Source organism: Carcharhinus amblyrhynchos, chromosome 9 (genome assembly GCF_965287045.1).
Source record: "Carcharhinus amblyrhynchos chromosome 9, sCarAmb.v2.hapA, whole genome shotgun sequence".
NCBI lineage: Eukaryota > Metazoa > Chordata > Chondrichthyes > Carcharhiniformes > Carcharhinidae > Carcharhinus > Carcharhinus amblyrhynchos.
Genome location: NC_137332.1, coordinates 58,439,928 through 58,508,538, shown reverse-complemented (window position 1 = coordinate 58,508,538; position 68,611 = coordinate 58,439,928). Strand labels below are relative to the sequence as shown.

Genomic DNA, 68,611 nt, shown 5'->3' with positions numbered 1-68,611 from the left:
CGCATTAGTAGCATCCCACAATTTGATAATGAAACATCAAACACCTTCTACCACCATTTGTAAAGGTTTGTTTCTCCATCTGCCATCCGCCTATTCCATTCGGTGTGAGCATGATCCTTAAATGGCTTGTTGAGGCACATATCCTAAGGTTCAACTATGGATGTTGACTTTAACAACACATGTTAAAGTCCAACAGGTTGATTTGGTAGCTTTCAGAGCACTGCTCCTTCAGCAGATGAGTGGAGGATTTGTTTCGACCCCTTGTATATCTGCAATGTGGCACTTCATCATCACGTAGATTATATGGGATCTCAATATATCTCACATTAATAAGCTGCCTTCTTTACATCGGCCATCGGGATGCTTTTGCCACACAAGCTATTGATCCAAAATGTCACTTTATCCTCATCTATTCAGTCATTTTCATGGATAAAAAGTCCTGCAGATAACTTAATGTGCAGCTTGGTTTTCCCTTTGAAAATTAACAAATTTAATTTTGTTTCAAGTGCCACTAAAAATCTTAGCTTATCACATCCTGTTGTTTTCACTGGAGCAGTTTTTGAACTTTTCCACTCCACAGTTCTGTTGTTAGGCACATCAAACTTCATGGGCACTTCATCTATGCCATTGGTGTGACTTGTGGGCACTCATCCTTTTGCTGCTGTCTGATGTAAGGGTCAGAGGTTTTGAGGTACAAGACCTTTTAATTAAAATCTCTTAAGTTGCAAGTTGAGGGGGTGAGGGTGGGAGGGGGGGTGAGGGGGGTGGGGTGGGAGGGGGGGTGAGGGTGGGAGGGGGGGTGAGGGTGGGAGGGGGGGTGAGGGGGGGGTGAGGGTGGGAGGGGGGGTGAGGGGGGGGTGAGGGTGGGAGGGGGGGTGAGGGGGGGGTGAGGGTGGGAGGGGGGGTGAGGGGGGGGTGAGGGTGGGGGGGGGTGAGGGTGGGAGGGGGGGTGAGGGGGTGGTGGGGTGGGAGGGGGGGTGAGGGGGGGTGGGGTGGGAGGGGGGTGAGGGTGGGAGGGGGGTGAGGGGTGGGAGGGGGGGTGAGGGGGGGTGGGGTGGGAGGGGGGTGAGGGTGGGAGGGGGGGTGAGGGGGGGTGGGGTGGGAGGGGGGTGAGGGTGGGAGGGGGGGTGAGGGGGGGGTGGGGTGGGAGGGGGGGTGGGGGGGGTGGGTGAGGGAGGGGGGGTGGGGGGGGTGGGGGGGTGGGGTGGGGGGGGGTGAGGGGGGTGGGGTGAGGGGGGGGTGGGGTGGGAGGGGGGGTGGGGTGGGAGGGGGGGGTGGGGTGGGAGGGGGGGTGGGGGGGGTGGGGTGGGGGGGGTGAGGGGGGGGTGGGGTGGGAGGGGGGGTGGGGTGGGAGGGGGGGGTGGGGTGGGAGGGGGGGTGGGGGGGGTGGGTGAGGGGGGGGTGGGAGGGGGGGTGGGGTGGGGGGGGTGGGGTGGGGGGGGGTGAGGGGGGGGTGGGGTGAGGGGGGGGGTGGGGTGGGGGGGGTGGGGTGGGGGGGGGTGAGGGGGGGGTGGGGGGGGTGGGGTGGGAGGGGGGGTGAGGGTGGGGTGGGAGGGGGGGGGTGAGGGGGGGGTGAGCGGGGGGGTGGGGGGGGTGGGGTGGGAGGGGGGGTGAGGGGGGGTGGGGGGGGTGGTGGGGTGGGAGGGGGGGTGAGGGGGGGGTGAGGGGGGGGTGGGGTGGGAGGGGGGGTGAGGGGGAGGGGGGGTGAGGGGGGGGTGGGGTGGGAGGGGGGGGTGGGGTGGGAGGGGGGTGAGGGGGGGGTGGGGTGGGGAGGGGGGGGAGGGGGGAGGGGGGTGAGGGGGGGGTGGGGTGGGAGGGGGGGTGGGGGGGTGGGGTGGGAGGGGTGGGAGGGGGGGGTGGTGGGGTGGGAGGGGGGGTGGGGGGGTGGGGTGGGAGGGGTGGGAGGGGGGGTGTGGTGGGGTGGGAGGGGGGGTGGTGGGGTGGGAGGGGGGGGTGGGGTGGGGTGGGAGGGGGGGTGGGGGGGTGGGGTGGGAGGGGGGGTGGGGGGGTGGGGTGGGAGGGGGGTGGGGGGGGTGGGGTGGGAGGGGGGGGTGGGTGGGAGGGGGGGTGAGGGGAGGGGGGTGGGAGGGGGAGGGAGGGGGGGGTGGGGGGGAGGGAGGGGGGTGGAAGGGGAGGTGAGGGGGGTGGGAGGGGAGGTGAGGGGGGTGGGAGGGGGGGGAGGGGGGAGGGGGGGTGGGGGGGTGGGAGGGGAGGTGAGGGGGGTGGGGGGTGGGGTGGGAGGGGGGGAGGGGGGAGGGGGGTGGGGGGGTGGGAGGGGAGGTGAGGGGGGTGGGGGGTGGGGGGGGAGGGGGGAGGGGGGTGGGGGGGGAGGTGAGGGGGGTGGGGGGGTGGGAGGGGAGGTGAGGGGGGTGGGGGGTGGGAGGGGAGGTGAGGGGGGTGGGGGGGGGAGGGGGGTGGGGGGGGAGGGGGGGAGGGGGGTGGGGGGGGGAGGTGAGGGGGGTGGGGGGGTGGGAGGGGAGGTGAGGGGGAGGTGAGGGGGAGGGGAGGGGGGAAGGGGGAGTGTGGGAGGGAGAGGGAGTGGGGGAGGGAGGGGGAGAGAGGGGGAGTGTGGGAGGGGGAGGGAGGAGGAGTGAGGGAGGGGGGGAGGGGAGGGAGGGAGGGGGTGGGGGAGGAAGGGGTTGGGGGAGGAAGGGGTTGGGGGAGGAGAGGGGGAGGGAGGGGAGGAGGAGGGTGGGGGATGTGCAGGCTGGGGGGGGGTGGGCAGCACCGTGCAGGAACATGCACAAAGACATGAAAATCCCTATCTTGCAGCATTTTGAATTCACGGGTTTATGTTTGATATTCGATGTCACCTTGCTGGGTTGCACCACGAAAGAATCCTTCAATCCTTCAGTCCTTCAGATGACTGATTGCCACAGAGACTGTGATGGGAAAGGTCACAGCAGATTAAGTTAATGCATGTCCAATGTGTCACTTTCTGTGATGACACATCCAGTGGTTGACTTTCCACTGGGATTTCACCTTGTTAGAGCTGACCGGTCTTTGAAGTTTCATTGTTCCCATGTGCCTCTCGGAAATGGGAAAAATCCCTGATATGAATCACCGTTAATTGTCTGTTTAACAGATTTAATTCCCTACCCATGTTGCTCCAGTGCCCTCTCCTCCTGCCTGGCTGGGTGCCTTTGGTCGTATCCATTCACCAGGTAAGCACATCTTTCCCAAAGCCTTTCACCATTTTACTAGACCTCACACCGACCAGCCTGGTTGATATTTTTACTGTCCTCTGAGCTGATAATAAGGGCATAAATTTAAAGTCACCAAGCGGGGGAGAGGAGAATGATACTGATTTATACAGAGGGTTGCTAGATGGTATGCCCCATCAGTGGCAGAAGCAAAATCCATGAAAGTTTTTGAAAAGAAAGTGAATGAATATTTGGAAAAAGAAAAGAGTTGTAAATACTGGGTAGTATTTAATGGAGGCGATGGGTATCTCATTCACTGGCTAGAACTGGACAAAGAACCATGTTTCTGGAAGGATCTGTTGAATTAAGTGCCATCCAGGCAGTTAAGTGGACAGTTGATGTTCCCAGGATTAAGGACCCTGACGGTGTGAGTCACACCTGCCAAGAACTGCCGGCCAATCAGGGGTCTTTCTCAAAGCCAGGTCCCTTGACCTGGCATCACATGTCTCCAAATGAGGGAAACCATAAAGTGAGGGGGATCTTTTGCTTTGGTTTAAAAAAACTCAAACTGAATGGCAGAAAGAGCTTCAGTTAGGAATATACAAAATACAAACTTGTAAAAGATTCATCACTGACTTGATTTTTTGTGGTAAAAAGTCTGACAACACCAGGTTTTAGTCCAACCTATTTATTTGATAATATACTCACAAGCTTTCAGGGTTAGCCCCTTTGTCAGGTGAATGGAGAGAACTCTCCATTCACCTGACGAAGGGGCTAACCCCGAAAGCTTGTGAGTATATTATCAAATAAATAGGTTGGACTAAAACCTGGTGTTGTCAGACTTTTTACTGTGTTTCCGCCAGTCCAACGCTGGCATACCCACAACTTGATTTTTTGTGGGCAGTTAATTGAGTTACATTTAGTCTCATGAAGTAGACAATTTATATCCCATTGAGCCTCATGCTGTATTATATTTGTTTGAGCCTTAGGTTATCCAACATACCACTCACAGGATGCAATCCGGCCCGCCATTGCTCTCTATCTGACTTGTGGAGCGAGTATTCAAAATGCAAGTGAAAGATTCTGCAAGGAGCTGTTCCTCCAGTCACAGGCTCTTTCTCTCCTGCAGTTGCTGCTAATAATCCCCTCAGCGGTCACTGGCTGGTGAACAAACCTCACTCCACTGCTGCTCAGCTTATGAAGTCAATGCTGGCAGTAGGGTCATGTGCTATGGGAGCCGGTGAAATATTCCATTCCACAAAACCCATCCAGCCTGAAATAATAATAACTTTTATTGATATTGGTTCTTTAACATAATAAAAATCATTAAAAAGGTGCTTCCAAGCAATGTTAAAAATCAAAAACTGACACTAAGCCACATGAGGTATTAGATGTTACAATGCATCTTAAAAAGAAAGAGAAATAGAGAGGGGAAAAGGTTAAGGAGAGATTCCCAGAATTCCAGGTCTTGGCAACAAAAGGCACAACTTGCGATGGCAGGGTGATTAGTGGTTAGCACAGTGGTTAGCACTGCTGTCAAACAGCGCCAGGGACCTGGAGTCAATTTCTGGCTTGGGTCACTGCCTGTGCAGAGGCTGCATGTTTTTTGTGTGGGTTTCCCTGGTTTCCTTCCACAGTCAGAAAGACGTGCTAGTTAGGTGCATTGGCCATGCTAAATTCTCCCTCAGTGTACCTGAACAGGCACCGGAGTGTGATGACTAGGGGATTTTTGCAGTAACTTCATTGCAGTGTCAATGTAAGCCTACTTGTGACACTAATAAATAAAATTTAAACTTAAACTTGATAAAAAGGAGGAATGCTCAAGAATCAGAATTGCAGGTACACAGGTACCTTGTAGGGATATGGGGTAGGAGAAAGTTACAAAGATTGGGAATGGCAAGTCCATGAAAGAATTTGAAAAGAAGGATGATAATATTAAAGTTGAGGCATTGCATAATTGGGACCTAATGCATATCAACAAATACCTGGTAATTGGTGGATGGGGCTTGGGTGCAAGTTTGGACATGGAAAGCAGAGTTTTTGATGGATTGTATTAGATATAGTCAATCCCAGAGGCAACAAAGGCATGGTGGGGGTTTAAGCAGATAAGCTGAGACGGGGCAATGTTGGAAGTCTCAGTGATGGCACGGATACATGGTCAGCAGTTCCCCACAGGGTGAAGTAATATTAACGCAGTAAACAATGTGGTTTAGTTCACTCAGTTGCCAAGAAGAGAGACAATTGAGTCAGTGCCAAGGAAACAGAATTTGTGGCAGGCACCAAAGATTATGGCTTCCCTCTTCTCAATATTCAGCTGGAGGAAATTTCTGCTCATTAGTACCAGATATTGAACAAGCAGTCTGACAGTTCAGTGGCAGTGCAGGAGTTGAGAGGAATAAGGGCGAGATAGAGCTGAGTTTCAGCAGCATACATGCTGAAACTATACTTTCTGAAGGCGATATGTAGATGAGAAATAGGCAGAGGCAAACCTCAAATCATTTCAGAAAAATTATTATTAAACAAAATTTTGACATCAAGCCGTAAAAGGAAATATTAGGGCAATAGCTTGACCAAAGAGCTTGATTTTAAGCAGGAAAGTAAAGCTTAAAGTCAGAGAGAGGTTAAGAGAGGAAATTCCAAAGTTCAGAATTTGTAACAGCTGAAGGCACAGCTGTTAATAGAGGTGCCAAGAAAGGGGATGCACATGAAGACAGAATTGTAGGAGTTGCACAGAGATCTTGCCAGGTTGAAAGCCTGGCAGACGTAACAAAGACAGGGAGAGGCAAGGCCATGGGTAGAATTGAAAATACTGAGAATTTTAAAATCAAGGTTTATTTAAAGGCATCGCAGGTCGGCGAACGTAGAGATGATGGATGAATTAGACTTCGTATGAGTTAGGATACAGGAAACTAAGTTTTGTATGAGCTCAAATTATTGGAGGGTGCAAAGGTGTGAGGCAATGGAAATGGTTGAATCTGAAGTTAACAGAAATCTGGATGAGACGTTCCAGTGAGAACCACTGAGATAGGAAAAGGGGAGAAAGTCGACCGAAAATAGGATTGGTGAATGAATAGACTCCTGGTGAGAATTCCCCTGTAGAATAGTTGCAGAATACCCTGTAAAGGAGCTGGAGCAAAAACATTATGGGCATAACTCCATAGTGACCTTAAAAGATGAGGGATCTGCTTATAAAAGATCTATCTGAAAAAAATGAGAATGAATGCTATGATGGAAGGTGTAAAATCTGCACACTGGAGTATGGATATTTTACGTGTGTATGTGTATGTGTGTAAATGATTTAATTAAGCTGGAGAAAGGTTAATAGCGAAAGTTTGGTTGGGAGAGTTGAGAGATAAAATGCAAACAGCACAAAATACATGTATTCATAATAAGAGGCCATGGTGAATGGGATTTATAAGTAAATAGATTGATTTACAAATTTGCATTGGGACATGGCTTTTTAACGATTAAATTTCAAAGGTGAGTAAGAGACATTTCCAAGTTTCAGAAGTAAGCAAGGGGAAACTATTAAATTTTATTTGATCTGATAGGGAAGGCAATAGGAAAACATGAAACATTTTTATAGTTTGGAAAAGTTCAAAGAATTGCTGAGGAGAATACAATTGAACATAAGAACATAAGAAATAGGAGCAGGAGTAGGCCATCTAGCCCTTTGAGCCTGCCCCGCCATTCAATAAGATCATGGCTGAACTGAACTGGATCAGTTCCACTTTCCCGCTTTCTCCCCATAACCCTTAATTCCCTTGTCTGTCAAAAACCTATCTACCCGTGACTTAAATATATTTAGCGAGGTAGCCTCCACCACTTCAACAAGCAGAGAATTCCAGAGATTCACCACCCTTTGAGTGAAGAAGTTCCTCCTCAACTCCAATCTAAACTGCACCCCCCTTATCTTGAGGCTGTGCCCTCTAGTCCTGCTGTCCTTTCTAAGCGGGAAGAATCTCTCTACCTCTACCCTATCCATCCCTTTCATTATCTTATACGTCTCTATAAGATCCCCTCTCATCCTTCTAAACTCCAACGAGTACAGACCCAGTCTATTTAGTCTCTCTTCATAGTCTAACCCCCTCATCTCCGGTATCAGCCTAGTGAACCTCCTCTGCACTCCCTCCAAGGCCAAAATATCCTTGCGCAAGTGCAAATTGGAGTTGGAATTGGAATTGAATCATTAGCGACAGACAGCATGGTTTTGTGTGAGGGAAGTGATGTCTCATTAGTTAGATTGTTTTTTGAGGAGGTGATAAAATGATATTATATTGCTTGAGCCCCAGATAGTGATGAAGACATAAATAGGCTGGAAGATTGGTTGGCAAAATGGCAGATGGAATTAAATCTGGACAAATGCAAGGTGACGCATTTTGGTAGATCCAATTCAGGTGGGAGCTATAAAACAAATGGCAAAGCCATCATAGACATGCAGAGAGATCTGTGAGTACAAGTCTACAGATCCTTAACAGTGGCAGCACAGGTGGAAAAGGTGGTGAAGAAAGAATGTTTATCTTCTTCAGCCAGGGCATCTGGTATAAAAGTTGACAAATTATGTTAGTTATATATGATGCTGGTTAGGCCATTTGGAATACTGTGTCCAATTCTAATTGCCACACTACCAGAAGGATGCAGAGGCTTTGGAGGGAGTACAGAAAAGGTTTACCAGGATGTTGCTTGGTATGGAGGGTATTAGCTACGAGAGGTTGAGTAAACTGGGCGACCTGATGGAAGTTTATAAAATTATGAGGGGCATTAATAGGGTGAACAGGTGGAAGCTTTTTCCCAGGTCAGAAATGACAATCACAAGGGGCACAAGTTCACTGTAAGGGGGGGGGAAAGGTTCAGTAGCGATGTGGGGAGGGGGGAAGTTTTTTTAGACGGAGGGTGGTGGGGGCCTGGAATGCACTGCTAAGTGAGTTAGTTGAGGCAGACACATTAGCAACATTTAAGACTTATCTGGATAGGCACATGAACAGGTAGAGTATAAAGGGATATAAACAGTTGGTCTAGCTAGATCAACATGATTGCAGCAGGCTTGGTGGGCTGAAGGACCTGTTCCTGTGCTGTATTGTTCTTTGGAGATGAAAGGGAAAGTGAATATTTAAGGAAAGATGATGAGTTGAGTTGTAATGGCTGTGTGGGAGAGATATTCTAGGACCAACTTTGTGCTGAGGGGGACAAACATCCAGAAACCAGAAAGGTCCTTGGCCGGAATTCTCTGGTCATTCACACCCTGCTGCCGCTGCCAGCGAGAACAGAGAAATTTGTTCTCAGCCAAATCTCCGTTCACTACAACGGGGTCAGAGAATCTGAGCAGCAAGTGAGGTAGGAGAATTCAGCCCTTTGTTTCAGAAAGCAGTATTTTTTCTGAATTTTCTTGGGGTTTCCACAACAGAGTAAGAAGTTGTGTGATACACCTTTAACAAATTGGCAGTAGGTTTGCCTAGATAACTGGTTAAAAACTTATAAGGGAGCACTGCTAAGAAGGTGTTTACTTCTGTCTAAGTGGGTTCTTTTGGGAGGTTTTGTATGATTGTTTTAACTCGGTAACTATAATCTTGTGTGCTAAGTTTTATTTTCTTCATGTTAACAAATCTTTTTTGAAATCACACAGATGTTACAAGAATTCCATGCTTCTGGGATCAGTAGGCTTTTCCTCATTTTCAGACTGCAAAAAATGGTTATGATCAGTAAGACAAGCTTCCCTCTGGGATTTGGCTTGATCAGCACTTAATATCTGCTATGTAATTCCAGAACATAAGAACATAAGAACATAAGAAATAGGAGCAGGAGTAGGCCATCTAGCCCTTCGAGCCTGCCCCGCCATTCAATAAGATCATGGCTGATCTGTCTTGGCTCAGTTCCACTTTCCCGCCCTCCCCCCATAACCCTTAATCCCCTCTCCTATCAAGAACCCATCAACCCGCTTCTTAAAAATATTTAGCGAGGCAGCCTCCACCACTTCAACGGGCAGAGAATTCCAGAGATTCACCACCCTTTGAGTGAAGAAGTTCCTCCTCAACTCCGTTCTAAACCGCCTCCCCTTTATCTTGAGGCTGTGCCCCCTAGTCCTACTGTCTTTTTTGAGCGGGAAGAGTCTCTCCACCTCTATCCTATCCATCCCATTCATCATCTTATACGTCTCAATGAGATCTCCCCTCATTCTTCTAAACTCTAACGAGTACAAAAGTATTATTTTAACTTAAATTCTAATCATGTTCATTTGAGACTTTAATCATTTAGTTAACAGGAAACAATTTGGTGAAGTAACTCAGGAAACCTTTTAATTGTTGATCTATACCTATTAAATACAGGGCTGGGCTTGACTAACATACTACAACTCTATAGCTTTCTGGTTCAGCCTTGGGTATAGGTTGATACTTGACCTCTGTTCTCTCACAGTAACCTCTGCTTCCCTCTGGACAGCAGACACTTGCTGTGCAATTTGCTCAGTGAAAGCTTCTGCTTATTAATTCATTCCAAGCCATAACCCACAGTGTGTTCTTGCATTCTAATTGGCTTAAATGAGGTGAGGCTAATTCTTAATTAGCTTAAGGGGTGCATGATTAATCTGTCATTGGCCTCGGTTGGCACATTCACTTTCTAATTGGTTTCTTAAGGGTGATGGTCATCTGTTGATATCTTTTCTCATTATCTCTTGACTGGCCCTCTAAAGTGTCAATTACTTGTGGGACCACGCCTCTTATAAAAGTTTGTTTCTGCTACTTCTGGGTAAGGTAAAAGAATGTTTTGATATATTCTTTACATGTTTATTTAGGATGGGTGATATATGCTGTCATACTCCTTTGATTGATATCTTGACCTCATCTCCAAACCTCACTTAATTGGTATTAAATCAATCCCCTATCAGTGACCTTAAGTTCTGGACACATTATATGAAGGTTGCTCTTAGTTCTCTCTGATTACTTGGAATGAATTATTTTACTTTTAAAACAAAGGACCGAGTCGTAAAGTTGTTCATAACTTTAAAACTTTAAAGAAGTTTACAAAATATTAATATCAAACATTATACATAGGAGAATAATTTCATGTCTGCCTTTACTTAAGACAGCACATGATGGCTAGGAATATGGATTCATTGGATGTCTAATTAATCTATGGGACTCCATTAAAGCAGGCACATATCAATGTGTTTTTAATGAGACAACTGCTTTGCTATAGTATGTTTTTATTCTATTTGTCAGTGCTTGGTAAAAGTCAATTAAATTTACAGATTAGGTTTGTAACCAAAAGAGAAAATACTGAAAGATCTCAGCAGGTCTGGCAGCATCTAAGGAGAGAAAAGAGCTGATGTTTTCAGTCCAGACGAACCTTTGTCAATAGTTTTGTAAGTTTACAAAGTTACAGAAATTACACAGAGTCTGTACAAAATAAATAACAATGCTAAATATAAGACAATACATTCAACAAAAGTTAACTCCAGAACTTAATTTACAAAATCAAAGATGATTTCACAGTGTGAAATAAGTGATTTATTTTAAACATCACAAGTTAAACTGCACTAATTTAGTGCATGAGGCTGAATGTTTTAACATTTGTTTTTCTTTGCACGATAGGACTTTGAATTTAAAGAACGGAGCTGATAATTTTAATTGTGAGGAAGATGGATGGTTCAACCTTGACATCTTACATCATTGATTCAAGGGCCGTATGTTTTTTCTACCTCATCAGCTGTTGAGTGTGATGCTAAGACTAAGTCATGTGATAAGGTAAGCCAAAGAATCCTATAGTGCAGAAGGAGATCATTCGGCCCATCGAGTCTGCACCGAGCACAGTCCCACCCAGGCCCTATCCCTGTAACCCCATGCATACCTTAGCTAGTCCCCCTGACACTAAGGGGCAATTTAGCATAGCCAATCCACCTAACCTGCATATTGTTGGACTGGGAATTCTGGGACTTTCCCAGAATTCAGCATAAACGCATATTGGGTTGACAATATGTATTGCTTGTGTGTAAACTAAACTGAAACTAATCATTAACCATTAACTTGCCTATATCTGTGGTTGTAATAATGCTGAGCCTGAAGATCTGCAAACCATGTGCTACATATACAGGTACAGGACAAGTAGGGGGACGCATGTGGTATTTATTTCTGTTTCTTCACTGCTGCTGGATCAAAATCCTGTAATTCCCTTCTGAAAAGCATTGTGGGTGTACCCACAACATATGGATGGCATTGGTTCATAAAGGCTGATCATCACGTCTTCTCAAAGGCAATAAATGCTGGCCTAACCATTGACGCCCACATCCCATGAACAAATAAATTTTTAAAAAATTATGGAACACATTCCCAAACCGCACATCAATTGTTGTCTGATTAAGCCTGTGTTTGTAAGTTATTATTGTTATTGAACACCACTTCTCGTTATTAGAGCTTTTGGACTATTTTAAGTCATTAATTCACAATTTAGAAAAAAATCTACTTCCAGTAATTCAAAGCTAGTAACAAATTGCTTCCTGTTTTCTCAGCCTTGATATCAGTGGCAGCAGTCACAGTGGGATCACTGGATCTAGAATTACTGCCACTATGTCGCCTAGATGAACCAACTGGGCAACTGGGTTCTGAGAACAGGAATTTCCACTCCCATTCCAAGAGGCACCGGTGCATTTTGGAACTCTGTTTATTAATGCTGGAAGAAGTTTCTTTCCATGAGACAATTCCCAAGATCAAGATTTTAAAAAGACTACAGGACTTGTTTGTATACAAGAGTTAGGAAAAAAAATTGCAGTAATTAAATCAATCTGACTTTCAAGACCCTAAGAAATACCACTCTAATCAGACACTACTCCACAAAAAGATGGAACTGGTGTTTTTTGGGAAGTAACTTTACCTCTAGTTTTAAGTAGCATCTAAACATTAACATTAAATAACTTCAGTGTGCCAATACTAAACCACTTGCTTCTCTCCATGTCAGACCGAAGTCACTTCAATCACCAGCTAATCCACCAAATATTGAGTAAATCTAAATCAACACCCTGGGCATGAAATTCAATCCCCCTAACTTTGAGTGCAGAGCCTGCAGTTTGTCTACTCACAGGAGGCACATTGCACACTGGTTAGCACTGCTGCCTCATAGTGTCAGGGACCTGGGTTCAATTCCAGTCTTGGGTCACTGTCTGTTGGAGTTTGCCCATTCTCCATGTGTCTGCGTAGGTTTCCTCCCACAATCTAAAGATGTGTGGGCTATGTTGATTGGCTGTGCTAAATTGACCCGAATGTCAGGGGTATTAGCAGGGTAAATATTGGGGTTACGGGGATAGGACCTGGGTGGGATTGTGGTTGGTGGAGATTCAATGGGCCAAGTGGCCTCCTTTTACATCATAGGAATTCTATAATTCTTTCCCTGTTAGTGACATGGTCACAAGTGGCTCACAGTCAGCCCCAGACTCCATTTCAGTGCAGGTGACTTTTGCATACTCCAGAGGGGCTGAGTAGAATTGGGAAGCAATCACATACTCCAGACAGCCTCACCCTTTTAAACAGTGAGCTTTCAAGGGAGTGGGAGCAATGCACTGAAGGCAGGTGGACAATCATTGTCCTTTAATGACAAGATATGTTGACCGAATCTGTGATAACCCCCACGACTTGCATGGGAATTACTGATTTTCCGGTTGAACTCATAGAATACGAGCTCCCTGGAGACTGGCAATTAACCAACCAGGTGGAGCTTGTATACTGAGTCCTGTGTAAAGCAGGCCCCTGAGTGGGTCCATTATCCTTTTTGTCCAGATTGGGACCAGTTGTGTTCACTATAAGCTTGTGGTTTTGCTTTACTTTATTTTGTACAGTAACAACACTGTCCCTTTTCTCCTGGAGTTATTATAGAATCTTTGCTTCATTAACACTACCCTGGTAACACTGTGTAGAGAGGTTGGGAGACATGAGATGGCCATGATTCTGCTGGGGTAAATAAAAGCTGTCAAGAATGAGCCTATGAAGGGAAATGGAGCAGATGCCAGGGGGATTAAAGTCCAAAACATTGGCTCCCAGAACATGGCAGTAGAACTGGAAAAAGTTGAATAGCCTCACTCTAACTAGGTACTCAGGACTCATGACTAACATTCTAACACTACACTTCACCCACACACGTTCCAACAGGAAATGCTGAAAAGCTTTCCTGAAGGATTACATGGACTGGAAGCATTAACTCTGTTTCTCTCCCCAGAGGTGCTACCACGCTTGCTGAGTCATTTCAGTATTTTCTCGTTATTTCAGATTACCAGCATCTGGAATGATTTGCTGTCATTCACATCTAATAGCATCTGGGAGAGGGGAGTGCGAGGGGGCCAGGGATGATGAAGGTGTGGGTTTAAATCCTCCTTTCCTATTTAAGTTGATGCTGAATTTCATCATTTTGAAGTGAACTCTTATTTCCTTCCACCTCCTGCTTATTTCTTCCATCACTGATAGGTGAGTGTGAGGAGCAGAGTACTGCAGAGAGGGTGGGGACCTGTGCTTGATTAATGTGGTGTTTTGGCTTTCCATTGGTATTGTCCATTTAAACTGAATTGATTGGTTGGATACAGACATGCCTGCAATGGGCAGAGGCAGAGACAGAGTGCTGGGTACACATTACGAGGCACATGTATGGATTTACAAGTCCATAAATCTGGTTACCTCCTTTGTGTGTGCTATGAATTCAAGTGTGCAGAACCTGGAAGTTAAAAAGGGATCATATTCGATTCACTACTTTTCCCTCTCAAATTCACAGATTTGTAGATCTATAGATGTTTATAGCACAGGAGGCCATTGATCCCAACGTGTCCATGCTGGTTAACAAAGATCTGACTATACTGTAACTTTTAGTTTGATGGCGGCATCCAGTCAATATTAATCATGTTGCTAATGCATATTACCAGCATGTAACAGCTTACTTCATCTATTGCTCAAATGTTTTGAGATACCTTGGCCTTCCACTGTAACCTGAAGAAGACTGGACACTTTACAGGGCCAAAAGCGACAGCAATGCACAGCAGGCAATAATCTGATCAGGGTAGCCATTAACCCACAGGATCTTTTCCAAGCACCTTATTTCAATATCAAACTTGCATTTGTGAGCAAATGGTTCAAGCTTTATGTACAAGATTGCCAATAACATCAAACTTATAACACATAGAAGTGTAAGAATCTCATTGCATGTATTAACCAGTGACGGTAAGCTTGTAGTAGGGAACACTCAGCACCCCCCTGGCTGATTTATCAATTAATACATCAAGACAAGGGGAGTTAATTTGATTGCTCCATTTCAACGGTGAATTTGAGCACAGATGGAGCCCATTAAGACATATAAGGAAATGATTACATGCAGCTGCAGATTTAATCTAGCAAATGTATCCACATATCAGAAATATGCCAGGGTAGAAAGTTCAGTGTCATTCTATCAAACACATTTCTCATGGAACTCAATGAAGATGTTTGTGAGAGCTAGGCACAGAGTGGATTCCATGGCAACACCATCTATTTAAGTATATATGGTGTTATTAAAACTGAATTTAACTGCGCAAGTGCCAAGTTCATAAGTTCAGTGAGTAACTGATTCAGGCACTGGTGGTGAGTCTAGATCACCATGATATAGTGCTGTAGCATAATTATGGGATTTCCTTAAGTGAAACATTGACTAGGCTAACAATGTCAAATGAGCACACAACACAGCATTGTCATTGATATGCAAGTCCTGTATGGTCTTCGCAATAGTGAAGGAGTCGTGTATTGTGTAGCTGGAAAAGTTACTCAAAACCGATTGTAACAATTCATTCAACAATTCGGCCCTTCCAAATAAATGATGAATACTAAAATTTATTTAGATGTAAATCTATTGAAATTGTATGAGAACCCCTATTAATCTCTCCTGGAAGATGAGTGGCTAGCCTGCGACGTACAAGAGTTAGTCATTAGTACATTACTGACAACGCTGGTGACTATGAAGTTATCACTAATAAAGCACTGACTATCTTACTTGAACAACATTTACAACCATCCTTCTTCAGGATTCTTGACCGGATATCTTGGTCATTTCATGATCCCTCTCTTATCTGTGCTCTATGCTTTAATTTTAGTAACTATAAAACTTTAAAGGCTCTCAAAAAGCAAATACATTTGTTAAAACTGATTTGAGCAAAAAGGATATTTCCAAAAGCAGCATTACACATTAAATATCACTGATCTCTTTCATTAGGTTAAGAGAAGCTCACCATGAACAATAAATCTGTAGGAAATCCATTTTCAGAATAAATAAGACACAACTTTCATAGCATCTTGAACAAAGTCCCGTTTCCTTGATGTCTTGAAAAGCAGACCTCTGGGGCCAAAGAACCACCAAAATAATTCAAAGTATACAATCAACTGATTGCTGATAAAGGGAAATTGAAGTTGATATGAGCAGACTTGGACATAAATATGTCCACTTATCAGAAAATCAATAACCCAAATCTGAAATGTTTGAAAACTTTAAGAATCAACCTTGTCAAAAACCCATATCCAAGGCTGGTTTGTCATTTTAAAAACTCTTGTCTCAGTGGGGTGCTCACATCAGCTCCCAACACTTTCTTAAGAAGAGCTACACGGGCTACAACCGACCCAGTTTTGAACCAAATAGTTGACGTAAAAATGTGAGTATCAGAAGTTTTTTTCAAGTATTAAACTTTTCAAGTATTATCCTTTTCAAGTATTAAACTATATATTTCCTTTGCCAGTTTTCCAGGCAATACAGATCAATAGTCTTTTTCAATCAGCTAAAGATCAACTAAACCAGTGCTTGTTGACCAATCAAGAACACATCAGAAGCCACCTAAGGAGACAAGTGTGGGAATTGAGGTGAGTCAGCTGTTAATGCAGAGTGCATTCAATGGGACAACCTACATCTTCCACGGTGCGTTTACGTGTAGTGTTCACATTACTCAGGCATGTCCCTGGGACAAATTTACTCAGAAAAACAATCGTGAAACTGTTAATTCAAACCACTCTTTACCCAATCTATTTATATCTCTACTCATGAGGTTCTGTTATACTTTGAACAGACTAATAACTGGATTCTTTTTCAGATGATTGAGTGTTGGCTGGCCTTCATTACCTCCAAAATGCTTGTAAACTTTATTTCAAAAGATGGAATTTGAGTTTGTCTCGTCTCTGGTCTCCAGTTATATTCTTAGCCTGGGATTTCCCGAAACTTTGCGGGCAGGAAGGGAAAATTTGGACAGGCAGCCAAAAGACAGGACCAGAACTCTGTGGCCCTTCATGCCCTGCCACCACATTCCTCAACATCCCCCTCACTGCCAGGCTGTATGAGGCAGCAGAGGTGGTCCCTTGACCTCCCCCTCACTGCGAGGCTGCATTAGGCACCAGAGGTGGTCCCTCAACCTCCCCCTCACTGTTACTGTGTGAGGCAATGGAGTAGTTCCTCAATGTTCCTTATAAACCAGGCTGCACGAGGCATATGTGGTCCCTCAACGTCCCCTCACTGTCGGGCAAAGCGAGGCACTGGAATAAAAATTCCGAGTAGGCTATTCGGCTTCTTGAGCCTCCAACGGCATTGAATAACATCATGGCAGATCTGATTAAGGCCTTAACTTCACTGGAGCATAGTATTGTGGTAAAATGAAGGGAGTTATACACAAGGCACTGTTTTCTTAATCAGCAACTCTGAAATAGAAAACATTGCAAAACAAAAACCCAACTGGTATCCGTTACACAAGTTCTCGTGAACACCTTCTAGTATAAAACACTGTTATTTGAATAATGCTTTCTGCGAAGTTTCTTGACAACAGTATATCTTCCACCACATTTTCAGTATGAGCAGTTCCCTCAGAAACCTCTGGCGAACTATCCTGAGTGATAATGTGAACAACCTATTTCACCCGCTGCAGAATCTGTTGTAAACCACAAAACTCTGGTGGTGAAGTTGAAAACAGATACTGGTTTTTGCTAAAGATATGGTTTAACTGACAAAGCCCTTCTGATATCAATCTTGAAATTTTATTAAAAGAGATGCAAAATAAAGATCATCTTTTCGTGCAGCACTCTGTCCTTTAACCTCATCAAATGTATTTAAGGTGCTGGGTTGCTCATGTAAATTCCATTTCCTTCAGAAACTGCAGCAGAAATGTTTATGATAAGCAGCGTGTACACAGTAGGCTGTTCACTGTCTCTCACCACTTCAACTAGGTCCCACCCTAGGCAATAAGCCTTTTTTTTTGCTCTTTCAAGCCGTTGTCATCATTCGCAGCTTCCTGAGCTGCAAACAAAGTTTAAAATGGATTACAAACACAAAACATTACAGATACTAGAAATCTGAAGTACAAACAAAAAATGTTGGAAATATTCAGCAGGTCTGGGTGCTTCTGGGAAGAGAGAAATAGTTCGCCTTTCAGATCAGTGATCTTTCACCAGCATTGATGAGTATTTCCAGCATTTTCTATTTTTATTCAAAACTATGAATACCATGGTAATACTGTGGTTCTCCAACCAATATCACCCTCGTTTAATAGAGTAAAAATTTAAAGAATAAAACATCCATGGGACACTTTGACCAGTTTTTATCATGTCTGAATTCAGGCATCCTTTAAAAAAAAACACTATTTTGAAAGGATATGTGTAAATGCAGATTCTGTGATCACCAGCACAAAAATGCATGACAACAAATTTTTATAGAAATAAAATCAATTATTTTACAGCCCAGCGCAATGTACTGATAAATTACCACACAACACATTCAGAGCAAACTCATAACATATAGTTTATTGGGTAACATATCTCACAGGTACTGTTTAACACCATAATCTTTAAAGTCCCATGGCACTGCCTTAGCTCAACTGAATGACATAAGTGAACCAGTTTCATCCAATAACACTGGAACCGTTTCAACAAAAGAAAGTGAAAATAGTTTTACAACAATTTTGCTGAAGACGAGTTTCCAGTGACTCGTTTTCACTTGGTGTCATCCGACCAGGTAATTTCATAGTCTTTGTATACAGACTTCAGCTTTTCCACAGAAATGGAGTGATCCGCCTTCCCAAAACCCTGAAGACAAACAGGAAATTATCAATGATATTTACTCTAGCTATGCATTACAGTCTTCGCAGGATACATTAAGCCAGGATTTCTGCCCTTGCAATATCATTAATGTTGATAATGACAGACATTGAGTGAGGACACAGTCTCCTCTGCAGTGGGGAGTCAAAAAGCTGACAAGGGACTACTTTGTGGAACATCTCTGCTCAGTATGCAAACATGAGCCTGACCTTTGAGTTGCTTGCCATTTAATTCACCATCTTACTCCTATGCTCACATTTCTGTCCTCAGTCTGCTATCAAGTTTCAGTGAAACCCAACACAATTTGAGGAACAACACCTCTAGGTCATGAACTCTGATCTCTATTTTGGTTTCTCTTTTATCATTTGCTGGTCTGTATTTTGTTTTCTTGTGTTTGCTTTTAGACAGTGTTGTTCATTATTCTGACATTAATACGTAGACTGATGCTTGTTTCTTTACTACAACCATTACTATTCCCTTTGCCTCTTGTTCCTTGACATTTTTGTTATTTAATCTCTCTTGCCCTCTACCCTATCCTAGAAATTTCCTTTTATTCTTCTACCTCTCTCCTTTCAACAGCATAAATCCCATCACATTTCTACTTCCCTTCAATTCAGATTTCAACTCAAAACTTTTAACTCTTCCTCTTGCTTCTCAGTCTTTTAGCTAAGATCAAGCACGGTCGGATCAAGCCCAAGATGGGGTGCTATGCCTTATCTTGTCAGCTTGGATCTTGTTTGTCTCTCTTATGGGAACCATAAATTGGATTCAATTGGAATTTGAATTTGGTTTTGGAGCAAGCAAGGAATGGGTTTGCCCAGTCCACTCTGAGCATTGGCTTTGCAATATTAAGAATGGAGTAAAAAATTTAAAAATTCTTTCCCTCTCCAGGTACTGCCTGACCTGCTGAGCATTTCCAGTACTTTGTTTTCATTTTGGGTTTCCAGTATCTAAAATATATTGTTTTGGTTAACGTACTCCAGAGTCAGTCTGCTTTCAGTAGAACATGGAGAAAAAATAAAAACGTCAAAACCTTGGAAACTTGATCCCAGCAGTTAATGATGGTGGAAATATACATTTCATTGGCAGATTTAACTTTAAAAATGTTTTGAGTTGCTTCACAGAGGTGTTTTCAATTCCACAGCTCTAAGATGATCGAAGTCGATCATGCAGCCATTTGTAGCCACACGTACAAAGCTAGTCATCACTTCCAACTGACAGAGTTATTATCTACTGCAGCATTCATGCTGCGTAGGAACCAAAAGGCCCATTCATTGCAACAATGAAACCGCCAATGTGCTAAAACCAAGGAGCCAAGTGGAAATGCAAGTTGTAAAATTTGGCAGCCTCAGGCAACTGAAAATTCAATCCCCCCGCCCCCGAGAATCTGACTGTGACAAAGGTGAGACCCACTTTTGGTAACGGTTGACATCTATTTTAAATATAGCCAAATCAATTCTTAGCATTGAATACATAATCTTGGTCATGACTTGGGGAAAGGAAAGTGTCAATGCAACAGCATGCCAATATTTTCATCATACGGAGAATATGTTCAATATCAAGTCAACCAGTGACAGTCTTGCTTGTGACAGACAACTCAAAACCAACACTGGCAGGGGAGTGCAAGGAGTTGGTCTGACTCTCAACTAACAAAAGGATTGGGTGTGGTAGAAGTTTGGTGAAGGAGAATCCCAGCAAGCTGGCAGCTGTTCAAGCACCATTTGTGTAAACTATCCAGCACACACATTCCTAACATAATCATAGAAACCCTACAGTGCAGAAATAGGCCATTTGGTCCATCAAGTCTGCACCGACCACAATCCCACCCAGGCCCTACCCCATATCCACTCACTAATCCCTCTAATCAACACATCTCAGGATACTAAGGGACAATTTTAGCATGGCCAATCAACCTAAGTAGGACATCTTTGGACTGTGGGAGGAAACTGCAGCACCCAGAGGAAATCCACACAGACATGAGGAGAATGTGCAAACTCCACACAGACAATGACCCAAGCCAGGAATCGAACCAGGTTCCTCGAGCTGTGAAGCAGCAGTGCTAACCACTATGCTACCATGCCACGTAAGGCAAAGAGAATCATCTGGGTGCAGTACAAGGTTAAGGGCTACATGTCACAAATGATACAGCATCATAAACAGGGTGCACTGCTCATCAAGCCTAGCATTTATCTGTCATTGGATAAGAACGAGCAGAGCAAAAGATGGGTCCAGATGTAAAGTTTATTTATGAGTCTCAAATAAAGCTTACATTAACACTGCAATGAAGTTACTGTGAAATTCCCTTAGTCGCCACACTTTGTCGCCCGTTCAGGTCAATGCACTAATCAGCACGGCTTTCAGACTGCAGAAACCAGAGCTTCTGGAGGAAACCCACACAGACACGGGGAGAGCGTGCAAACTTCACACAGACAGTGACCCAAGCTGGGAAATGAACTAGGGTCCCTGGCACTGTGAGGCAGCAGTGCTAACCACTGTGCCACCGTGCCATGTGAAGCTTATAAGAAGATCTAGATGGAGTGAGAGACTAGGTGTGTGCCATCTAGTTTCTCATCATTGTCTGTCTCCATGTGAAGACTTTTGGAAGGTGCAATCTAAAAATGCACAGATGGTAATTATTCCCTAAGAACCTGGAGCAGAGCTATATTGTGTGGGACAAAAATAATTACAGCTTGAAGTTCCAAATAGCATGTTTTGAGAAGCATTTCGTTTGTAACAGAGGGCATTGTTGTGCTGCAGCTCTGTTTCTACCTGTGGTCCACACAAAAGGTGTCAAGCTGCTTCTGTGAAAGACAATCCTGGCCTCTGAGCCAGGCCCTCCCTTCAGATAAATGTGACATCGATCATACCTACCAACAAATTCAACTTGGGAATCCTGTGAATGCAGGGATTGACCTGGGCATTATTCTTCATATATCAGCTGCACTGATAGAATATTAACTGTATGGTTCCTATAAGCCTCAGCATTCTTTGAGGGAACCAACAGAAACACGGCTGGGATTAATGATCCTGCTGGGCTCCTGCAAAGCAGTTACTGTATCAAGCTGTCAATCAGTAATGAGAGCAGTGAAACTAGCGGCCCTGTTGAATAATGCATTTGTATCTCACCAGGAATACCTATGATGTGTGACCTTGGAATATGATGCATAGTTCAACTAATCAGCTCGCATATTGCCAATTATTGGCATAGTTATCTCAATACATTTCTCTAACCTGAATACCTACATACTATTTCGGCCAAAGAGTAAATTGGCAATGTGCAAAAAAGCAGGCAGAAACTGTTCACTCTCTTGTTCTTACTTCCCTGTAAATCATTCATACTATATGGATTTTTTGAAATGCAACATTATTTTCAAGGCTTAGGTGATTTTGCATCGTGCTTTAGGTTTGCCATAGGTTACTCACTGTGGAAAGACCGAATACTCGAATTTTTTTCTGCTTGCTGTTATGATCAATCTTTCCACCTCCCAGACACTTGCATTCTAGTTCCAGTTTTTCCATTTCCGGAGACAGCTTTTCAAAGATGTGATCTGCAGCAAGATAAGAGGAAGCTTCATAATCCACCCCAAGGCCATCATTCCATCAAACCTACTTGCTCATTTTATAGATTTAAATTATCTAACCCAAAATATTCCTAAATCTAAGTAATGCAGGAGCGATACCCAAAGCATGCTTCTGTAAAATTGTGAGAGTTTCATAAATACCTTGGGGTGAAAAGGCAATTTCTGCACCAGCACATGCCCAGGAGCACATATGACAGAACAGTGCAATGTCAGCTCACGGCTCTTCAGTTATTATTTAGTTGTGCAATTCACAATATCATTCTGTATGTGTACTGGTAAAATTGAAGTAAAATTATTACTCTTAGTTCTTAAAGCGCAACATCGAGGATTTAATTCACTTGTTTAACTCGTTTTTTCCCTTGTGGTTCACAGAACTCCAACCTCCCTCGCTCTTCTTTCTGCATTCCAATAATTGTGTTTACTCATCAACCCTATTCATTTTCTCCTGATGATTCCCAATTCGTTAACACTCCATCTCATAACACAATGATGATCGCCAAAGCTTGATTTCTTCAATGAGCAGTGAAAGATGCAGTTCCTCCCCTTAACTAAACCAATAAACACATCTAATGTTGAACAAGTAACTAAAGATACTGTTTGTACGAAGTATGCAAAATAATTTCCAAAAGCTTATTATTCTCATCTAAAAGTCAAACAACAAAGTCACCTTCCATACATTATGCCTCAACATAGTAATCTTGGATTGTAAATAGTAAATTCGCTTCTCAATAGACCAATATCTTCATGCACAGGTTCGAACAAGGCCTCTTCACCGCACAAGATCTTCAACTGATGCTATACACTAGATACATCAATTACATTTTTTTCCTTTGGAGTCATAGTGAACAAACAACTATATGACGACATCAACAAGTTCCATCCCACCATCAGACTCACCATGGACTACTCTCTGGAATCGGCTGCATTCTTGGAAACGCGCATCTCCGTCAAGGATGGTCACCTCAGCACTTCACTGTACCGCAAGCCTATGGATAATTTCACGATGCTCCACTTCTCCAGCTTCCACCCTAAACACGTTAAAGAAGGCATTCCCTACGGACAAGCCCTCTGTATACACAGGATCTGCTCAGATGAGAAGGATCACAACAGACACCTCCAGATGCTGAAAGGTGCCCTCATAAGAACAGAATATGGCGCTCGACGCATTGATTGACAGTTCCGACGCGCCACAGCAAAAATTGCACCAACCTCCTTAGAAGACAAACACAGGACATGACGGATAGAGTACCCTTTGTCATCCAGTATTTCCCTGTAGCGGAAAGCTACGACATCTTCTCCGTAGCCTTCAACATGTCATTGATGAAGCCTTCAAACAACTGCACAACCTCAAACAGACCATCGTCTGCAGCAAACTACCCAGCCTTCAGGAGAACAGTGACTATGACACCACACAACCCTGCCACAGCAACCTCTGCATGGCATGCCAGATCATCGACACAGATGCTATCATGTCATGTGAGAACACCATCCACCAGGTACAGAGTACATACACTTGGAACTCGGCCAATGTTGTCTACCTGATACACTGCAGGAAAGGATGACCCGAGGCATGGTACGTTGGGGAGACCATGCAGGTGCTATGACAACGGATGAATGAACACTGTTCGATAATCACTAGGCAAGAGTGTTCTTTTCCTGTTGGGGAATACTTCAGCAGTCACAGGCATTCAGCCTCTGATCTTTGGGTAAGCATTCTCCAAGGCGGCCTTCACGACACACGACAATGCAAAGTCGCTGAGCAAAAACTGATAGCCAAGTTCCGCACACAAGGATGGCATCAAACGGGATCTTGGGTTCATGTCACACTGTCTGTAACCTCCACGACTTGTCTGGGCTTGCAAAATCTCACTAACTGTCCTGCCTGGAGACAATACACATCTCTTTAACCTGTGCTTAACCCTCTCTCCACTCACATGGTCTGTACCTTTAAGATTTGATTACCTATAAAGAGTCGCATTCCAACCATTATTTTGTAAATTCAGTTTGTGTCTTTATATGCCCTGTTTGTGAACAGAACTCCCATTTACCTCATGAAGAAGCAGTGCTCCAAAAGCTGTGGCTTGTACCACCAAATAAACCTGTTGGACTTTGCTGTGTTTACCACAGTGCAACGCCGGTATCCCCACATCACAGTAAAATACTACCATGGAGTCACTGAGTAAACTCCGTCTCCTACAGACTTCCTGACTACACACCAAGAGCTGAACAACATGTGTTCACTTGTAACCAGGGCCCAACTTTTCCTGGCTCCCAACATATGTAAAATATATTGACCTACACTCTTGCGCCTAATGGGAATCACTCAGCAGTAAACAAGGGAGGATGATACTCAAGGGACAACAAGTTTCTGTGTGAGACTGTGTCCTTCCAGAACCTTAGCACTAATATAAATGTGCTTACAAGGAGAAGTAGGTTGAACATGATATTTAGCAGAGGCACTGAGGAAACAGATTTGATACATGCAATCCAAATGCCAAAAATAGGTTTGAGGTTGATGTCTGACAAGTACAGAATGAGAAAACCCTGACCATACCATTCTGATTAGTAACATCTCCAAACAGTTGCCTGCATTAATGACCAGCATTTAGTATTTACTCCTGACAATTTATTCTTAGTGGGAGAATGCTTAATGGGTGCAAAAGAGGAATTTTGTCTGCTGTTAATCAAACTGGTAAACAGCTCTATTAAAACAGCAGACACAGGAATAGCATTCAAATCCAGCTGCATGTTCATCTGCTAATATCATCAGCAGAACCTTCTAGACTTTTACTTCTACTGATACACCACTTCCTTAATAACTCCACACCATATTCTCTCAGTAATTCAGCATTCACTTTGCCACTTAAAAAATAATTCAGGTAAGAGAAAAAAAAGCATAATTTTAAGGGCCAAAGAAACGGTATTTTGTTTAATAACTTAAATATTTTAAAACTTACAAATAGCTGTTGAGTTATTTATTTGCATGTACATGGATGTATGGAGTTCAATCTTTTTCACTATGGCCTGAACATCAAAACATGGCTTCCCATTTGCACATATAAAAAACATTTATTTTGTTTCCTTCTTCAGAGCTCATCCATTCATGAATCAGTAATTCAATTTGACAGAAAAACTTTGAAACTGGGAAATACCAGAGCAGCAGAAATAGCTTAACTGCTTGAGGGGAATTTTCAATGGCAAACTCAAACAGGTTCTCAAGCAAAGTTAACGTTTAAGGAGGGTCATATGAACTCAAAACGTTAACTGTGTTTCTTGCTCCACAGATGCTGTCAGATCTGCTGAGTCAAACCAGCATTTTCTGTTTTTATTTCAGATTATTTCAGCATCTGCAGTATTATAACTTTTAAGTTCTCAGGCAAGTTCCATAGGTTGAGCATGATGGGTCTATACTCACTGAAGCTTTAAAAAGATAATTTTATTGATACATATAAGATTCTGAGGGGGTTTGTTAGGATATAGATGTTGAGAGAACATTTCCCTTTGTGGGAAAGTCTACAACTTGGGAGCCCAGTGATAAAAATAAGAGGTATCCCATTTAAGATGGAAATTAGAAGGATTTGTTTTTCTCTATAAGGATGTTTGGAATTCTATTCCCCAGTAAGCAATGGAGGCAGGGTCATTGAATATATGTAAGCTGAGTTAGACAGTTTTTTGACAAGGGGTCGAGAGTTATGGGGGCAAGCAGGAAAGTGGAGTTAAGGTCACAGTCAGATCTTTTTGAATGATGAAGCTTGAGGGACCAAATGGCCTACTCCTGCTCCTATTTCTTATACATTGCTTAGATTACAAGAGGGGCAGCAGGTTACCAGGAGCAGGTCTGCCAAAAAAACTACCTTCTTCTTACTGGTGAAAGAACTGCAACATCCTTTACTCACCATCCAACCTTACCTAACTCTCTCATGATTCCCCCTCACAACATTGAGATTGTATTCTCTATGAATTAAACCTTCATTCTTCTTAGTGCAAAGAACCATAATAGGGTATTAAAAATGTTGATGCTTAATTTTTTTCCAAGACAACTCGTCCAAAACTCTTGCAAGGGCTATCAAAAGCTGCCACTTCTTGCCATGATGGCCTCACCCTTAGTTTTTTCATCATCTTATCTTGCAACTGCTCCAATTCCACAGTTGATAATGTTATTTTTTTCTTCATATTCAACATTTCGCTCCCAGCAACAGCTCCCTTTCCTCTATTTCTGTAGACAGCCTTCCTAAAGGGTATTGTTTCAATACCCGGATCGATTCAAATACCTCAGTTATGGTACCAATGTATAATATTGATTGGGCTAAACAACTCTTCCCTCACTAATAGTCAATATCACAAATGAATTCCACCAGGGTATCTCATTTGTTGAGGAGAGGCTGAATAAACTAGGCTTGTACTCGTTAGAGTTTAGAAGAATGAGGGGAGATCTCATTGAGACGTATAAGATGATGAATGGGATGGATAGGATAGAGGTGGAAAGACTCTTCCCGCTCAAAAAAGACAGTAGGACTAGGGGGCACAGCCTCAAGATAAAGGGGGGGCGGTTCAGAACGGAGTTGAGGAGGAACTTCTTCACTCAAAGGGTGGTGAATCTCTGGAATTCTCTGCCCGTTGAAGTGGTGGAGGCTGCCTCGCTAAATATTTTTAAGAAGCGGGTTGATGGGTTTTTGATAAGAGAGGGGATTAAGGGTTATGGGGAGAGGGCGGGAAAGTGGAACTGAGCCACGACAGATCAGCCATGATCTTATTGAATGGCGGGGCAGGCTCGAAGGGCCAGATGGCCTACTCCTGCTCCTATTTCTTATGTTCTTATGTTCTTATATTGAGAAATTACAGGTTTGTTCCCCGTTACTCTTATCAGTGGGAAAAACTGGGGGATTTCCTATTGTGGGCTGTCAGTAGGAAGGATTCCCTGCATAGGTGCGAATAACCACATCAGACCTGTAGCCTCTGTTTTATTGTCTCTTCCCATTCCACTTAAATTTTCTCAACCATAATAATATTCTGTGGAGGAGGGGGAGGGGGTCGGGGTCACTGAGGGGACTTCTTTAAGTCTTGTGAAAACACCTGGGTATATTTATAAATAGGGTATTTAATTTTTGGTTCTGCCTTGTCCTCATCAGCCCTGAACACAGATGGCTTGGGTTTAGCAGCCAGTTTGAAACTCTGGACCCTGGACATGGAAGCTGTGTAATTCTGTATCTGGTGACCAGACACGGTGAGTCCTCCCTCAACAATGTTTAAAACCATTTCACAGCAGAGTGATTTGTGCTGCTGAGTGGTGGGGTGAGGGGAGACACACACAGAGAGAGGGAGAGACCCCCAGGCCCGGCCACTCACTGTGAAACTCGGCCGCCTTGCTGCCCCTCACGATGTCCTTGTGCTCGGAGCCGCCCTTCTTGCTCACCCTCACCAGGATATATTTGAAAACACCGTCCGGGTCGATCTCCACATCGGGCACGGCCGCCAGTCCCGCCATGGCCCTGCGCTGCGCGGCTGCGACTGCCCGGGACAGCGGCCTGGCGGAGAGGCGGAGGAGGGCCAGGGTGGGGGAGGGGGGAGGTCTGAGGGGGGGGGCGGGGCCTGAGGGGGTGGGGGAGGGGCCACTGAGGGGGGAGGGGGCGGGGGGGCGGAGTCACTGGGGGTCTCGGGGGGGGAGGAGCCACGGGGGGCTGGGGGAAGGCAGGGTCGCTGGGGGGGTGGGGTTAGTTTCTGAGGGGAAGGAGCTGGGCACATGGGGCGGGGCTGAGTGTGGGGGAGGGGGTCAGACTCACTGAGAGGGAGGTATGGGAATCAGACAGGGGGTGGGGCAGCGAGGGAGGGGCGCAGGAGAGTGGGGTCTCACTGAGGGAGGGGGTGGGTACAGAGGGGGGGGCACTATGAGTGGGGCGGGCGTGGAGGGAGCAGGGTGGGCACTATGGGGGTGGCACTGAGGGGGCAGAGGGCACTGAGGGAGTGGGAATTGTGAGGAGAGCTCTGAGGGAGCAGAGTGGGCACTATGAGTGAACACTAAGGGGGCCACAGACTGGTGATGAGACGGCAAGGAGTCAGTCTGACAGGGAGGCATGGCAATAAGGGAGGGGAGTCACTCAGAGAGGGAGGGTAGAACTCATCATGAGGGAGAATCCAGGGGTGACACCCAGTTGAGGAACAGCACTCAGTCAAGTTGGGTGGGGCAGAGGGTACACACACACACACAATCAAAGGACAGCAGCACCCAGACTGGAAAAGTGGTGGGGAGTGGGAGATGGGATATAACCTAAACAGCCAGAGGCAGCATCACCTACACCACAAGTCCGTATGCCAAGCAGCAATAAAGAAAACCCTGGAGCGAGAATAGAGCCGACGTTTCGAGTCACGGTAACCCTTTGTCACTCTGCTGAAGGGTCGTCCAGACTTGCAATATTGGCTCTATTCTCCCTTCACAGATGCTGTCAGACCTGTTGAGATTTTCCAGCATTTTCTGTTTTTGTTTCAGATTCCAGCGTCTGTAATATTTCATTCTTATAAAGAAAACCTTGTTGGAGAGACCTACCCTACTTAGGGGTAACTAGACAGGGCCAACTTGTTTCGTATTGCCTTAGGGTGGGGGCTGAGAGGGATTGCAGCAATATTTTGAACTTCTCTAAAAATGTACCAGAAACAGCAGTAGTTTCAATCCACCTATTATTTGTCTGAATCAGTTTAGGTGTTTTTACTGTAGGAACTCTATAAAACAACTTTACAGCATGATTTTTTTATCTTCTGTGGCTGCTTTCCTCTGTCCGTAAGATTATGTGTAGTTCTTCCATGAACCTTATTGTGAACAGTTTCCTCTCAGGCCACTGCTATTTCTATATTTGAATGAATGCCCTTGTGCCTGCTTCCTTCCGTCCTCCAACTCTTTACTTGCAATTGTTTGAAGATGTTCCAAATTTGTGATTGCATAAGTCAACAGTCAGAATATGGAGGAAGATGCACCTATCCCTTGCAGAATTAGAACATGTGTTCAAAGTAAATAGTATTGCCCACCTCTTGGCATGTCATCCTCCAATTTATTCACTCCTAATTTGGCTATATAGTTTAACAGATTGGAAATTGATTCATACAAACAATGACATCTACAAGAAAGGTTCTATACAACTAATTGTATTTTTCTGATTAACAGGTAGATCTTGCCAATTAAAAAAATTGAAAATGATCAATTAAGCACAGGTTGATTTCATTAAACTTGCACCTATTTTATCAAAGCTTATATGTGTGCACATTGATTTCAGTACAGCATTAAGATATCTTTAAACAAATATTTTCTTTGTCTTTACGAGGACGTTCATTTCTTCAAATAATTTTAATGCCCCTTGTGAGAATTGCAAAACCGTGTTAAACTTGGTTGCTGCAATCTGAAAGTAACATTTCATAGGATCCCTACTGTGCAGAAGGAGGACATTTAGTCCATCGAGTCTACAGCAACAACAATCCCACCCAGGCCCTATCCCATTAACCCTATGTATTTATCTTACTAGTTCCCTGAGACTATGCAATTTAGCATAGTCAATCAACCTAACCCGCACATCTTTGGACTGGGAAGAAACCAGAGCACCCAGAGGAAACCCATGCAGACATGGGGAGAACATGCAAACTCCACACAGACAGTCACCCAAGGCTGCAATCGAACCTATGCCCCTGGCACTGTGAGGCAGCAGTGCTAGCCATTGTGCCACCACGCCACCTGTTTGTGTTAGTGTTGTGTACAACAATTTGAATCTGACAACCAATAGGATTTGTAACTTAATACTTTTATTGTGTTTAACCCAAGTCTTTGACACACACAATATCTTTAAGCAATGGACACAGAAATAAACAATTTTTTTTTTCCCTTTGCAGAAACTTTCAGTGATCTTTTTGATCCTGACTTTACAATTGTAAAGGAAAGTTCAAGAACTTTATAAACTTGTGTTCGTGCACATAGTCCTTGTTAATTTATTATGATGCAATAAGTGTTATTGTAAACAGGGCACCCACCATCCATTTAAATATACATTTACCATTTAAATATGCCACTAATCAACCTAAGCCAATGAACCTATTGACATATTTAACCATAAAGTATCCTGGGATTAACGACTTTAACCACATTAATTCTAGCTACAGTACAAATCCACAAGTCAAAAAATATGGCACAGTACGGTATTGTCTGGTTGGCCATCTTAAGTTGGGCAAAGCAATGCAAAAACAGCTGAAGATATAAAGAACAAAGAGCGAAAAGAATTACAGCACAGGAAAGGACTGTTCAGCCCTCCAAGCCTGTACCGACCATGCTGTCCGACTGAACTAAAACCCCTACCCTTTTGGGGACTATATCCCTCTATTCCCATCCTATTCATGTATTTATCAAGATGCCCCTTAAAAGTCACTACCATATCCGCTTCCACTACCTCCCCCAGCAGTGAGTTTCAGGCACCCACCACCCTCTGTGTAAAAAACTTGCCTCGTACATCTCCTTTAAACCTTGCCCCTCGCACCTTAAACCTATGCCTCCTGGTAATTGACTCTTCCACCCTAGAATAATCAGATATAACTCTGATATTTGTAATGAAAAATTGGGTCTAAAATATTAATTTTCTCTTTCTGAGACTTGCAGAACTTAACACTATTTTCTGTTCTTATCTCATTATTCTAAATCTTAAATTCTAATATTTCACATTTATCTGTGCATATATTCGTAGAACTAAATCTAACTCATCAATGCACAGAATTTCATAGTCCCCAGCAGACATTAACAATCCTGTCAGGGCTCAGCTCAAAGACACTGAACAAGCTTTTAGTTGGTTTTATTCATATAGCATATGTTAAAATAAAGCTGTGCTTTAATCAGATACAAATCCTTGAACCAACAAAATACTGCAATTCAATTCATAAACAGCTTTCAAAAGTATAAAGCAAGTTGTGCATTAGATTCACCAAAAAAAAAGCAAACCTGTTGGTCTGTTCAAGCCAACAGTAACTTGTGTATTTTGGCATTATTTGCTTGGTTACTTATGTTAAAATATGAATGGATTTGAAGAAAATTTAGTGAAGGGATTTTTTTTAGTGTCAGTGACACTAAAAGCTTGTTCCTTTTTGACAAATCAGAAAGGACAGAAGTCGTGCATTTATACAGTGTCTTCCATTATCTCAGGACATCCCAAAGCACTTTGGACCAATGAAATACTAATTCACTAATTTTCTTCAATCCCTTCTCTCTCCAGAAATGTTTTCACCTGCCTTAGGGCATCCAGCTATCTTTTACTTTGAAAAAAAATGCCCTACTTGTGAAAGTTGATAAGCACCTGTTCCACTCTATAGATTTACAAGCAGTCTTTTGGAAATTGAAATTTAACATGTTCAGCATCCAGGCTTCTTCCAGATTGGATTGTGGCTTGCCTTGGGTAAAAAAAAGGCCAGGGAAAAGTCAAATATGAGTTTGATGTGCATTTTTGAAGATCAAAACAACCCAATTCACATCTTGCAAGCCCAAGACAGAAATCTGAGCTTCATTTCTACATATTAACCAACCAAGCAAACTCATTAAACAAGAACATTAATTTAACCAATACTTTACCCATTTTAGTTGTTCTGAAGTCTAGGGCAGCTTGTTGGATCTCCAAAACTGTTCAGTAATGGTTGACAACATGGGGCATAAACATTGGTTTCTCCTTCTAATTACTATCAGAAACCCAAGAATGACAACTTCACTTTTAAATACATTGTGTTACAGGGTGGCATCATTCTATATTTGAAAACACTTTTTAGCGAATCATAGTGACAAAAAGTTTCTGATTTTTTCTGAAGAAAATATATGTCTTCCCAGTGTTGAACATCTTTTTTTGCTGAATCTTGGTGCTGGCCAGTCTTTTTAAGTCCTGTAATTAAAGGAGCAACATAAAGAATCTGTTATCATTATTTGATGACTTTAAATGTGTTCTGATTGACTAAGCATGGTGCACAGTTCCTTCATTAGAGGTAGCCTAACAGGGGTGTCAGCTAATTAGTTGCTTCATTATCAGGTGGGAGACATCAGCAGGGAGCCTTTGGCAGGACTTGCAACAGGCATCCGACTGATCGCGGGTCATCCAGGTCCTTTTTTCTGATGTAATCAGCTTCATGTCAGAAATCAGCATGGGGCTGATTACTACAGGGAAATTCACATTCCCACAGAGGGCCCAGGGCAGTAGTGTCTCTTCCTGTGCTAGGAGAAGTTCCTCTACTAGCGGGGTTTACAACTGCTCCCCACCATTGGGAAACAGGTGTGCTCACCCTGCTAGTAGGGACAGAGGCCATTCAGGCCTGCTGGGATGCCTGGCACTCTGGCAGTGCCTGCTAGACAGAGGCAGTGCCAAGGGGGCACTGGGCAGTGCCAAGGTGATGGTGTCAGGGGCCGGGATCTACTCAGAGCCAATTGGTGTTGGGGATGAGGGACTACTGTGCACTCTGCAATGGGATCAGTGGGGGAGGAAGGGAAGCCGGCGATCGGGGCTTGCCATGGGGGTGGGGGATATTGTGGCTGGCCATGGGGAGGAGGATTGAGGCTGGTCATGGTAGGGGTGGGTAGATCGGGACTGGCCATGAGGGGCTGACGATTGGGACTGGTCCACAGTGGGAGTTTAGGATAACATTGCAAGGCCAGCGATTGGGAGACTGACAATGTGGGTGGGTTGGGGGGGGGGGGGTGGTGGTGGGTGCGCAGTGTGCATGCGCCAATCTCCCCACTGACAGATTGGCGCATGCACAGTTGCCTGCTGAGCACTATACTGCTGGCCTCTCTAAGGGGATGAGGACCCGCCCCTACTTTCCAGCATGAATCCCCTGAAGCACTCTGTGGAGCATAGAGTGTTAGAGATTCATGAAATTAAGTATGCCGAAAAAAACAGGCAGGGATATCTCTCATTTTCCAGCCCGTTGGGCACTTATTTTTTGGGAGAATCCCAGCCAAGGTTTAAATGAGGAGGAAAGAATACAATACATATATGAAAACAATGATTAGGTGATGTAATATAAATGATAGGAGGTAAGGAAGAATGAAGGATGTAAGGAGTTCCACAGTTAACAGGCCTGAGAAGGAATTAGAAAATAGTCAACGATTGGAGGAATAGCTTGGATGAAGAACTGAGCAGTGAAAAAGAGCTGAGGGGAGGCACAATAAGATGAAGTTGAAGGGACTGATTGTAAAATGAAATATTGGAAAGAGAATTAAAAATGAACCCGATGATCAGGTCATTGAAAAACTGTGATTTGGGAACATCATTGAGAGGTGGAGGTGGTTTTACCATCTAGAAATCCAAGCAGATGCATTATCTAATTAACCACATTGTTGTCTAAGGAGCTAAAGTTGGAATCCTATTGGCTACAGTCATCATTGCATTTGCCAACCCGATTGTTCAAACATTAAGATAGCAGTCAAACGGACTGCAATTTATTTTACACGGATAGATACAAAGCATTACCTTATAGATGAAAATCCTTTCTTCGTCACTAGAAAACAAAGAGGTAAATATATCAACTCAATTCAATTCAGTTCAACTTTATTGCCATTATATGCTGCACAAACAATGAAAAATGAGCCTACAGGCTCCCAAGATACAAAGAAAAAAAAGCAAATGCAGTAGTTATTATAAAATCATGTCAATAGAGCAATGTCCATCTCAGTCCAAAGATAATGGAAGTACTTTGTAATAAATTCAGACCAATATGCCTTTCTACCGTAGAATTCATACTGTGCAGAAGGAGGCCAATCAGTCCATCATTTCTGCATCGACTCTCCAACAGAACAACTTACCCAGGTCCCTAAGTCAGGCCCTATCCTGATAATCCTGCGCATTTACCATGGCTGATCTATCTAACTTACCCATCTTTGGACTAGGAGGAAATCGAAGCACCTGGAGGAAAGCCACACAAACACGGGGAGAACGTGCAAACTCAAGCACACACATACAGTCACCCAAGACCGGAATTGAAACTGGGGGTGAACCTCATCAGGTGAACATCCCTGGTGCAGTGAGGCAGCAGTGCTCGACACTTTCAGATGGATCACTGTAATAAATTTAAATCTAATTTCCACAAAGGGGAGCCAACACTATTTCTATTACATTTCTATCTGGGTTTTCTTTTAAAATAGTGGTTTACTAGTCAAATAAATAACAATTAATTTTTATTGAACTTTTGCAATCTGCCATTTTAAATGCCAGACTTTTGCAATAAAAAAACTTACATAAACACTGTCTTTCTGCACATTTTGATAACCCCAATATTCTGCTATCTAACTCAAAGTCATCCAAGAAAGATTAAATCAATTTCTGCTCTTTGTATGACTCTTGTCTTTGTATTCACATGAAATGGCTTTTATTGTACCGTATGTTCAAGACGAAAAAAAAATTACCCACTGATCATTATTACCCATCTGGTGGGATTGCCTTCATTACTCTATTGTGTTACAACATAAAAAAACAGTCAGTGGAAAAATGGCCACTGTGCACAGCGAGTTTAATTCTTACCTAACACTACACAATCCACTCTATTTTGATGTCTACTCCACCTATTTAATCTCCTGAGGAAATGTAATACAAAGATTCATCATTGGCTTCAACAGGGTAAATTCAGATCAAGGAAAATTCCAAAATATTGGAATGAGATTATTCATGCTTGACATGGTACACTCTTGAGAGTGACAGTTATTGAAGTGAGCAACCCCGAATGTGTCATAATGCATTCACTGTCAGATCGTTTCCTCTGCACTTATTTTTATAATCTTTAAACTCCCTCCCAGATTGGATATTCAAACAGTCACTTATTTAATCATAAATCTTGAAGTTGATAGATTCCTGTTTCTGTGACTCAATGCAATGTGGCAGTTTAAATGCTAAAAACTGGGATACCCTATCTAACCTGCACAGGAAGTGGCCACTGATTGTACAGAAATAGCTAATAAACAGCAATAGATGTGAAAATAGAAACTGAGCCACCTGCTGCTACATTGTCTTTAACACATTTTTTTTCTGAATCAGCAGTTTCAGAGCTCAATCTCAGCTTTATGACTTAGAAAAATGAACTTACCTAAATAATCCAAAATAGTAATAAATCAGAGTTGCGTTATCAGAGGTGCTGTTAACTGAGGTCTATCTCTCTCCTCCAGTCAATCTGACTGGAAGAACAAAGAGTTATCCTAGTTAATATGCCAACAGGACCAAAAGCACAGATTGAGCTCTTACTTGCCGTGCTAACAGTTTTCACTGTTATTTATGCATAAATTATACAGCAATGTCCAGAATGTGGGTATATACAGCCATACATGAAAATCTGGAAGTTGCTGTCAGAGAAGCATCATTTCTCCATAAAGAAACAAATTTAGCATCTCGTTTCTAGCTCCCAATCAAATATATTGAAGGACAGGAATAATAAATCAAATCAAATTAAATCAAATATTGAAGGACATGAAATTCCTCTACTGATGTCATGGTACTGAATAAATCCCTCACAGATAGAATGTATCTATTCCTCTCTGGAACTTAAAATTAACTTTTACAAATATAGAATTATGTTATTTCAATTTTTAATTTGTGTTGGAATTTTTTTAAAGTTGTTTTTAAATGTTTGTTTTCCATCTGTCTATTTTTTTCTCTCAATTCAATCTTTCTCTTCCTCTTTTTATTGCATTTTCTGTACCTGATTTGGCATTGAATTGCCTGCTCTACTTCCTTATTTGGTATCTGTGTACTCAGTAATGATTTTTAATCTGATTGGTTAAGGTTGCTGGTCCTCTTCACACAGGCTCCAGATGGCCTGTTTTTACATGTCCCATTCACGATAACTTGCCAAGCAAATCTCATAGCAAGTTCAAGGACAAATGGAAGTCTAACAAACATTAGCTACTTCCAACCTTTACAGCACAAATCTGGCCCAATAACTGTGACGTTCATGATGACTACTATGTTTAAATAGGTAATGACAGTTACAAATTTTTAGAACGGGGACAAATTTTCAGAATGGGGTCCTCTGTTGTAGTCTGCAAATTGTACTGTTTAACTTGCTTCTGATGATTGTAGTTTTACATTCTATTTCTTTCCTGTTTGTAGGTTGTACCCAGCATCACGTATCATTGCCTGTCTAGGCAGCCAATTAGACCCCAAACTGCTGTTTAGTCATCACTCATTCATCAGATCTTGCGCATTTCATTAACTGACCAATGAAATTGATATGGGTATGCCGGCGTTGGACTGGCGTAAACACAGTAAAAAGTCTGACAACACCAGGTTTTAGTCCGACCGATTTATTTGATAATAGACTCACAAGCTTTCGAGGTTTCCCTCTTCGTCAGGTGAATGGAGAGTTCTGGCCTCAGACAGAGCATATAAAGCACAGACAGTTTAGAGATTACTGATTAGAATGCGAATCCTTACACCTAACCTGCTGTTCAAGACCTGAAGTGGCTGACAATGTGAATGGAAGGAGCACTGATCACAGGTTACAGAGATGTGTATTGTCTCCAGACAGTACAGTAAGTGAGGTTTTGCAAACCCCGAAGCATGGTACATTGGGGAGACCATGCAGATGCTACGACAACGGATGAATGAACATCGCTCGACAATCACCAGGCAAGACTGTTCCCTGCCTGTTGGCGAACACTTCAGTGGTCACGGGCATTCAGCCTCTGATCTTCGGGTAAGCGTTCTCCAAGGCGGCTTTCACGACACACGACAGCGCAGAGTCGCTGAACAGAGACTGATAGCCAAGTTCCGCACACATGAGGACGGTCTCAACAGGGATCTTGGGTTCATGTCGCACTATCTGTAACCCCCGTGACTTGCCTGGGTTTGCAAAGCCTTACTTACTGTACTGTCTGGAGACAATACACATCTCTTTAAACTGTGATCAGTGCTCCTTCCACTCACATTGTCAGCCACTTCAGGTCTTGAACAGCAGGTTAGGTGTAAGGATTCGCATTCTAATCAGTAATCTCTAAACTGTCTGTGCTTTATATGCTCTGTCTGAGGCCAGAACTCTCCATTCACCTGACGAAGAGGGAAACCTCGAAAGCTTGTGAGTCTATTATCAAATAAATTGGTCGGACTAAAACCTGGTGTTGTCAGACTTTTTACAATGAAATTGACACATGGAACGTGCACCTGGGCAGAGAAAGAACTTTGTGTAATAACCAATCAAATAGCAGAGAGGTGAAATTTATAAAAAAAAATTACCTTTGTTTCGATAGTGTTTGATAAGCCAGATAATTAAAGGCAGAGAAACTAAGCAGGCTGTCCCAGGAAGAATTCTGATCAGTTTTGTAGCTATGTGTTGTTTCTGCTGGGTACCTAAAAAGAAAAAAAAGCTGCAAATGTGATGACTAGAATATAGGAAAGAGTGAGAACATGAAGTTGTGATGTGGGTCAGAGCTGGGCAGAGTAGGAAAGTTCCACTTATGGTTCGTGGTTTGGGCTGTCAGCTAACTGACCTAAAGCAGAGATGGAAGTTCTTGAATCAACTTCAGCGCTGCTGACAATAGTTAGCCAGCTACTGATTATCCAATCTTGCTGCTGGCAAATTGATTGTCTGGTAGGAGGTCAGTGCAGGACAGGATGGGACTGGGCGTGAATAGAATGAACATCTCAACTTGGAGGTAACATGCACTTGCTATCCTTGTCCTTCTGGATGCCAGAGAAGGTCATGAGTTTGGAATGTGCTGCTGAAGAAGCATTGGTGAGTTGCTGCATATTATAGTTAACTCTAGATAACATACTGCAACCATGATACATTGGTGTGGTTGGGGATGAGTGTTGAATCTTAGGAAGAATGTTTCACAGTACACAGTGAAGACAGTGTTGTATGCATGACACATTGGTGATCATCTACTGTGGATGAAGTGCTGATCGAGTAGATTGTTTTGTCCTATATGGTGTTGGCCTCCTTGAGTGTTGAGGAAGTTGCACTAATTCAGCCAAGTCGAGGGTATTCCATCACACTCTCAACTCATGCCTTTTTGGTGGTGGAAAGGCTTTAAAGAGCCAGGATGTGAACACTCACTACAGAATAATGCAGCAACAGATCAAAAATCAAACAAAAGTTAACCATGCTGCTCCCCAGGAACACAAGTAGAACACATAGTCATGATAGATTGTGGTAGGTTATGGCGTGAGGATATTTACTCCACTGGTCCTGCAATCACTATCTCATAATCAATATTGTGTCTGAACACCGGAAACCTCAGTGGGGTGTGGTGCAATTATAGAAACAAGAATATACACGAAAGCAGAACCTAACTAACAGATTAACTTCACAGACTGGTACTGGTGATGACCACATTCCTGATTCCTCACACTGAAGACTCACTGACTCGTTCAATGAGAAACCTTCTACACAGCCAAAGTCACAAGTTGAGCGATAACTGAAGTCTCCAATTGGATGGGAACAGTTTCTAGTCCCATTTCTACGGATCTTTAAAATTTCACATTTCATAACTGGAATGGAAGATTGAGAGTTGAATAATCTTTGCACTTATATCTAAATTTTATCAAGTTTGAAAATCTCAATGCACCTTAAAGTAGAGAAGCTTTCCTTGTTTTGTTGTGAAGCCTCTCATGGTGCAACTTTGATAATAGTTACTCTGAGATACATGAGGGCACTCAACGCGCTTTAAAGAAGAGAAATTTTCCTTAGTTTTTATGAATAAGAATTATAATTTAAATTGTGGTTCATAGACATAAATGTAAGATTTATTATCATTAACGGTTTCCAATACATAAAAAGGTGTTTTGGCAATGATAAGAAATAGATTTCTCTGAAAATATCCGTATCGATATTGTAGATACATTGGAAACTCTTTGTCCAATTATGTTGGCCACTGAAGTGATGGGTTGATTTGTAACTGAAATCTCTGATGACATGCGAATCTTTGTTCAGAGATCTCCAGACTTCCACATTTCACAGTTGAAGTATATTTCACTGTAACCCCAGTTTAGTAAAATCTGAGACCAGCAATGAGTTAAAATGTATTGCTTTTATAAAACATTTACTCCACTGGTCCTACAATCTTTATCTCATGATCAATACTGAGTCGGAACACTGCAAACCTCAGTGGGGTGTGGTGCAATTATAGAAACAAGAATATACACGAAAGCAGAATCTAACTGACAGATTACCTTCGCAGACTGGTACTGGTGATGACCACATTCCCGATTCCTCACACTGAAGACTCACTGACCCGTTCAATGAGAAACCTTCTACACAGCCGAAGTCACAAGTTGAGCGATAACTGAAGTCTCCAATTGGATGGGAACAGTTTCTAGTCCCATTTCTAGGGATCTTTAAAACTTCACATTTCATAACTGGAATGGAAGATTGAGAGTTGAATAATCCTTGCATTTATATCTAAATTTTATCAAGTTTGAAAATCTCAATGCATCTTAAAGGAGAGAAGCTTTCCTTGATCTTTATAAATAAGAACTATAAATTGAATTGTGGTAGTAGACTTAAATGTGAGATTCATCATTTTAGGTATGCAATCAAAAAAATGTGTTTTAGCCATTACTGATTAATTAGTAGATTTATCTGGGAATATGTGTATCTATATTGTAGAGAACTGATGTGTAGAATTCGTTTAGCCACCAATGTTGCCAGTTGGACTGTAATTTTAGTGGGTATTGTTGGAGATTATACCTTCACAGCTGGGTGTTTCTGCTGTCCACATTCCTGTCGCATTGCACCGGAGACTCTGAGAACCCTGCAGTGTAAACCCTGCTGCACACTGGAATTCACACTTGGAGTCAAAGCTGAAATTTCCATTCGGATGGATGCAGTTCATGGTCGCTTGTTCAGGAACATTGAGAGTGGCACACTGTTCAACTGGACAGGAGAGATTGGAATAACATATTAGTTATTGTATAATGAAGTTTGTGTTTTTATGTTGATGTGCAATTATTAAAATATTCTATTTATTTTGTTGCCAGGTATATTTTTTTCTCATATCCTCACACATCTTTAACACAAGTAAAAGCCTCAGAGAGACAGACAGGGGTTTTGTTGCAAAGCCTCTCATGGTGAATTTTGATAATAATTCCTTTGAGGTACATGGGGACACTCAATGCACTTTAAAGAAGAGAGATTTTCCTTAATCTTTATGAATAAGAATTATAATTTAAATTGTAGTTCATTAATGGTTTCCAATACATAAAAAGGTGTTTTGGCAACAATAATAAATAGATTTCTCTGAGAATATACAGATCTATACTGTAGATACATTGGGAACTCAACGTCAAATTATGTTGGCCAATGAAGTGATGGGTTGATTTGTAGCTGAAATCTCTGATGACATGTGAATCTTTGTTTGGAAACCTCCAGACTTCCACATTTCACAGCTGAAGTATATTTCACTGTAACCCCAGTTTAGTAAAATCTGAGACCAGCAATGAGTTGAAATATATTGACCGGGAAACACTAATTTTTGCAATGCTGTTTCTGAACCCAGTATGATTCACCACCTTTGTATAATTTTCAACAGTTGCCATACATTCTCAGTGAAAGATGTAAATGTGTCGGAAGCAGTTCAGAGAGGGTTTACTCAACTAATACCTGGAATTGACCTTATGAGGAAAGGTCGAACAGGTTAGGCTAGTATTTACTAGAATTAAGAAGAATAAGAGCAACTTGATTTAAATATTAAAGATCCTGAGGGGGTCTTGGCAGGATGGATGTGGAGGGGATATTTCCTCTTGTGGGACAATCTAGAACTAGGAGTCACTGTTTAAATATAAAGGATTGCTTATTTATGACAGAGATGAGGCAATTCTTTTCTCTCAGTGCCTGGTGAGTCTTTGGGACTCTTCCTCAAAAGGGAGTTGGAACAAAGTTTTTGGGCGAAATTTTCTGAGAATGATTCTAAGTGTCCAGCTAATGTGAAAATAGGAGAGTTGCAGATCCGTTTTTTGGGTGAATGCTTACGCCCAATCTTGTGCACATAGTGCATGAGAAAAGTGGCTCAACCCTTTCTCGCTACTGCAAGCAGAGGGTGGAGCTTAATTCGCCAGGCAGCCTGCAGTGGAAGCTATTGTGCATGTACAGAACACTGATTCTGCACATGCGCAATAGTAACAACAGAGGTCTGACAAACAGAGAGAGCACTGTTAGGCCTCTGCTGTGGCAGGCAGCCAGAACACAGTATACCCCATTTGTAACTGCAGAGGCCCATGGACATTACAAGCCCCACACCACCTAGACTGATCGCAATGCAGAGTGGCAGTGGCCCCCCTCTCTCCACCGATTACCTTCAGAATGGCAGTGGGCTGCCACCCTCCCTCGCTGATCAGGCCATTCCATCCTGGCGTTGCCCCCTTCAGGCCTTGCCCCATCAGTCCCACCCCTATATACCCTGCCCCCGGCACTACTCTGTGGAGGTACCAGGCTGGCACTGTCAGGCTTACACTGCCCATGTGGTACTCACCCCTTGCCCTCAGCCTCCCTCGGGGGGCCTCAATGGCCTCCAATTCTACCAGTGAAGCCAATACGACTGTTCCCCATTCATGAGGAGCAGATGTTTTCCTCGCCAGAGAGGACCTCTCCCGGCGAGACCATAAAGCCAAGTGAGCCCGGGTGATTCCGCGCAGGGTTAGCCAATGCCATTTAAAACAGCATTAGGATACATTTAAGTAATTTATTCAGCCTTTCGCCGAGAAGCTGACCATGCCAGAAATCCGGGACTCTCATAAGATCACAAGAGCTGAGAAATTGGGCAGGATCTTCAGGTGATTTTACCTTCTCGTTCCGCTCAACGATGGGCAAGGCAAGCTGGCAAAATCCTGGCCTTTGGATATTTTTAGGGCAGAGCTAGATAGATTTTTGATTAACAAGTGTTGTGAAAAGTTATTGGGGTTAAGCAGGAAGGTGGAGTTAAGGCCACAATCAGATCTGCTGTAATCTTATTGAATGGTGGAGCAGGCTCGAGAGGCCAAGCAGCCAACTCCTGCTCTGAATTCACATATTCATATGACCACTGCAAGAAGGAGACTTGCATGAAACTGTGAGGAAAAAAAACATAATCCCATGCCCCTGCAGGCAAACATGGCTGCAAGCACTCGGAGCTCAATGAAGACTCATTTTACCAGTCCAAAATTCTCAGCCTCTCACTGTGGGAGAACAGATAGTAAAAAGTCTGACAACACCAGGTTTTAGTCCAACCGATTTATTTGATAGTAAACTCACAAGCTTTCGAGGGGACTCCCTCTTCATCTGGAGTCCCCTCGAAAGCTTGTGAGTTTACTCTCAAATAAATAGGTTGGACTAACACCTGGTGTTGTCAGACTTTTTACTGTGTTTACCCCAGTCCAACGCCGGCACATCCACATCAGGAGAACAGGTAGTCAAATGCGGGTTTGCACTGCTGGGATTTTGCATGCATTTTAATAGTTAGAAAGTTATTAGCAATGCACTCTCAAATTTCTCATGTGTATTACCAGGGGGCACGGTCTCCTCTATTAGTGAAATAATGCAGTACTGTCCTGCAATTCTTCCTCCTCCCTCTCTGCATAATTACAGTGCGGTGCTCAATGCTTAGCAGTGCTGACACACTCACTTGAAATTGTTATTTATTGATAAATATTTTCACAATACTTTTAATATCAGTTTCTCACCAGTGGAACGGTGCAATCATGCAAGTGTTTTGATATAATAAGTATTAGAATGTAAGGGGAGTACTTAATTTCAGAAAATCGGCAGTGTCATTCGCTTTTTCGTTCTCCCTCCCATTCATTTATTGTTTCTTCACTTTTTTTGCTTTTCCTTTCTTCCTTATTCTTTGCTTCCTCATTTTCTTTTTCATGCATTCTTGCTTTCTCTGTCCTTTATTCTTTGCTTTACTGCATCCGTGCTCTCTCTCTCTCTATCTGTCTCTCTCCCCCTCTCCCCAGTGGACATTCAGTACTTGTCACTATTCTGATGTTAACTGATTCCCTGATGATGTGAGGTTAGTGCACTCTTCCCCGATACAGAATCGTGCCTGATTCAAAATGTTACTCGATGTACAAAACAATTTACTACGAGCATGTTGTATATGTTTCAATTAGGATGTTCCGTTTGAAAACTGCACAAAAAGCAATGGGTTAATTGAATTCATAATTGGTAATAAATGATTCAAAAATGGAGTAAGTAATTTTTGTCTCAAAATGTTAAGCGATTTGTTATACTTCTGTAAAGAAAAATTTCAGACAATGTAATTCATGGTATTTGGGAACATTGTTCTTACCAAATTCACATTCTGATCCATTGAATCCTTCATTACATTGACATGTATAATTTCCAATAGTTTCCACACATTCTCCATGGCCACTGCATGAAGTAGGCGTGCATGAAGCTATTAGGGAAGAAACAACATAAGACCATGTACATACAGGTAAACGTGGCTGCAAGCACTCTGAATTCAATGAGGACTCACCAAGTTCCTAACAATGAGCCTCACACTACGGAAGCACAAATCATCAAAGTTTGCTTTGCATTACCCAGGAATTTCTAAACATGCATTTTAATAATCAGAAAGTCATAGGTGATGCACGCCCAAATGTCTGACATGAACTGCCAGAGGACAAGGTCTCTTCTATAAGTGAAATATAATTACAGCAATAAGAATTTCACCCTGTGTTCAACACCACAGTTTACTACGCAGGTGGGAGAGTCCAATGTTCATTTTGTATTGATTGAGCCCCAAATGCTGTCTCTTACTTCCTAATCCTAAAGTATATCACATTATCCTCTCAGTATGCAGAATATACCAGTAGACTCAAGAACAGCTTCTTCCCTGCTGCCAACAGACTTCTGAGTGGCCCTACCTTAAATTAAGTTGATCTTTCTCTTTACCCTAGCTACGACTGTAACACTATATTCTGCACCTGGGTCTCTGGCGCTGTAAGGCAGCAGTGCTAACCATTGTGCCACTGTGCCATCCAGTTGGAAGCGTGAAAAACGATCAGGGGTTGGAGAAGAGGGTGATGATCAGGAGGAAGGGTGTGTAGGCTGGGAACACAATCCAGAAAGATGGGGAAGTGATTTGGAGATGTAGTTCAGGAGGAGCTCATCCAAAGCTGGCAAAGATGGTAAGCACTGTGATGGTGAGGGTCAATCACTCCTGTACCTCTCAGCTTCATATTCAGGTATGTTGTTTTCAATTAATTTACATTTTTGGCAAATATTTGTTTAAAATCTGATTAATTGGCTTTCCAGCTTTCGCTGGGCCAAATGCCTATGTTATTATCTTGTCTCTTTTTAATTCCTTTTGTTCAACTCCAGAATGGGCCTGAGACTTTCTAACTCTATGCATGTCAGCTGTTTATTAATTGCTGAAACAAGTTAATGAATTGTTTGTTAATTACAGCCTATGCAGAAAAAGCATTGCTTAAAACCTAACTCATTAACTTTACAACAATTAATCCTCTCTTTTTTTTCCAAAAGCTTTTGAATATATTTTGCTTTGCGAAATATACTTTTCAAATACATTCTACAAAAAAGTGGGCAAAAGAACTTACCTAAGTAGCATAATGCTCTTTTCCATCTTGTCAGACAGGGGTCGTTATTCCACATTCCTTCATCTTTGCCTCTCTTTATGTAAATTTCGACACAATCTTCTTCCCCAATAGTTGGTTCGCCTTCAGCCCAGTTTTCTGCTTCTTTAGTCAGTGGTTTGTTAGTTCCAACCCAAGTCCAAACATTATGAATCTTTCTTATTCCAATCCAGTAATAAGTTGGATTCTTTGGTAGTATTGCATTTAGATAGTTATTTTCTTCCCTGTTCTGAATTGCAACGAGGTCAGTGAAGAATGTTTGGCAATAGTTTCTGGCATCTGGCCACGTCATATTACTTATTGAAATGTTATAGTTCCAACTGTAGACTCCTTCCAAAGACGCTAGTTCTGTGAAAACAATAAATGTTCTTGTAATACAAACAGAAATTGTTAGAAATACGCAGGAGATTTATCAGCAGTTGTAAGGTGAAAAAGTAGGTTAATATTTTGATTGGAGCGACCTCCGTAGGAATGAAAATTGAAAGAGAATCATTGGACAATTTCTCAATTTTCAGTTCAGAGGGAGGGAATAATGCCTGAAAGATCTGTCGGTTATAGATGGAGAGAGAGAGAGATAAACTGAACCATTTTATCTGCTCACTATCTGACCATAGGCAGAAGTATTTTTAAATTACTTTTACATAGACTGTGATATGTTTCCCCAACTCTGGAGTTGTGTGATCCAATTTTCTAATAACACGCAGCAAACTCTTTTTCTGATTCGCTCAGAGGGTTGACTTATTTCACATTCAAACCTCAGGAGGGTGACATTTGCATCCTTTGTCACACATGCACACTCATATACAGTAAGGAGAACTATATTGCTGTTCCTTCATTCTGAAACCTCCTCCCTAATAGTAAACTGAGTTTATCTACACCACAGGAGTTGCAAAGGTTCAAGAAGGCAATTCACCACCACCTTCTCAAAGGCAATTAGGAATGGACAATAAATGCTGGCCTAGCCAGTGACACCCCCATTCCGTGGTCAAAAAGAAAAGAAATCTTTGCAACCTTTTACAACTATGGATAACACCAATGTAAGAACGACAGAAATGAATATCAGTTCACGTGATTTCCAGAGACCAGAAACTCAAAGTATGGAGACGGTTTTCTTTGTGGTGAAGTTCAGTTCAGATTAGTCCCTGGTTGGAGACAACAGTACAAAAATCCTTGAAAGCAAATGTGGATACAGCACCATGAGGTTTCTATACCTAGCCTGCTTGGCTGGTGATGGTCAGATGCCTTTAAAATAAAACAGGCTTTGATGAGTTGAGAATGGTGGCTGCTTGGTTGACTGTTGTTCTTTTTAGGTTGGAAGTGTGATCAAATAGACAAGGCTGATACATTAGGCCCAACATAAAATTGGACATTTTAAATTAATACAGCTAAAAACCACAGGTCAAAATTCAACAGGCACACATACCGGGACTGTCTGGATCAGGGGTGCTTCACCTGAACAATAGAGAAGTCATTATGACCTGTAACCAGAGCCCAGACCCCTTATATATTGAATAGAGAGACTCAAACTTCACAATGTAAGAGTCATTATGGGCTAAAACCCAGCAGGAGGTGTTCATCCAGAAGACATTACGATCGTGTATTCAGCCAGACTCCCTACTATTAAAGAGATGTGTACAACTAGGATGGCCTGGCCTAACCCCATTTTAACACTATATTTGCCAAAAACCAGCAAATACTCAGAAGGAGGCGGGTGGTGGGGGCGGGGCCGGGGGGGGCAGTATCAGAGGGGGGAGGCTGGGATGGGGAGGGACCAGCCATTTTCAAAACAAACTTCAGCAAAGACTCCACCAAACCTACTGTGACCTGGGATGACGCAAGAGAGTGTACAAGATTCAACCTGCCTGCCTGGTTGGGGGATGGGTGCGGTTGGTTGCTCTTGCCGGGATCAGCATTTTCTGCTGGCAAGAGGTGGCCACAACATTCAGCCCATTAATTCTGTTTCTCTCACTGCAGATGCATTTACAAAGACAGAAAGAAGGGGTTGCAGGATGTGGTGAAATGAGAAAGTGGGTAAGGGAACTGATCTACCTAAACAGTAGAACACATGTGTTCTTATGTCAGTGCTAAAATATTTACAGAGAAAGAGCAGAGTAAAACCTTACCATAAAGCAGAACTAAAAGCCAAAAGTGAGCAACACCCTTCTGAAACTGGCAATGTTTCTGTTGAGCACAGACTTCCACACAAATACCCTATTGAAAGAAAACCAAGAATTGCATTATGTTCTTCCATGTAAAGAATATATGTAATGCACATAAAAATAATAATCAGTACGCATTAGTGAAGTGCATGTGCATTTTTATATAAGAGCTAGGTTCAACCATTTCAAGCCTTCAAGTAAGTTATGAGAAAAGATTGAACACATTTGCAATTTTAATGAGTCTCTCATTGTCACAAATATGGCCCTACTCCTTCCCATCTCTGTTTCACAGAACCACAGAAAGCTTTAGCACAGAAGGATGTAAGGATGTTGTGTCTGTACTAGCTTTATGTGAGAACAATCTAAAACTAATCTGATTGCCCTGTGACTCACTATCACTTTTCATTTTCCTTTGCTTTGAATATTCAATATTTCCCTTAAAAGATACAATGGACTTTACCTCAAAAACTGACTGTGCTGTAACATAAATAAAGATGTTTCTCACTCCTACATTGAGGTACCCTTTGTTTACCCAATTTCCTAATAGTGTCCAACCATCTGACTCCCCTCTTCCTGTGAGTGATGCAGCTCCAGCCCCCCAACGGAGGAAGGTGGCACCACCAAACCCGTGCTGCCTGAAAACAGGCCAGAGCCCTCTAGGTCTTGGACCACCAGAAGATGCCTACCAACGTCATCTCAGACAACAGGACGTAGCAGATAGCAGGCCACCTCCACCTCAGCTGTGGATCCTGGGGAAACACCGACGTGTAGCAGCAGGGTTAGGAAGGTAAAGAAGTTGCTCAGTGTGGGCACAGGTGTTAGTGACTTGTGCACAGCACGCACTTCTCTGTAATGTATTGAACCTCACTTTTTGCACCCTATTTGCATCTGCTTGCTCTCATTAGATTTCTCTATAAAATGCTGTATTGATCTAACATTGAAAGGCAGGATGCTCACACACACTGAAACTCTTTTATCAGCTCCCTGCAATGTAGCCAGCTCACTGATCACAGCGACAGAGCACACCAGCCATGCCAGCGTCTCCCTGGTAATGAAGAACTCCCCTACAGTGGTTAAGTCCACCACTCAACCCAGTCAAAGGGAAGTTTCTGTTCTCAGCACGGATCCCAGCCCTAGACCCATGTGAGAACTGTGCCTCCGGTCATACTGATCCTCAGGGATACCCCTAATTACGGCAAGCCTGCATCTGGAGAGAAAAGTCTGTCTGCACAACCTCACCCCGATAAGACCCTGGTTGCTGAGAGTCTGCAAGCTGTCTTCAGCCAGGAGTTGGACATTTACATAGAAATAGCTCTTGCTGCAACTCAAACTTTGATGGGATAGACAATTGGCATGTTGAAGATACAGGTCCAGTGCCCGACTGGTCAGGGGGAACACTCAGTACAATGCTCAGAACATCACTCATATTGTGGTCATATGCTTATCCTCCACAACCTGGTGCTTCAACAGGGCGAAGACCTGGCAGAGGAGGAGATGGAGGATATAGAAGTGGCCGACAAGGAGGAAACACTGGAGGAGAACGAAGAAAGCCATCATGCAGTGATTAGAAGCCGGAGTAGGCCATTTGGCCCTCTGGGTCTGCTCTGCCATTCATTATGATCATGACTGATCATCAAAGTCAATATTCTGATCACCCTTTGTCCCTTTCAGGGTCAATGCTCGTCTTCACTGCAAGTGTTGGGACGAGGGGCAGACGTGTCCTTCTCGTGACTCAAACCCTACCAGGTCAGGAGCAGCGCTGCTAGCCATGTCCCATGATGGGACTCTCGTGGTCACCCTAATCTTGGTAATCAGTGGATTGGGAAGCAGTGAGGCTGTTCTGAGATCCCCTCCCCACCTCTGGCCTTCGTCACTGCATGATGGCCTTTTTCGATCTCGTCCAGCATTGCCTCCTACATCCTCCATCTCCTCCTCTGCCAGGCCTTCGCCCTGTTGAAGCACCAGGTTGTGGAGGATAAGCGTATGACCACAATATGAGCGACGCCAGAGGACTGTACTGAGGGTTCCACCTAACCAGTCCAGGCACGGACCTGTACCTTCAACATTCCAATTGTCTATCCCATCAAAGCGCGAGCTGCAGCAAAAGCCTCATTATATCAGGTTCTGTTTCAGTCTGTGGCCTCCACACAGGAATCATCAGCTATGATCAGTGCATCTCACTCCTGAGACGCTTGTTAAAAAACTTGAATTTATATAGCATCCATTTGCTACCTCACTCTAGAATATCTGTCTTGCTTATAATAACTCAGTATGATCTGTAACCTTAAGATTTCTGAATGGACCACTTGCCCCACCAAAAATAATTGATAAATATGAACCAACATGACTTAAAACCCCCCCACAATATCTGGATATATCGCATTACTGTTTATGGAATCCGGCAATGTGCAAATTAGTTGCTGAATTTCAAGCATCACAACAGTCACGACAATTCAAAAGTTATACCATTGACTGCAAAATACTTTGGGACGTCCTGAAGTACTAAAAGATGCTATATAAATTCAAGTTTTTTAACAAGTGTCTCAGGAATGAGATGCACTGATCGCAGCAATAGGAAATAAAACTACCCCTACTGATTACTACACTTTACTGCTCAATTCTCGGTCAACTTAAGATTCAATTTGTGTGTAGCCCAGGATGATCGAGTATTTCAGGTTTTTAACCTTCTAAAGCAGACATTTAGAATGTTAAAAAAAATTATGATGCATCATTGCCTAACTATGGGTGTAATATCATATCAACAGCATTGGCACTTTTACATTAGTTAGTGACTCTCGTGTCTCTTCTTCCAGGCAGATCTGTCTGATTGCTTTCTTTATGGCTTCATCACTATAATCCAGCAACCAAGCACCACAGCATCTTCACACTTCATATAATGTCTCCTGCCTACTCCTTTTTGAAGAAAACTAACCACTGTTCACGAACTAGCAGTAAATCTGTAAAGATTTACTGCTAGTTCTTATTGTTAAGAACCACTTCAGCCAATGTATCTTTATTAAAAGATTACTCATTCTGTTATACCTTTAAATAAATACTTGAAATCAGTTTCAACCACATACATTTACAAATATAATTTTTCCTTTTTCACTATTCATGATGCAGCTAGTTTTCTTGACAGTTCACAGACTAGTTGAGACAAATTGGATATTTCCTTGTTGCAACTTTGGGTAATTTTATTTCTCTGAAGACTTTACTTTTCCCAGTTTTTTCAGTTTCTACAGTAATTTTGTGATTTTTCAATAAAGTTCCACTAAACCAGAATAAAATCAGTGTCACTTACCATTTCAGAAATATTCTTATCTTGTCGTTGCCTTTTGCACCTTTTCCTTACTGATGGTTTATTATAGCTTTAAAGTTCTGCTTTCTTCTGTAAGTGGCAGTAACTCAGCTCAGCATGTGTCTATTTTCAAACTGAATGTCTCAGCCCTGGCCCCACCTGTTCACCCTCCCTCCCCTCACTCTTTATTCTCTGGGCAACAAGCTTCCTGTAACGCTTGCCAAAAAACAAACAAAATGAAAATGTGGTGTCCTTACAGAAATATCTATCAAAGTACCTTCATAAGTGTTGAACAACAATGAAAACTCAGCCTTGTGACAAGAAAAGGCAAGCTATCACCACTTGTCCCACCCATGCACTTTGGCATAATACATCTTTGGAAAAAGGGCATCCTGTGGAAGTTAGTACACCAGTAAGTGTTGCACTGGTAAACTCTGCTTGATTAAAAACAGAATCATTTGTAGATGTAAAATTTGTCAATTAATCAGGAATTACATTAATGGTTTTGTTAAAAGCTGATTTGAATATTAGGAGAACAGACCAATGTGAAATTATGGAGGTGTTTGTAGTTTCTAGCCTAGTTAAAGGGTAGACAACTTGGCATTAATGCTCTTTTAGGTGGGTTTTTTTTAATGTTTATTAGTGTCACATGTAAGTTTACATTAACATTGCAATTAAGTTACTGTGAAAATCCCCTAGTCACCACACTCCGGCACCTGTTCTGGTACGCTGAGGGAGAATTTAGCATGGCCAATGCAGCTAACCAGCATGTCTTTTGGACTGTGGGTGAAAACTGGTGCACCTGAGGAAATCCATGCAGACACAGGGAGAGGTGCAAATTTCACCCAGACAGTGACCCAAGCCAGGAGTTGAACTTGAATCCCTTGTGCTATGAGGCAGCAGTGCTAACCATTGTGCCACCATGCTGCCCCTATTATACACTGGTGATGGAGGAAGTGGTGGATTTGATAATGATGATGTGGGGCTGTTTCATTCTAGATAATGTCGAGCTTGAGTATTGTGAGCCTTGTCACTTGTTAGCCTGATTATTTATACTTTAATTGTTTTATCCATAGAAATAACCTTTCGCTTTCTGTGAGAATGGATGAGGAAATTCTCCTGCTCATTTGCACAAACATTTATTTGGCATTTGCTGACTATTCAATGATATCTTCAACATATTTGTTGTGTAGTTATTGAGAGAATTGCATATCTTACACCCTTGCTCAAAAGCAAGGATAAACCCATCAACCGTAGGCCAGTTAGTTTAACCTCTGTGCTGGTCACGCTGTGGAAACAATAATCTGGGACAAGAAGAACAGTCAATTAGAGCAGTGTGGATTAATTAAGGAAAGCTGCTGCCTCTGCAGTCTTCAAAAACAAGATCTCTTTCCCAGTGAAGCAAGTGGGCACAAATTAGCCCTGGTTGCTAAGGTACTTGTTAATGAAGAGCCATCCCACCCCCACATGATCGCTGCCTTACGCCAAGTTCTGTTGTCTCCTCTTTATTAGGAATAAAGATAGAGGGTAGAGGGTAGAGGTGTGAGTGTTCATAATGGCTGGTGTTGAGGTGAGGGAAGAGAGCCAGTTGAGGAGGGTGACTGTGAGGGATATAAGCTGTGGGTGAGTCTGAGGGATTTTTTGGCCACAATTGCCTCAAGGCTGGAAAATCTCGCCTGGGGTCAATGGATCTTTGTGTGGTCTGTGTCCTGCCCGCTACGATTCCCGTGGCGAGTGGGATGGGAAAATCCCACCCTGAGCGTTGGCTGCTCGGATATGAGGCGACTGGAGAGAGGGGAGTGAGTGGAGTTATTGTTGACCTGAGGAGTGCTATGCAGGGAAAATCAGACTGTGGGGCTTGCAACCTCCAAAATGTTTATGCCATTCACTTCTCCCACCCTTCTGAAGTCCTGGGTCTCCTTGGTGCACTGGCTCCAAGTTAGAGAAACTACTTCTACTTCTGCCTTCCTCAACCACTTCAGCTCATGTCGGCTTGTTTGGAGGGATTGGATTCTTCTTAGTGAGAACTTGCCTCAACTCCCACACCAGGAACTCGAGTGGAGAGATCTGGGAAACAACTTTCCCAGGTTTTCTGTCCACTTTTGTGGATGCTGCATCCTCTAAAATCCTGAGAAATGTTTCATAATCTCACTCCTGACAGGCCTCACTCTAAATACGGTCCTGTCCTTTTTCAGTCTAAAGTGGCTGACATCACATCTGTATACATTAAAATCCATTTACACATCTGGAATAAAAACAGAAAATGCTCAGCAGGTCTGGCAGCCACTATGGAGACAGTAACAGAGTTAACATTTCAGATCTGTGGCTTTTCATCAGGATAATACCTGGATTGGGAGGAGGAGGGGGTTGGGATTTTGACCCTGTAGTGTCCATGGGCGGCATCAACAAAGTGGGATCAAAATCCCGTGGGATTCAAAAAGCCCAGTTCCCTCCAGTGTGACAACACTTCCAGACTTTCATTGGCCTTCATCGATGATGTAATCAGGTTCATGTCCAAAATGGTTGAAAAGCAGATTTTAATACATTTGAATCCAGTTGAATAAATTGAACGAGTCCTCTCATCAAATTATCCCCCTCACTGAATATCCATAACTCACCAACATCACATCACAGTGGTGAGGTTCTCAACAGGTTTATAAAAACCTAAACCTGGGGATCTCTCCAGGTCACAAAGGCAAATATAGCGCCCCCCTCCCCCTGGGGAGTGGGGTGGGGGAATGAGGCCAGGCAGTGCCCTGGCAATGCCCTCAGGTATTGCTGTTCAGCACAGGTAGCACGGCCAAATTTGCATTGCCGGGGGCATCGTCGGTGTTAGGCACTATTGGGGACCTCATGGGGGGCAGGGGGATGGGGACTTGGGGTACATGTGGTAGGGACAACTGAATTTTTTGACCTTTCTTTCAGAACTTTTTTTTTCGTGGGTGGGATGTTTATTTCTTTTAATGTGTATTTTTTTGTTTGAATTGGGGCACTTTTTAAAAAGGGCATCCCAATCTCTGTGCAGCTGCCTTTGCCTGGTCGAAGGGTCCCACTCCATCCCACCAGGGCAAACCCCACCCACTCTCTTTTTAGCTGCCAAAGTGTGAATATTCCAGGAGAAAACAGGCAGGTGGAGGTGGAGAGATCCACATAGCTTTTCCTGCCAGAATTCACACTTTGACAAATTCTGATAAGGTTTCCCCAGTTAACTCTGTTTCTCTCTGTGTAGTTACTGCCATACATGTTGGATATATGGCATTCGATCCCATCACCTACATCATTAACAGGAGACTTTATCCAATGTCTTTCTGGGACACCATGCAGAGACAATGCAAGAATTTAATCCCCGCTTTAAACATTCAATCCAATTGGTCAGACATAACCTACCCTTTGCCAATCCATTGGCTGATTGGCTGCAAACCTTCAGTGTTCAGTTTCTTTATTCTTAAATTTAAATTATAGTAATTTCCTGGTAACAGTTGTAAGGCTAACGGGTCAATAATTCTCTGGTTTCTCTAATAAGTTTAGTTTCACCTGGGAGTGCACTACTTAATGTCTTCGAATCTGATTCCTTTGAGTGCTGTTTTAATGCAGTCATTGATTCAACAGCTTTGAATGAGTGAACACAAATTCTATTAAAAAAATACATTTAAAAGTACTGCATCACTCAGGGAGGAAATTAAACCCTTCGGTATTTCATCACAACATTTTAAATAACATTAAGCTCACAATGTTATCACTGACAGTGCAGTGAGGTAGATAAAGTGGAACTTTATCTGCATGCACTGATATCGTTCTGAAGAGTTACTGCCACAAAAAGCAGCAATACTGCCTCAACGTCAAAAGCAAACATTGCTCGTCAGCATTCAGGGAATCAGAGGTGGTGAAATTGGTCTTAGTCAACACTGCAAAACAAGCAGGAAGTGATTCGGCAGCCATTTTCTTATTCATTCAGGGGTGTGGATGTCACTAGCGAGGCCAGTATTCATTGTCCATTCCAAGTGACACTTGAGATGGTGGTGAATTACTTCTTCAACCGCTATACTCCACATTGTGTAGCACACCCACTGTGCTGGTGGGGAGGGTGTTCCAGAACACTAGTGTTAGTGAAAGAACAGCTTGAATATTGGTGGGGGTGAGTCTCCCATCCCGCTACACTAATCTAATAGCTTAGCTTTCCATAAGAGTTGCACGTAGGAGTGGGGGTGTGATTTGCGGGATTCCCATGAATGTTCAGCCCCGCCAGCGTCTCCCAGAGCTGGATTTTCAGTGCGTTCTGCTCCACACTGGAAATCGGCGGGGAGACATGGCTAGCATTTAAATGATAATTTAAATATTATTTCAATGTTATTAGCAGGCCCAGTATTGAATTCTCCAGGCTACAAGCCTCTCCCATCCCACCAGACTGTTTCACTCCACTTCCCCACTTTCAGGGAACCAGCGGCCCGATCCCACTGGAGTGAAAGGGGAGGCAACTAGGGCCCCCCAGGGGGCCGGACGGTGGGGGGAGGGTTAGTCCCCTGGGCATGGGCACCCTGACACTGCCTAAAAGCCAAAGCTCCAATACCCAGTGGCACCTTGGCACTGTCCACTGGGGATATAAACAGTGCCAAGGGGCATATTGGGGCGAGGGCTAGGGGAGGGCCTGATGGGGCTGGTATTGTGGGTAATTGGTGGGGGTGGGATCCCATTGCCACTCTGGAAATTGGGGCAGTCCAGGACGGGGGAAGGCTGAGAGTGATCAGGGTGGGGGTGGGGTGGGGGGGGGGAGGTTTGGTGGTGAGGACTGCGGGGTCCCGGGCTGGCCAGCAATCAAGCTGGTCAGTAAATGGAAGACTGACAGTTCAGGGCCACTGCACATGTAGAGGCCTGCTGGCTTCAGCCTACTGGGCAAGAATAGGCCCTACTCCCTGAAATCTAATGATATTCACGCTGGTGGCCTCTGCAGTGCACAGATTGTGGGAGATTCTTGTGTGAACTTCCACCGAGAAAACCAGCATGAGTTACTCCAGTTTTCCCGTAAATTCAAGACTTATAATTTTTTTCCGAGAATTCCGCCCGGCACGTCTGTTTTAGTTCAAACCAAAAATGACAACGAAAATTTTACAGCCTGTCACGGTGAGGGCGGGACCAGAAAATGCAGTGAGCCGTTCAAAAATCCCACTGGGTTGTAAAATTTTCCTCAAGGATATGAATCAGCAGCAGAACTCTTCAAATGTCAGTGGAAAGAAAATCAGGCGTGGTGACAGATTGCCTGCCAATTCCCTCAGACTCCATATATCCGTTATTAACCAGCCTCACTCCGATAGACCCTCACAGCCCAGAAGGAGGCTAACTGACTGCCACCACCCACCCCCCACCCCACCCAAATAATCCTGCAAGATTTTCCTTCTCAATGATTGATCCCATTTCCTTTTGAAAGTTACAATTGAATCTGCTTTCAGGGGTTGGGGGACAAAAGCGAATCACGTATCTGGTACCGATAGTGTGAAGGTGGCCACAGATATAGATAAGCAGCTTGTATGCCAGCAGCCCTAGAGAATAACACCACCACCTCTTTATGATCAATCTCTACAATCAGAAATTTTCAATGGCACACATACCCTTGTCACGTTTCAAGAATCTTTAACCATTTTTCCACAAGTATGATTTGGGAGCAAGAGTTATTTTTAGTGTTTTATTTTTTAAGGTAATGTATGTTCATACAAATTTTAAAAGTACTTCTGTTGAAGTGTTTGTGGAAGGGGTGCTAATTATGTGGACCCCAAACCATGGACTGCTTTGTCCTAGATGATGTCAAGCTTCTTGAGTGTTGTTGGAGCCGCACGCATCCATCTATGATTCTAATGTTTGTAAAAGCTGTTTCAAACTATACTGAATTAGACCATCAAAACGGCATGGTGGAGTTTGGAATTCAGTCCAATTGTCACTCTTTTACACCTTGTCATGCAGTACAACTGTGATATTTTAATCTTGAGATTTTGGGAAAATGTAGCTAATTTGAAGTGAATTTTAGCAACTTATTAAACAGTAAGTAGAAGAAGAATATTCTTATTGTTCGTTAGGTGACATTTTGGGGAATTTGGGTTGCGAAAACCTTTTGGGAAATGGGGAAATTTCGTTTTTGTTTATTAGGTTTCCTTTTGAAATGTTGAGAGGAAAAGGAATGTGACCCGGTGACTTCCACTGTCTGCCATAGGCAGTGGTATCTTGTATTTTATGCAGCAACCACCTTCAAAGCACCTGCTTCCTGCATGTGTTGTTTTTCTTCTCTCTGTCTCAGTCCCAGAAGAGACAAGAGTTGTGAAAGACATGTGACTAACTGGCTATCTTCTCTATTAAAGAGAAGGAAAGGAAACAAAGCAGGAGTGTTGAACAATAACTTTTCTGTGAAATGATATTGTCAAGAGCAAGAAACAATACACACTATACATGGCAGACTCTAGGGAGGGATCATAAATTTGTTAGACTTGTCTCCAAGTCGCCTAATAACTTCCTGTGTGGCAGAATTTAATTGTTCATCTGTGATTCATATCAGCATGTCAATTTATCAAATAAAGGAAAATGAATAAAATAGGTGTCAGTCAAATCAATCTCGGACCTACCCGTCCTTCAGTTTATAAAAGTATTTAAATAAGTAATGGTTAACTATTTCACAAAATCTGATTTAAAAAAGTGAGCTAAATGTGTGAATAATCAGTTTTATGGTGTTAAGTTGAAATGTTAAACTAGAGTACACAAACTACTTATTCTGCAACTCCATGTATCGTTTATGTAACATATCCTCACGTAGAGTTGCCCAAATGCAGAAAGTGTTATTTGTTTTAAAAATGTGAAGTGAAAACCTTTTGAGAACTAAAACAACATTTGCACAAATAACAAGTAGAACAGCATTTACTTTATTGCTGTATTTTTTGAAGAATTATTTATTACAAGTGCATGGGTGAAATTTAGTGATGTAGCATCTGATAGAATAAAGTCTGGTTCATGGGGATGCCACTAGCAACTCAGTACTCCAGCCAGCAGGGAATCTCTAATGGTGGCCAGTAATCATTGTCTGAATTTACATTCAATGAAATAAAGATTCTTACAGTCAGTAAGAAATGCACCATAAAAATCCTAAAAGCCCAAGACTCAATGTCCATTGACGTAACTAGTGTCAGTCTGTCTGTTGGCAGGATGGTTTCCATTTCCCTCAGCGTGACTGTGTTATAGGCAAAGAAACTAGGGAAGAGAAAGAGTGGATTTTCATTGACTCGGTATCTTAATCATGTCCCCAGTTGTCCCAGAAAGAGAACACTTCAGCATCAATTCTATGTTTTTGAAATAAAGGGTTGGATTTTACAGTTTTTGCTGGGTTGAGGGAAGTGGAATGGAAAGTGAGTAGTCAGCTTGCCTGTGGTCTCAGTGTGGTGGGCGAATCAAGCATATACGGCCAATTAGTGATTGCCTGGCTAGAAGGTGGCCAATAAACGGTACATAAAGGGGCTGAGCACCTAGGCCAGGGTGTTACTTGGGAGAGAGGGGGGGCGCTATGCCATCCACAGGATGCTGGTCATGGCCGCCAATTTGAGGGTGCCCTTCCCCCTCAATCCCTGCTTATCTTTATGACAGGTTCAAAATAGTGATTAAATTAAGGCAAAAAATCAGACAAATTCTGCCACCTCCACCAAGGGGCTCTGCAGTGAGTCGGCAGATCTTTCCTTCCACCTTTACGCCACTTCCTCATATCTGGTTGAAAGCACTCCCTAACCTTTTCTTGACTGAAGCTCACAGATGGAGTGGGCAACAAAAGATTGTTTACAATTAGGATGGTTATTTCAAAATAGTGGGCGGGGGGGTGGTGCTGAGGAGAAGGGGAGTGGTGCTTCTGATTTCCATGCCTGTTCACCATCTGTAATTTTGGAGATTGTTGACCTGACACCATCACACTGTTGTTTGTGTGTGTGCAGGGCGGGTGTGGTCCACTTGATTTGCAGCCATTATTTCCAGCCCATAAAGTCACAGTCGTAATGTGGAAAATGCAACCGTCAATTTATGTAGAAAGAGTAATGATAATAATAACTAAACCATCTGTTTTCAGGTGATGGTTTGAGAATAAGTACTGGCCAGCTAGGAACTCTCCTGGTCCTATTAGTTAAGAACCATAGGATCTTTTATGTCAGCAAACAGTTTATAATGTCTCACCTGAACCAAGGCACTTGCAATATCGCAGCACTTTCTCAGTACTGAACAAGTGACACTCTAAATTATGTGCTTAAAGCTCTTAACATCAACCAGAATTCCAGCTACTGATTGCTGTCCAGTTGTCTGTACTGGAAATTTATGCTAGAATAGAATTGGGATAAAATGTTTTCATTAAGTTTCAAAGTGATATAGTTCATTCTGAAAATAAGATCTTAAATCTGAACAAAGGAAACTATGAAGGTACAAGAGGCAAGTTGACAATGGTGGATTGAAAAAATGCAGAAAACAATTTGATGGTAGGCAGGGTTGTAGTTAAAGAAATATTACATGGTCAGTAGTAGGGAAAATCATAGGATCTTAGAATCCTACAGTGCAGAAAGAGGCCATTCAGCCCATCAAGCCTGCACTGATCACAAACCCCATGCATTTACAATGACAACTAAGGGACAATTTAACATGGCCAATCCACCTAAAATATTAGGATCTATGATAAAAAAATGTGATAACTAGGCACTTAGAAAATAATTATATGATAGGGCAGAGTCAATGTGGATTTTTGAAATGGAAAAGCCTGTTGGAGATTTTGAGGATCGATAAAGGAGAACCAGTGGACACGGTATATTTGGATTTTCAGAAGGCTTTTAGTAAGGTCCCACACAGCAGGTTAGCAAACAAAATGAGCGTACTGAGATTAGGGTAACATACAGGTATGCACTGAGAATTGCTTAACAGATAGAGGGCGGAAAGAAGAAATAAAACGGTTATTCTCAGAATGGCAGGCTGTTGCTAGTGAAATACCACAAGGATCAGTGCTGAGGCCACAGCTAATCATAATATTTATCAATGACTTGGATATGGGAATGAAATGTAATATTTCCCAATTTTCTGATGACACAAACCAAGTGGGAATATGCAAGGAGGCTTGGGGGGACTTGGACAGGCTCAGAGAATGGGCAAGAACATGGTAGGTGGAATAAAATGGGAATAGAAGTGAAGTTACCCACTTTGGTAGGGAAAATAAAAAGACAGAGTATTTCGTAAATGATGATAGGTTGGGAAGTGTTGATGTCCAAAAAGACCTGGGTATCCTTGTTCATGAGTCATTAAAAGCCAGCATGCTGGTGGAGTACGCACTTAAGGAGGTAAATGGAATGTTGGTCTTCATCACAAGGGATTCAAGTGCAGGAGTAAAGATGACTTGCTGCAATTGTACAGGGCATTGGTGAGACTGAATTTGGAGTACCGTGTACAGTTTTAGTCTCTTTACCTGAGGAATGATGCATATGCCATAGACGGAGTGCAACAGAGGTTCAATTTGAGGAAGCTGGGTCTGTATTCACTAGGGTTTTTGAAGAATGAGAGTTGATCTCATTGCAACTTACAAATTTCTTACAGGCCTCAACAAGGTGGACGGAGGATGAGATTGTCCGGCTTTCCAGCCACGTGTTTCCCACTGTAGGAAGTCAGCGTGCTGTTTGCTAGTGGCAGGATTCTCTGGTACACTGCTGTCAATGGGATTTCCCATTGATGTCATCCAGTCCAGCAGGAAATCCACAGGCAGGGCTGCGCGACTGGCGGGACTGGAAAATCCCACTGTCGTGAACGGCTGGAGAATTCTGACCAGGATGTTTCCCTGGCTGGCAAGTCTCAAACCAGATGCACAGTCTCAGGATGAGAGGTAGGTTGTTTAAGACTAAGATGAGAAGGAATTAGTTCACTCAGAGGTTGGTGAATCTTTGGAATTCTCTATCCCAGAGGGCCATGGAACATCAAAAAGAGCTGATGTTTCAGGTCCAGAGCTTTGTCATCTGGGCTCAAAACATCAGCTCTTTTCTCTCCTTACAGATGCTGCCAGATCCGCTGAGATTTTCCAGCATTTTCTCTCTTAGTTTCAGATTCCAGCATCCACAGTAATTTGCTTTTATCTATGGTCAGCCATGAATGGTTCAGGAGGCGTGATGTGCCAGATGGTGCACTCCTGCTCCTGTCTTCCTATGTTCATGATTGAATGTCAGGATCAGATGGAATGTTGAAGTTGATGCGTATTATTTAAAGTAGGAGTGGCAAAAATACAGTTTTTTTGTTCAAGGATTAGTAGCATGTGTGACTTTAATAATTCTGTTGTGGTCCATAAAGGGTTAAAACAGAAATCATATCCCACCTTAATCTGGTGCAATTGTTATAGAGTTTGTTAAGAGTTAGCTTGCCTGTGCTGGTCTTTAAGGGGCCAAGTTATTCAAGTGAAATACAAATGTCCAGTGGAAATTTTTCAAACATTTTGTTTTGTTAGCAGCAGTTTACTATAGCGCAATGTTATTCAGGCCTGGAGGGCAGCCAAGTGAGTTCAATTGATCAGAGCTGTTTGCCACATTGTTGTGCCCAAGCATATTTTCCTGGAAGACAAAGGGGCGATTATAATGCGATGGAAATCAATAAAATTAACAATTAAGTTTGGCCAGGAGACGAACCCCACCTCAGTCCTGCTCATTTGCTGCAGTCTTCAATTTTAACCTTCCCTTCCAAGCAGGTGACAGCGACAGCACCAGGAAATGTTCCTTGAAGCTCTAGTGATGTTACTGGTGTTTGATAAATGCTGTGAGCATGGGATCCATTAGAAATTTCCACTCAGAGGAAAGATGGGTTTGTACCAGAAACAACCCATAGAAGAAAGCCTTTTCGCTTGCCTTGTGGAACTGATGAGATTATCTGGTCTTGCCAAAGTCAATGTGATTTTGGCTGGCTCACCATCTCCATTGTGGTGGGACCCACCACGACAGCATTGGGAAATCCCGCCTGTAATTTGGACCATTTCTTGGGTCCTACTTGCTGGCCTCCTCATGCCTAACAGCTGCTTTCAATCATCTCTTACCAAAGCTGGGGGGCTGGTATTGTTGCCCTCCTGCTCCCCCATCCACCCACCCAAATTCCCAGGCTCGGTTAAAATGGGAAAGAAGACACCCATACCTGTCTGCACAGGCGGTGGCTGCAGAGCAGAGTTCCTCACCTACAGTAACTTCCCTGTTTTCCCTCTGCATCCAGACATTATAATCAGCAAATTGGAACACCAATAAGGTGTATAATGCTGACCTCAAAGCATATCGCAGCCAATAACTGCTAAACTTAGCAGCGTAGCCATATAAAAATTCTAATTTATATACAGCTTTTGCCAATTGCTGATATATCAGGGGGCCAATGAAGTACTATTGAAATCTAACAACTACTGCAATGTTAGGAAACTTGGCAGCCAATCTGCACCCAGTAAGATCCAATAAACAGTAACACGGTGATGATCAGATAATCTGTTTTTTGACTTGATTGAAGGATAACTATTGGGTAGGGCACCAGGAATAACTCCTCTGCTCTCCTTCTGAGTAGTGCCATAGTATCTATTATATCTACCCAAGTAGCTCTGAGGTCTCTGTTTAATAAATCATCCTAAGGACAGCACGATAGCATAGTGGTTAGTACTGCTGTTTCACAGCTCCAGGGACCTGGGTTTGATCCCTGGCCCAGGTCACTGTCCATGTGGAGTTTGCACATTCTCCTCATGTCTGCGTGGGTTTCTTCTGGGTGCTTCAGTTTCCTCCCATATGTAAATATGTAGGGACACGGGGATAGGACCTGGGTGGGATTGTTGTCAGTACAGACTCAATGGGCCAAATGGCCTCTTTCTCCACTGTAGGGTTTCTATGATTTCTATGGATGGCACCTCCAATAGGCTGCATTCCCTTAATATTAGAGTGCCAGCTTTGGTTTTTGCGCTCAAATTCTGGAGTGAGAATTGAACCTGGAATCCATTATGGACATTATTGTAAGGTACAGAAAGATGGTGCCAATTTGCAAGCAGCAAGATCCCACAGCATTAATGGGATGAATGACCCACATTACTTGAAACAGGATTAACCCTTGTCTCTGTGGCAACATTCCAAATGTTATTTATCACACTGTATTAGTCTTGGTAGAAAATACCCAGTAAAGTTGAGCATCATTTTCATTGTTCTGCTGCTGATGGTAACCTGTTTTTTTCCACAGTTGATGTACTTTGATGTGGTTAAAACTTTCACATGGTATTTACCAGCAAACCAATGAGCAAACGTTGGCCAAACACTGTTGAACAACAATGGCATTCTAATTCCCACCTACAGTGGGAAAAAATCAGACCTCTCAGGGACAAAGGAGGGGAATTATGCTTAGAGCCCAAGGAGGTAGGGAGATGCTAAATGAATACTTTGCATCAGTGTTCACAAAGGAGAGGGCATGTTGACTGGGAGTGTCTCAGAGGGAAGTGTTGATCCATTAGAGAAAATCTCCATTACAAGGGAGGAAGTGTTAGGTACTTTAGGGAACATTAAAACTGACAAATCCCCGGGGCCTGATGGTATTTATCCTGGGCTGCTCGGGGAGACAAGAGATGAAATTGCTGGGCCTCTGGCAGAGATCTTTGTCTTTTCACTGGACACAGGTGAGGTCCCTGAGGATTGGAGGATGATGAATGTGGTACCGTTATTTAAGGGGGGTGGCAGGGATGACCCGGGTAATTATAGGCCGGTGAGCTTGACGTCCATGGTAGGAAAATTGTTGGAGAGGAGTCTTAGAGAAAGGATGTATGCGCATTTAGAACAGAATAATCTCATTAGTGACAGACAGCATGGTTTTGTAAGAGGGAGGTCATGCCTCACAAATTTGGTGGAGTTTTTTGAGGAGGTGACAAAAACAGTTGACAAGGGTAGAGTCGTGGATGTCATCTATATGGATTTTAGACAAAGTCCCTCATGGCAGGTTGGTGCAAAAGATTAAATCTCATCGGATAAAAGGAGAGGTGGCTAGATGGGTAGAGAACTGGCTTGGCCACAGGAGACAGAGGGTAGAGGTGGAAGGGTCTTTTTCCAGTTGGAGGTCTGTGACTAGTGGTGTTCCGCAGGGCTCTGTACCGGGACCTCTGCTATTTGTGACATATATATATTTAAATGATTTGGAAGAAGGTGTAACTGGTGTGATCAGTAAGTTTGCGGATGACACGAAGATGGCTGGACTTGCGGATAGCGAAGAACATTGTCAGAGAATACAGCAGGATATAGATAGCCTGGAAAATTGGGCAGAGAAATGGCAGATGGAATTTAATCCAGATAAATGCGAAATGATGCATTTTGGTAGGACTAATGTAGGGGGGAGCTATACAATAAATGGCTGAACCATCAGGAGTGTAGACACACAGGGGGACCTGGGTGTGCAAGTCCACAGATCCTTGAAGGTGGCAGCACAAGTGGAGAAGGTGGTGAAGAAGGCATATGGCATGCTTGCTTTATAGGATGGGGCATTGAGTATAAAAATTGGTGTCTGATGTTACAGCTATATAGAACATTGGTTAGGCCACATTTGGAGTACTGTGTCCAGTTCTGGTCGCCTCACTACCAGAAGGATGTGGAGGCTTTAGAGAGAGTGCAGAGAAGGTTTACCAGGATGTTTCCTGGTATGGAGGGTCTTAGCTACAAGGAGAGATTGGGTAAACTGGGGTTGTTCTCCCTGGAAAGACAGAGAATGAGGGGACACCTAGTAGAGATGTATAAAATTATGAGGGGTATGGATAGGGTGAATAGTGGGAAGCTTTTTCCCAGGTCGGAGGTGACAAACACGAGGGGTCACAGGTTGAAGTTGAGGGGGGCAAGGTTTAACTCAGATATCAGAGAGACGTGTTTTACACAGAGGGTGGTGGGGGCCTGGAATGCACTGCCAAAGAAGGGTGGTGGAGGCGGACACGCTGGGATCGTTTAAGACTTATCTGGATAGCCAGATGAGCAGACTGGGAATGGAGGGATACAGAAGAATGGTCTAGTTGGACCAATGAGTGGGGCAGGCTTGGAGGGTCGAAGGGCCTGTTTCCTGTGCTGTATTGTTCTTTGTTCTAATTTTGTGTCACTACGCTTTCATTTTAGGGAGTCTCTATATTAGTTTGTAAATTATTCAGTGCCTTCCTCTTCATTTATCTATGTTATTTCAAGGTTCACCTGACTCATTTACGATTTTCTAAATCTGCTCTCAGTCTAAATCCAGTTAAAACAACAAGCTCTATTTCCTGTTTTGCTCACGGGTTGTTCACAGTCTTGCTAAGAATAAAATAGATCAGGCCTTAAAACAATATCCAACCACGGACTGGAAATGTAAAAGCAATTCAACTGTGTGAACTGCAAACACATTGTGCAATAAAGGGCATTCCCACATTCCTAAGCAGCAGCACCACTGTTGATATCTCAGTATGTGGATGTGCCGGCGTTGGACTGGGGTAAACACAGTAAAAAGTCTGACAACACCAGGTTTTAGTCCGACCGATTTATTTGATAATAGACTCACAAGCTTTCGAGGTTTCCCTCTTCGTCAGGTGAATGGAGAGTTCTGGCCTCAGACAGAGCATATAAAGCACAGACAGTTTAGAGATTACTGATTAGAATGCGAATCTTTACACCTAACCTGCTGTTCAAGTCTTAAAGTGGCTGACAATGTGAGTGGAAGGAGCACTGATCACAGGTTACAGAGATGTGTATTGTCTCCAGACAGCACAGTGAGTGGGGTTTTGCAAACCCAGGCAAATCACGAGGGTTACAGATAGTGTGACATGAACCCAAGATCCCTGTTGAGGCCGTCCTCATGTGTGTGGAACTTGGCTATCAGTCTCTAATCAGTAATCTCTAAACTGTCTGTGCTTTATATGCTCTGTCCGAGGCCAGAACTCTCCATTCACCTGACGAAGAGGGAAACCTCGAAAGCTTGTGCGTTTACTATCAAATAAATCGGTTGGACTAAAACCTGGTGTTGTCAGACTTTTTACAATATCTCAGTACGCACGACACACGACAGCGCAGAGTCGCTGAGCAGAGACTGATAGCCAAGTTCCACACACATGAGGACGGCCTCAACAGGGATCTTGGGTTCATGTCGCACTATCTGTAACCCCCGTGACTTGCCTGGGTTTGCAAAACCCCACTCACTGTGCTGTCTGGAGACAATACACATCTCTTTAACCTGTGATCAGTGCTCCTTCCACTCACATTGTCAGCCACTTTAGGACTTGAACAGCAGGTTAGGTGTAAAGATTCGCATTCTAATCAGTAATCTCTAAACTGTCTGCGCTTTATATGCTCTGTCCGAGGCCAGAACTCTCCATTCACCTGACGAAGAGGGAAACCTCGAAAGCTTGTGCGTTTACTATCAAATAAATCGGTTGGACTAAAACCTGGTGTTGTCAGACTTTTTACGATATCTCAGTACGCAGCAATGGACTAAATGCTCAGAAAGTAATGAATGTTTGTAAGTCCCCACATTTCTAGCCCTAATTTTAGGGCTCAGTTGTTAATTGGACACCCCAGTGAGGAATCGAGTCACACAGATCAAGGATATCCCATGCATGATCCTGGATTTGTGCTGAGTTCACCCATTTTAGTTTGGGCTGCAGTAAGGGTTATCCCTTGGTTTAAGGAGAAGGAATTAAACTGCCCCTTCAGGATTGCACTTTACAATAAATCATGCAGCTTTGTAGTAACAGCAATTTAACATAAAATTAAAAATCCCCCTTTTCTCCCCAACGGTTCTGAATACTCACACGAACCCTCTGTAGGTCCAGGAAATGAGAGGTTTGAGGGGGTTGTCCATTCCCACTATCTGCCCCACTTCCATGACTATATTCGCTACTGGATGTCCCTGGAATGGAGCACGTGGTGTCCACCAGCACAATCACAGCCATTCATGCCCAGTGGGCACTGCGGGGACTGTGGGTGTTTTGTTGGCCCCTTCAATCACACTTTGTTTTGATATTTTGGGTGGAAATATGGGGTGAACTGCACCAACCTCTCAGGCACATTCTGCATCGCAATCTTTTGACACAGTGCAATGAAAGGGCCTCCATTTGATTGACACCATTATGGAGATTCCAGGCACCAGACTCACCCGAAGTGTCTGCAGCTGTGCACCATTGAGCATGGGGAGCTGCATTTAAACGCTCATGCTGAGCTGCAGTTTCTGGCAGCACACGGCATCTGGCAGCTCATCAAAGGATGGGGTCTCTGTCTGCGACATTCTCCACCCCCTCCTCCCTCGGGCCGATGGACGGCTGTGCTCTGGCCCTACCTGGAAGACCCCTGTCCTCCTGCTGCAGCCTCTAGCCTGGGCTAGCCTTGCCATGGGTGGCTGTCTCCCTCATCCACCTCAGCAACTACAAGTATAACTACCAGCCCTACAGGCTCCAATGTGAAATCCGTTGTTTCTTTATGGTGGGGAAGGGAAAGAGAGAGAGAGAGAGAGAGAGAAAGACAGTCCATGAGGTTATCCACACAGGGCCCCTCACTCCCTCCCAGCAACCTGTTTCCCCATGAGTCTTGATGCTGACACCCTGACACCATCCCCAGTGCCATGCGCCATCTAAATGGGCTGCCATATCCTCGCCAGAGTGGAGGAGTGGAAGGGTGGCTGTGATGGGCCCCCATTGGGAACCCTTGGTGCATACACATGGATGCACCCACCTGGATGCCTGGTGCAGTGGCTTTTAGGAATGGCTTGCAGTTCAGATAGATGGGAGAGAAACACTCTCGTGACTTCCACAAAATGGGTTCCCATCGAGGGCACACTGCAAAGTCCAAACGGTGTGTGGAGCCATGTTAACACATACCAAACTCCCGTGTTTGGAGCAGCAACTGACAGAGAAGGTTCCTGTTACTGTTAGTGGGATCAGAATGTCAGCAATTAGCCACAGAGCCTGTCCAGCAGACAGATGGCACGGTAACTATGGCAACATCAGTGGGGTTGGGGCTTGACCTCATACACAACTGCTCAGAGGTCGTCCAGCAGCCAGGGGGAATGTGCGCAACACAAGCCCCGAGCCAGTGGTGACCCTTGACGTGGAGACATCCAGACTGACATGAGCACCTCCAAACTCCTGCACCCAAGAAAGACCCCCCCCCCCAAACCCTTTCTGCACCACGGCAGGGGTTGAGACCCCCCCCCCCCCCACCTCCATCCCTGCATCCCAGAGTTGGCACTCGGTGGGATTCACCTCCTCGTTCTGCTTCACTACTGCTGCACCTGAGCCACACTTTACTGAACAGTACTGACTGGCATCGACATGACATCACATCGGAGAGGTGGGAAGCATCCAGGAGGGGGGAAACATGTGTACTGGACTTGCTACTGATACTGAAATCCAGTTAATCTAATGCTCATACGCTTTGTGCCCTTTCTGGGTGAGGTGGCAAAATTGTACCCATTAAATTTCCTTGGTAGCTCTCTTTACTTTGACACAATATCCCTTTAAGAAGCTGCTTTTTAATTTATTCCTCAATTTGTTGATTTAGTTTATTTTGTTAAGAAGCACGAAAACTCCTTTCCATGATTCCTGATACGATTCTCCTCAGTATTGAAGGTTAATTGATGATAAAAATCTTTAGAGACGGTCCCAATTCTATTTGTCAATGTTAGAATCTGGTCACAATGAAACATTTTAATTTGTAAGCACGAGTTGCAGTTAAAAATTGGGGAAAAATGAGGGAATTATTCTTATGTATACAAAAATGGGTTCATGCTGGTATAGAAGGAAGGAAAAGAAGAGTCGGTGCTCTTGCGAATAAATCTGTGTAAAAGAAAAGTCTGACTCCAGGTCTGTTCTTCTGAATAGTAATTTTAACAGCCACCTCTCCAGCCTATTCCTTTCAGACAGTACCCAATAGCAGCAGGTTTTTTTGGGGAGAGCAATAGTTGAACTGCACTCAATGCTGCAGCAGGATATTTTAAATCGAGCATTCTCTTCTGGTTCTGTCCAATACTGCTGCCTGCAAAAGCATAAAAAGAAACGTATGTGCGATTCAGGTGGAAACGAGGTCTGAGAGGTTGGGTTAACGTTTATCCTTTATGTGTTTCATGCCCATTTTGCAATCATTATTTGGGCTCTATGGCCAGGAATATCAGCTATGTTAAGTAGCACTATTATTTCTTGCTAACAGGAGAATGCCTTTCCACTGATGTTCACGTGAACCTCACGGTGTAGAATTCGGGTGCTTAGCATTGTTGAAAGTTGCAGAATGGAAGCTAGAAGCCCTGTAACTTATTGGGTGAAGGTTTCATTGGTGCAGTTCTCGACAAGTGTTTGTTATACTTATAGAATCCCTAAAGTGCAGAAGGAGGCCATTGAGCCCATCGAGTCTGCACCAACCACAATCCCACCCAGGCCCTATCCCCGTAGCCCCACTTATTTACCCTGCTAATCTGCTTGATACTAAAGAGTAACTTAGCATGGTCAATCAATGTAACCCGCACATCTTTGGGCTATGAGAGGATACCGAAGCACCTGGAAGAAACACACGCAGTCATGGAGAGAAGGTGCAAATTCTACAAAGACAGTCACACAAGCCAGGAATTGAGTCTGGGCCCCTGGCGCGCAATGAGGCAGCAGTGCTAGCCACTGTGCTGCCCATTTCCATCAGGTGGATAGGAGCATAAGCACTCATTTAATCAGAAAATAGAAACCTATGCTGCAAAAATGTGACTCAAATGCGCAAACAAATTTCAGTCAAAATTTCACTGTCTATTCCAAAAAGCAATCAACTTAATTGGATTCCTAACAGACATTATTCAAGGGATCCATGGTG

General features: G+C 43.3%; 2 protein-coding genes across 2 annotated transcripts; both read right to left on the bottom strand.

Annotated features, from left to right (window-relative positions):
* Positions 1 to 17,888: 17,888 nt before the first annotated feature.
* On the bottom strand, positions 17,889 to 27,345 carry LOC145347845 (14 kDa phosphohistidine phosphatase). Its single transcript, XM_080195754.1, has 3 exons — positions 27,130 to 27,345; positions 21,626 to 21,750; positions 17,889 to 18,190 (listed from the first exon to the last, which is right to left on the bottom strand). The coding sequence occupies exons 1-3, from the start codon at positions 27,266 to 27,268 to the stop codon at positions 18,098 to 18,100; spliced, it is 357 nt and encodes a 118-aa protein (XP_080051880.1). The 5' UTR covers positions 27,269 to 27,345; the 3' UTR covers positions 17,889 to 18,097.
* Positions 27,346 to 34,908: 7,563 nt separating this feature from the next.
* Positions 34,909 to 49,880, bottom strand: LOC145348566 (L-selectin-like). Its single transcript, XM_080196756.1, has 9 exons — positions 49,800 to 49,880; positions 46,463 to 46,550; positions 44,304 to 44,687; positions 43,031 to 43,138; positions 39,454 to 39,639; positions 38,937 to 39,122; positions 38,063 to 38,255; positions 36,999 to 37,112; positions 34,909 to 34,945 (listed from the first exon to the last, which is right to left on the bottom strand). Exons 1-9 carry the CDS (start codon positions 49,800 to 49,802, stop codon positions 34,909 to 34,911), a joined length of 1,299 nt encoding a protein of 432 aa, XP_080052882.1. The 5' UTR covers positions 49,803 to 49,880.
* Between the last annotated feature and the right edge of the window lie 18,731 nt (positions 49,881 to 68,611).

What these genes read in the sequence shown, in the direction of transcription:
- LOC145347845 (XM_080195754.1), bottom strand. Translation starts at nt 27,268, where the DNA reads ATGGCGGGACTGGCGGCCGTGCCCGATGTGGAGATCGACCCGGACGGT. An exon ending in CAAGGCGGCCGAGTTTCACA is followed by an intron (nt 21,751 to 27,129) that starts GTGAGTGGCCGG and finishes ATCTTGCTGCAG; the next exon opens with ATCACATCTTTGAAAAGCTG. An exon ending in GAGTATTCGGTCTTTCCACA is followed by an intron (nt 18,191 to 21,625) that starts GTGAGTAACCTA and finishes GTTTGTCTTCAG; the next exon opens with GGTTTTGGGAAGGCGGATCA.
- LOC145348566 (XM_080196756.1), bottom strand. An exon ending in AAGAGCATTATGCTACTTAG is followed by an intron (nt 43,139 to 44,303) that starts GTAAGTTCTTTT and finishes CTTCCCTAATAG; the next exon opens with CTTCATGCACGCCTACTTCA. An exon ending in TGGATCAGAATGTGAATTTG is followed by an intron (nt 39,640 to 43,030) that starts GTAAGAACAATG and finishes TCTCCTGTCCAG; the next exon opens with TTGAACAGTGTGCCACTCTC.